This window comes from Scardinius erythrophthalmus, assembly GCF_964197995.2.
Source record: "Scardinius erythrophthalmus genome assembly, chromosome: 19".
Lineage (NCBI taxonomy): Eukaryota > Metazoa > Chordata > Actinopteri > Cypriniformes > Leuciscidae > Scardinius > Scardinius erythrophthalmus.
The window spans coordinates 6,675,707-6,746,199 of record NC_138239.1 but is presented as its reverse complement, the minus strand read 5'-3'; the positions used below and the strand labels follow the sequence as shown (position 1 = coordinate 6,746,199).

General features: G+C 37.3%; 3 protein-coding genes across 5 annotated transcripts; 1 reads left to right on the top strand and 2 right to left on the bottom strand.

Moving 5' to 3' along the window:
* Window positions 1–28,032: 28,032 nt before the first annotated feature.
* Window positions 28,033–36,420, bottom strand: naa30 (N-alpha-acetyltransferase 30, NatC catalytic subunit). 2 transcript variants are annotated; one of them, XM_081348006.1, is made up of 4 exons: window positions 35,419–36,420; window positions 34,100–34,223; window positions 33,762–33,817; window positions 28,033–31,587 (listed from the first exon to the last, which is right to left on the bottom strand). In XM_081348006.1, the coding sequence occupies exons 1-4, from the start codon at window positions 36,178–36,180 to the stop codon at window positions 31,450–31,452; spliced, it is 1,080 nt and encodes a 359-aa protein (XP_081204132.1). In that variant the 5' UTR covers window positions 36,181–36,420; the 3' UTR covers window positions 28,033–31,449. The 2 variants fall into 2 exon arrangements, with proteins under 2 accessions (XP_081204132.1, XP_081204131.1); XM_081348005.1 differs by lacking the exon at window positions 28,033–31,587 and having other exon boundaries at window positions 33,767–34,223; window positions 35,419–36,407.
* A 5,345-nt stretch (window positions 36,421–41,765) lies between these two features.
* Window positions 41,766–47,999, bottom strand: ap5m1 (adaptor related protein complex 5 subunit mu 1). The gene is made up of 8 exons (XM_081347258.1): window positions 47,661–47,999; window positions 46,049–46,703; window positions 45,737–45,964; window positions 44,737–44,876; window positions 44,467–44,552; window positions 43,119–43,231; window positions 42,896–42,992; window positions 41,766–42,031 (listed from the first exon to the last, which is right to left on the bottom strand). Exons 1-8 carry the CDS (start codon window positions 47,726–47,728, stop codon window positions 41,949–41,951), a joined length of 1,470 nt encoding a protein of 489 aa, XP_081203384.1. The 5' UTR covers window positions 47,729–47,999; the 3' UTR covers window positions 41,766–41,948.
* A 96-nt stretch (window positions 48,000–48,095) lies between these two features.
* Window positions 48,096–67,941, top strand: exoc5 (exocyst complex component 5). Of its 2 annotated transcripts, none has more exons than XM_081394099.1 (18): window positions 48,096–48,298; window positions 49,651–49,745; window positions 55,537–55,688; window positions 55,836–56,026; window positions 57,711–57,775; window positions 59,008–59,036; window positions 59,125–59,234; window positions 59,340–59,384; window positions 59,478–59,618; window positions 60,511–60,593; window positions 60,747–60,956; window positions 61,048–61,195; window positions 61,307–61,415; window positions 63,663–63,783; window positions 63,887–63,973; window positions 64,061–64,169; window positions 64,309–64,524; window positions 66,346–67,941. In XM_081394099.1, the coding sequence occupies exons 1-18, from the start codon at window positions 48,272–48,274 to the stop codon at window positions 66,532–66,534; spliced, it is 2,127 nt and encodes a 708-aa protein (XP_081250225.1). In that variant the 5' UTR covers window positions 48,096–48,271; the 3' UTR covers window positions 66,535–67,941. The 2 variants fall into 2 exon arrangements, with proteins under 2 accessions (XP_081250225.1, XP_081250226.1); XM_081394100.1 differs by having other exon boundaries at window positions 48,151–48,298; window positions 55,537–55,684; window positions 55,832–56,026.
* The last annotated feature ends 2,552 nt before the right edge of the window (window positions 67,942–70,493 follow it).

Here is a 70,493-nt window from a genome sequence, read left to right as displayed (position 1 = left end):
AATGCGCAATTTTATGATCGAATCAGAGAAATAAATGCACAAGCGTGGTTTCTCGAGAGAGAAATCGCAGCTCATAAGCAAACTGAAGACGCTGCTGAGACATTACAAGTCACATCGATGTCACGTGTCTTTCCGGGACATACACGGGTTGTGTGTGAACGCGCTCTCTGATTCCGGAAAATCACTGGCAGTGTGAATGAACCAAAATCAAATGAACCCGGGTCAAATCCCGGGTCACTTTATCCGTGTATTTTCCGGAATCTCTGTGTGAAAGGGGCTATGGGCATATAGTGTGACAGTCACATTCTACAAAAAGATATTCTAACAATTCTTTCAATATTCTAGATTCAATATTCTAACATAAAACACATATAGGTCTGGTTTCACAGACAGGGATTAGATTAAGCCAGGATTAGGCCTTAGGGACTGTTCGTTATTTATTTAAGGGGCCACCGGAGGAGTTTTGAGATCTGTTGTCAAAAAAGACATGACCCTCCCTCCGCCAGCAATAATTTTTTCTATGACCCTCCAAAATGATTGTGAAAAAAGGCATGACCCTCCCCGATAATTTATTGATTAGCCTACTTCTGTACTGGTTTGCGCTTGGCAAAGATGTTCAGATAGCCATTGTTTGTTTGTTTTTTAAACCATAAACTCTTGCTTTCTCATCTGGCTGTAACGATAGACCAAACCTACGATTCGGTTCGTATCACGATTTTTTATTTTAGATTTGAAAAAAAAATCATGTTTTCGGTGCTGATGCGGTGTGACTCGTTCAACATGTGGGTGGCGCTGCGAATAAAGCATCTAAAAACTGTCACAAAGAACCGGCAAAAGTAATGATTATTAATGTCATATATAGCTAGACATTTTAATTGTTTATTAATAAACAAGTGTTTTCTGTGTCTACTGCAAAGATGAAGTTGACGATGCGTCGCGATCTTCTCAGAACGCGCCAGAGAGAAATGCACATTTCATAAGGAGAAAGCAGTCTGTTTTCCTTCGTTTTGAATTGTTCTGTTTAAAAGTAGACATTTCAAGCTTTCTATACATTTCTCAGGTCTATGAGGCAAGTAGCATATACCTTACGCTGAGTTTCGGTTCATTTATGAGACAAGAGTCCAGTTCACTCGCCCGCGCCTCCGTGTCATGATTATCTATGTTCTACTATATTTAGACTACTTCTTATTTATTAAATCCAGATGAAACATTGATTAAAATTAAGATATAATTAATAAAAAAACGAAATTCACTTTAAAGAAAGGCTTTGTGCTTTCTGTTTGAGGTCTCTGTGCAATTTTTAAAGTCGCTTCAGAGCAGTCATGTCCGTGCGTAATGGAGAACTGTCACATCCATAAAATTTTTTTTTTTTCACATAAATGCAAACCCGAAAAATAAAATAAAAATAATATAAAATTACATTTTCTGTGGAGGCCGATCTTTATTCATCCGGTGTGGGTATATATATTTTAAAATTACTGAAAAAATATTTTGCCACCTAAAAGTTAAAGATTTTTTTGTCACGTCACATGTGTATTTCCCTTATATTAAATATAAAACGAACGTGTAGACTGATATTTTTCTAATGTCTTGACTCCTTTCAGACGTTTCAAATAAATGCATTTTCTGAGAATTTTTATTTTAAGTTTTGACTGCAAATGTCACGTCCATTCACTGGAATCGCCCAATTTTAACGAATTTATCCTCAACTGGTGTAGGTCTATGTATTTTGTTAACTAAAATAATAGCCTACTAATAGTTATTTAAAGATGTGGTAGCGCTGCGAAGATCGCGAGTCGTCAACTTCATCTGTCTAGCCGACACTGACATAAAAAATAACTTTTTTATTAGTAAACAATTAAAATGTCTCCTGCTATATTGAACATATTTACCTGTTCCTTACAAAACACTGACAGTGGGGTTTTTGACTGTTTTTTTTGTTTGTTTTTTTGAGCAGCTGCGGACAAATTATTTCGACACACACACACACACACACACACACACACACACAATATTGATAAACAGGATTTTTTTTGTTGCTTTTTTAATACAATAAAAATTTCATTTAATTTATTGTTTAATAAAATTATAAGCCTGTTATTTTTAGTTTATTAACAGCAACAACAGCTGTAAAAATGAAGTTGACGATCGCCATCTCCGTATAGTGAACGCGCCTAGAGAGAAATGCACATCATTACACAACCAGAGAGTAGCCTATTTCTTTTCGTTTTAAATTGTTAAAAAGACATTTCAAGCTTTCTTAAGATATATTTCATGTATGTGAGGCATATGCTGAGTTTCGTTAAGTTAGGATGAGATGCGCTCCTGTTTACGAGCAGTGCAAGTGGCCACGCGGGCGCCTCTATGATCGTGTTGTCTGCTATATTTGGTATTTGGCAATTGGTTGATAAAAAAAAAATTATTAAAATCAAGATACAATTTATAAAAAACGAAATTCACTTAAAAAAATCGTTTTCTGCAAAACAAAACTTAATTAAGTGGTCAAAATCATGTCTGACCCGCTCTGTCTCTCGATATTGCGTACTCGTGTGTGCGGTTCACTTTTCATAATCAACATAGATGAAAAAATAACATTAGCCTATTATATTTTAACAAAAATGAAACTAAATGAACTTATTTAACAACACAGTAGGCCTACAGACTCTGTATTTGTACAAATTGCTGCACATTCATTTTATTCTGAATTTTGCACACACAAGTTGAAAGGCATTTGTTTGCATGCATGTAAAACATATCTGCAACATTTATCAAGTTCACTGATAATTATGCGTGCATTTATTAATCATTATCTTAATGAATAATGTAACAAGGACGAAGCATGTAAACTGTTTGTTTAGAATTTGGATCGATCATCGCAAATAGATTCGAATGAAGAAACGTACAAAACCATAGGCTAGAAAATGGGTGGGCCCGGACCTAAATGCCCACCCGGGCCCAATGGTAGCGCCGCAGCTGGTGGTAGCCCTACATCTTACACATCGTGGAAACAAAATAAGAATGGAAACTAAAATATGCAGTTTTGCCCTACAGCGCACATTCTATCAGCAGTTCTGGCGCCTCAGTCCCAATACTGTAAAACTCGACGTACGTTCACATCACATGTTAATGCAGCGGTAGAGTTACACTCACAGGACACTGTGCACTTAAAAAGTTCATTATTTGCTCGTGCTTTAAAGCTTTGCCGGGTAAACATTTCTTTGGCATTCTGTTCTGACATGATGCTGCACCTTTTCTAAGCGCGAACTGAAGCGCACACTGTCAAACAGCGCCAAACTGGATTTTTGTTGGGTCAGACCCATCTGATATCGAAGGGGGGCTGATAACGCGAGATCAACATGGAGCTAAATGGAAAAAAAAATAGCACCAAACAAGCCACTTTGAAATTTTGCTGTTTTAATGAATATAAAAGTTGGGTGACCCTCCCCCTAGACTAAAAAAAGTTGGATGACCCTCCCCTCAACAAAGAATAAAAAGACATGACCCTCCCCTATTTTCCTCCGGTGGCCCCTTCCATAAATACCGAACGGCCCCTTAGTTCAATTAGTAGCTTTTGTAAACGTGTCTTAGAAAACATTACTGATGTGCATCTTGTGACAATGACACTAATATATTTTCAGATTTGTCAGTGCAAGTTGCTTTCAGTTAAAACAGCTCAAACATGCATTTTAGTCTAAGAATGGCTATGTGAAACCGGGGGATAGACTTTTCAAGAGATTTGAGTTTGTTAAGTAATCTTACATACTTTGGAAGAAGACGCAAGTGTTTAATAGCCAAATAAATTCCTGGTGAAGAACCACACCACCCATAATCCTGATGAGATCCACCAATCAGAGAAGTCGCTGTTAGAATGGACACAGAAATCGGAAAGCATCGTAATTTACATAATGAACTCCCCATACTTTCAAACAACATATATTTGAATATTTGCAATAAAAAAATGACAATAAAAATTGTAATAAAAATACACAGTTCAAAAGTAAAATAATTTTTTTTATTCAGCAAGGATGCATTAAATTGATCTGTTTTTTATTAAATGCTGTTCTTTTCTGTTCATCAAAGCATTCTAAAAAATGGTTTCCACAAAACATTAAGCAGTGTTTAACGTTGATAACAATAAGAAATATTTCTTGAGCAGCAAATCAGCATTAGAATAATTTCTGAAGGATCATGTTACACTGAAGACCATGCAGGATCATGTGAGACTTCTTTTAAAAACATTTTATCTACCCCAAATTTTGAAATGTAGTGTACATTGTTTTTAGACTTATACTGAATGGTGTCAGAGTATTTTTAATCAATATCAAATAAACAATTGTAGCAGCAGTATTATGAAGCTTATTACAAAGGTCAGATGCGTCTGAGAATGTCTTGTGGTGTGCTGAGCAGTGATTGTAAAGTCAGGGGATTTCCATCAAACAACAGATGGCTATGAAAGACCAAAGAACATATCAAACTATTATTAAGAAGTGTGAAATACATATGTCTCTTGGAGGCATCTTGCCTCTGCGGGAAAGGGTTGATTGTCCTTGGAAAAGGTTAAAATAAAGATTATTTGGGCATCTTACCTCTGGAAAAGGGCTGATTATCAACTGGCAGGATTCAACAAGTAGAGAGAAAGACGAGCGGAGTGAGATTTAACTCTGGGAAACAGTTGGGGTGAATCTTACAAAAAAAAAAAGTTGCATGGTCATTGCCAAACAGCAGATAAGAAAATGTATAAGAATATCTCCCTGGCAAGAGACAAATTCAGATGCGGTGACTGACATTTGCTTTGTCCAATAAAGTCTTATTTGACTTCTGGAACTCCATCTTTTGAGCTTCATTTGCAAGCAAGATAAGACTTTTTTTCCCATGACAAACGAATTAAACCATTACTGTTTAATTTGTAAATATTGTAACTCTCATTTCCGAATCTGAGTGCTGTAAATCAAAAGATCAGTTTAGCAGATGAGTGGTATCAGTAGTTTTTTAGGGCTTTTTTTCCTAGTACAAGAAAACTAAGAAAGACAGGAGATTTGAGGTACCTTTAAATGACAGCAGATTTAAACCTGCACCCCGTGAGCTCTATAGGTTTGAGCATGAGTGAGCGTGAGATTGAAAACGTCCAGTGGTCACTGTGCCACAGCTCTGGAAAACAAACATGCTGATTGACTGAGGAATACTCATCATTACCTCATTTTTCACTGCTATAAACACACTGGGACACCTTCACAGTCCTGTGACAGCTGATCTGTGCGAATACATATAACGACCTTGCTTTCTTGGAAATGTAACGAGATGTGAGCTGAGTGGGCAGGCGGAACATCTTCAGAGCGCTGGAGAAGCCCATTAAATCAAATGAGGCAGAGAAAGGAAGAGAGGGGTAACAGGAGGGGAGGAATATAGAGAACAGAGGAAGTCTTTAAATCCACATTATGGGGCCCAGTTCGTTCACCCTGGGAGGTGCCGATAACACTCCATATGCTGACACAGTTCAACGGGAAGATTTGCAGTATTCTTTATGACCTACACTTCCATTCAAAAGTTTGGGGTCGGTAAGATATTTAAAATGTTTTTTAAAGAAGCCTCTTATGCTCACCAAGACTGAATTCATTGGATCAAAAAGACAAATATTATTCACATTTAAAATAATTATATATTCTTATAAAATAAAAGTATTTTCTATTTTATATAATTTGAATATGCTGATTTAATATGCTGATCCTTTTTTTTTCAGGATTCTTTGATGAATAGAACGTTCAAAAGAACATTTTGCAACACTTTGCTGTCACTTTTGATCAAATCTCATTTCTTCAAAAAAATTATAAAATTCATTAAACAAACAATTTACATTGAAAAATACATCTTTATAAATACTTTTGGTCATATAGTGTATGTTTTGTAAAATTTGTGTGTTCATTCACATATATTTAAGATGACATTTGACATTATTTGACATTTTAGGCTATTCAAAATAAAATCAAAACTTTTGGTGGAAATGGTACGTATAAAAACCAACAAACAGATACAAAGCTTTTTCTTAAAATGTATTTCAACCTAGATTTTTCTTTTCACCATCTTACTCGTCATAGTCATAAAGATGTGGATATATCTGAGGTCATAGCAGGCATTATAATAAGTTATTATTTATTGAAAGAAAACCAAAAATTGATTATGAATGGGCATAACTTATACAGTATTGCTGTGTAATAACTGCAAGCCATCTAGGTCTCTAAAGTCAAGTTATACCTGCTGTAATCCGACAAACAGAAAACTGTCACTAATTCTGTCAATCATTAAGCCTGGTTCCCTGAGCGGTCGCATGCCTGAGCAATCAGTAAGACAGGCCCTCTCAGCGCCGTCCAAGCATTAACACACAGTTATAAAGTAACCTGTGGGGACAGTCACCATGGAAACTTACCTCATTACGCCAAAACCGAGAAATATAAAGCGCGAGAGGGGGGCACGCACCTGCCATTTCACAACACAACTTAGCCAGAGTTTCAGTTTGTACGCTTAAGAAGCACTGATGGGGAATACTCTTTGTTTAGGTTAAGTCAAAACTTAACCTTCCGGATTCAACCTGGATACAACATTCAGATGGAGTGAGAAGTTAGGCCTGGATTACACCTTTGAAAGCAGCTTAGGAAATTTAGACTAATGTGGTTCCTTGAAAATCATATTTGACATAACTTACCTTGGCTGGGAGTATAAATGGACCATGGGAAACAGCAACTCCAGGCCAAAGATTTGTCAAGTTGCACCATCCCTCGGTCAACCAATGGAGGATGAGCCTTCCCTGCTTCCAACCTCACCATGGATGATAACTGCTGTTAAAGGCACAGAGAGGCAAGAGAAAGGGGTTGTGGGACAGAGGAAGACCAACCATCTTCCTCCTTTGACAGGAAGACACGAAGTGCCTCATATTGTTCGTTTAGAACCAGGTCAGTGGTGTGATAATTAGACTTTATGCTTAGCACTAATTATGAACAATATTATTCTATGAATCATGCAATGTGTTGCACTAGACAATAGTTAATCTTTACTCTTTTGGCCTTTAAATTTCGGCGAAATAGAGTGCCGACTATCAAATCTATTTATGACATTGCAAAGTGAATGTTCAGACTGATTTTTTCCCCCATATTAAAATGATTGATCTTATCCTAGTTGGCATAGGTTATAAGGCTAAATTTTGAATAACAAACTAGTGGATTACTTTTACGTTACGGCAAGACCCAACTTGGGTAAGCCATTTTGATGGGCCTGACATAGACCTTGTTTTTTATTACTTCATTCATACGTGTGTTGTTAGTTGTATTGTCACCCACAGGATCTCAAAGTGCCTGTGATAAAAGCATTATTAAGTCTCATCCACCACAGCCAGCAAAGGTCTGAATATGTTGTATAGTTACTTTACTGTATAAATACTTTGAAGTCATTCATACAGTCCTTCAATTTATGATTCTAATTTGATCCTAATTATGAACATCATTCAACTCACAGGGGTGGCAAACAATGGCCCTTGCCACAGGGGTTGATGTGAATCCTGCCAAACATGCACGCATGGCATGCAAAACGGAAGAGTCTGAGGTCTTTCACTATGTTCTTCCATCTTCTCTGAATAGTTTGAAAGAATGAATCACTAAAAAGTTGTTTCTAAAGAGGGCAAATCTAAGGGTAGCTTCTGTCTTGTCTTTAAATGAGCATCATGTGTTTTGTTCTTGCCAGGACACGGAATGGAGAGATGGGCCTGTCCATTGCTATTCCACTCCCAGCCTGGGAGGGCACTGTGGCACAAGCAACACACTACAGGTAAACAACTCTTTTCTGGGTGGACATACAGGCTGCTTCTGAAATCGCATAGCCTACTCTCTTGAGTAGGTACTTATTTTGAAAAAGTAATTACTTCACGACCACTAAAAGAGTACGTTCTGTATAGTATACGTGTGCAGTATGGATGTAATCTGGACGTACTATTCGCCATGTTGTCATTATCATGTGACCAGCGTCAGTTGAGTCGCTTCACTGCCATTCATAAATCCTGTCCCGTGGCCACATGGGGTAGTAAAGTGTCCATCTTATGCACACTTCAGAATCTCGCACGAAGTAGTAGGTCATCTGGATACTTTTAACCTACTCTTTTATGAGTACTGTAAATTTGGACACACTTCTTTTGTCACATTTTTTTTTTTTTTTGCCTACTATATAGTAGGGAAGAATGCAATTTCAGATGCAGCCAAGGAATGCCACTTTAAGACAAGCCTCCAAGGTTAGCATTAAAGCATAACACCTTGTTAACACTGCGGTACGCAGGGAAGGAGACCAGAGGCCATTTTTTTTTAAAACAATATCAATAGAGGAGGCGTTTAATGTTGCTAAAATAAAATAATGTTGCTCTTAAACATTATTTTTGGATTGATCTATAGAGTTATACTGAAAAATATATATATTTTTATAAGAGAAGTCACGGACAATTGCGCATCAGATATGATTCAGTTTACGGCACTTCTCGTTCATTTTTATGGTGTCCGCAAACTTATTGACTGTCGTACAACAATGAACATGACGTCAAGGCTGTATTGTGATTGGTTATCAAGGCACACGTGATCCAACTTGGCCACTACGCTTTCTCCAATGGTAGAGCCACGGACCCTCGTATCTCCCAATAATAAAACCATCTCTGGTGGACATTTAAAAATTAAACATTTGTGAAACCAAACAAATTTTCTTGAATCTTCTCAAAGTAACAGTTAAATTTGCACTATAAAGATTCATTGATGGGTTGTGTAGGATGTAATGTAAGGGATAATCTACAATCAATCGGCCAATATCGCAAAATAAACTTCCTGATCAGGATCCCCATGCAGTGGGTCTTACAAATATTAAAGGGGAGCTATGCAGCTTTTTTAACTTAATTTACCTTAAATGGTCATTGGGATGGTTATATGACTTTTTTCGGGTTGAATGGTGACCACACTTGCAACTTTGGGCCGTTGGCCTCAGCCTCAGGAAGTACCGTGTGATATCAGGAATTGCTTTACGGCACTGCACACATACATTTATGTGCTAGCCTTCTGTGCATTATACATACCTCAGTGGACATGGCTCCGTGTGTTCTCCGGCTTCTTTGAAAACAAATGCACATGACCAGAGAGAGAAGATGGGGGGGGGGTCACCAACGAGTTTTTACGAAAGTGTTGTCAAAATATCTATTCCGAAGCTGTAGGGGGAGCTCTATAGAGAAACCCATGAGCAAAAAGCAAGAAAACAGCGAAGAAATTGCCAAAACTGCATAGCGCCGCTTTAAAGCCCCACTCCTGGATGCATTAGTGTAATTCAAGCACTGATCCTTCTCTTGCATATAGGAAAAGTATGCAAATAGACATGCAGTCAGATATATTGTTAAACGGGTTTTTTGACAACTCAGGAACCGAGAGTTTGTGATGGTGTTTAAAGAATAAAAGATGTAGATAAGGAGGGAGAAGACTGACAGCTGGTGAGCACTGAGCCTTGCCCTGTGGTCCCACTAGATCTGATTACGGTGTTGTTGGAGTGGAAAGTATGCTGGGGTGCAGCTGTGGTACCTTCATCTCTGGGATCAGGGTACAGGGAATGGGAGTAGATCCCTTCTCCACACTCTGGAAATCCCAGTGTCATCAACACTGAGAGAGATCTTTACTTGCACGCCTTCAGCCAACCATTCCAATCAATTTTAATAATTGCACACTTGCATCATACAAGCAAGTACTGAGGCAAAGGATGTCCTGCTCCCCCTCTCTGGATGTAATAGGTGGTCTTGACCTAGATATGAATAGGGTTATGGTTAGGACCGGGCTCAACCTTCAAGCTTCACCCATTACATCCAGAGAGGTGGAGCTGGACATCAAGCTCCACTCATTAGCCATATCCCAATCTCTAATCCAAAGGTGGGACACTTTCTGTTGAGTCTTTAAGTTTTATGACAATAGTTTAGCAACTACTTACAAATACCACTCAGAATTACATTAACACATTTAAGGCTATTCTTAGGTGGATCACTTAAGCATTTTTTTTACCTTAGCAGGGACACATGAAAGGTGTCCTGCTGGCACAGACGATGCTCAGTCGCCAAGCAACCAAGAAGCGGCAAGCTCAGCTGAGGTGCTTTAGGGAAAGACGGAGGAAATCGAAGAGAGGTTACACCTCTTATGGTGAGTCCCTCAGTTTCAACACTTTTCCCATTATTAAATTGCCCAAATTGTCCTTTTCACTTTGATTGTGTACTTTAGCTCATTGCAGTCTTGTCTTATGTATCAGTGGAAGGAGAGGAGATGGAAAGAAGTCAGAGGGTCCGGCTTGTATCCAGGTCAATGCAACAAAATGTCTTCTGGGATGAGTTTGAGGGACGGATTCTGGACGTAAGGGAACTGCTGCAGCCAAGTCCACAGCTGACAGACCCAAACGTGGGAGACATGAGTGACAAACCGCTAATGGCAGATGGAATCCGGCCAGAGGTAGAAGACCAAAAATGTGAAGGTCTGGGGAAGGAAAGTCACCATAAGGACCCGCATTCTCCAAAGAGCATAACAAATCTAGACCCACAATTGATAGAAACTGTGCAAAGGTTTTGCAACACAAACATGAAGTTACCTTGACTTGAAGGGACTTGAGGAGAAACATCATGAATCTGAAAAACTGTGTAAACCTAACTCCCCTGATCTTAAGAGGCGCTCTAGCGACTGATGCTAGCGGCTGCGGTCTTTAGCCTCCTCGTTAGAGCGCCCGACTCCCAAGCCAGAGACCACGGTTGAATCCCGCTCGGAGTGGGTCAGTAGGACCGGTTACACAGGGAAGAATGGGAACTTAACAAGAGGCCTTTCTTCCAGGCAGACTCTGAAAAGCACAGTTAGTCTAAGAGGTTGCAAGCAGGAGGTGAAGTGTACATGATCTTTGTACTGTGGTATTCTGTCAGTGACACAGGCAACATTAACTCATCCTCAAGTTCATAAATGATTGGGAAATGTCATTACAGTAGTACAACTTCTAGCAAACAAGCAGGCCATACTTGCTTTTAATTCCTGTGGTCAAGTCAACATTGCTTTACAGAAACACTGTGATTCTTCCATGTTTTGCCAGATATTTTCCTGTTGATACCAAGTGGAATGAACCTAATGAACTTTTTCTGCTAGTCATGACACGTGTTAAAACAACTGGATATATGACCTGGTAAAGACATGGAGCCTGATTTACTAACAATCTAAACTAACAAGCGCAAACCCTCCTTTGGTGTTTAAAAACTACTGTCAGGATTTACTAAAGACATGCAGTGAAAAATTTGCAATGAAAAAACATGAACAGAGTTATTATTGCATATGCATTTGTAGGAGTTTCCCTTTCAGACAAAATGTATGGGAGGAGAGTATTTAAATGAATCATGAGAGGTGATTTATTAAGGTTTGCACTCGTCAATTTACTGGTATTTGCGCCATTATTTACCAGCCAAAAAAAGCATGTCTTAAACCAGACACTAATTTGCGCTGCTCTTGGTAGATTGTGTTGCTCATTATGATCCAGGGGCATTTGTGCTCTTTCATTTGCATGTCATCAGTAGATCACGCTCAGAACTTTCAACTCCCATTGGCACTTTTATGGAATTGCGCTCTCATGCTAATTCGCCCTGTTTAGGAAATCTGGCCCATGGTTGGTAAGCAATTATATCACACATCTTACTCACATCTCATTTGAACACATCTGCTAGAGTTTATTTTGTCAATTTGTATTGCATTGCATTTTTGTTCATTTTTATTGACTTAAGTATGGGGTAAATTGTTTTTAAAGGTATTTATCTGCATGCCACAAATGCTGTACATAGACCTTAAGTTGTAAGCATTTATTTTGGAATAGTTATTTTAACAGTAGTGAGAGCATAATGGTTAACAACCTGCACTGCTAACACAAAAGCTGCAAGGTCATTCCCAAGCACCATCCATCCATAGACTTCACATTATTTGTGTTAAGTAGGGTTGCGGTTAGCTTATCCCAGCTTCTCTGGCTGCAGACAGGGACACACCCACACACAAATGGCCAGTCCATCGCAGTACTAACACACATTCACACACCTACTGGCAATTTACGGCCTCCAATTCATCTTGCATGTCTTTGAATTCTGGGGGAAAGTGGGAAAAAACCCATGGCAACATGGGGAGAACATGCAAACTCCATACCGAAAGTCCTCCCTCCGTCTTTAACTGGGAACTTTCGTGGTGCGAGATGACTGTACAATCTACAGCCTACAATCCCAATTACCAGAAAACCAGAAATTGAAGCCACCAGACCATGATCCTCCTTTATTGTGCCCCCTACAACATAAGCGCCTGGTTTCACAGACAAGGCTTAGACTAAACCAGGATTAGGCCTTTGATCAATTAAGACATTTAAGTAACATTTATAAATGTGCTTGAGAAAACATTACTGGTGTAAATCTTGAGACAAAACAATGGCACTGACATATTTTAAGATATATCAGCAAGTTGATTTCAGTTAAAACAGCTCAAACATCCATTTTAGTCTGGGACTAGACTTAATCCTCATCTGTGAAACTGACCAAAGGTCTTCCAATGATATGTAATATTTATATCATTTTTTTTTTTTTAATCCTGCAGGCAGCAAGCCAATTTGGCACTTTGTTTTACAGTACGTGTACTTACCTAAGAAAGTAATGGGTAATATAAGGTAACTACATGGGTTAAGGTTAGGTTTAGTTCTAGTTATTATCCAGTTATTACAATTACTATTAGTACGGATGTACATGGGGAACATGACTGTAAAATAAAGGGCACTTTTTAAGCAAAACCAACCATGCAAAATCAAGGATCAAGTGTAACCAACAAGCAACTTGTGAAAAATGTATACATGTATAACTGAATTTAAAACTGGCATAAATTGTTACACATGATGAGGTATTATGATTATGCAAAACTAGAAAGACATAAGATGCAAATCATGCAATTTTCCTGCAGAACATGTCTGTATATGTAGTCTGAGGAATAAAATAAAAATCTGGTCACGTGAATCAGTCTTGTGCAATTATGTTAAACAAAACATTGTAGTGGTTTTGAGTACAGCTGCCTCCTCTTGACAACAAAAATGAATTTTAACAGATTTAAATCAGTGTACTCACACACACAAATTAACAGCAATGAATAATCAAGTATCTCTGCCGCTGTAAATAGCTTAATGAACTACTGCATCTAAATACAGCTGATGTTGAACTCAGCGGCCCTTTTGCTGTGATGGCCTTTTTAAACTGAAGCAAGCAAGGTTTAAAGGTCAAGTCTGTAATTGCTGCACCACTATCAGCATCAAACAGAATCTGAAAAATTATGACGATGCAAACAACTTCCAAACAATTCTCCAGCTGCCATTATTCAGTAAAAGATATAGTTTCGCCCAAAATAATAATAATAATTATAAATATAGCTGCAAGCAGCCATTACCGGGGCCAAGCAGAATAAGACGACAAGACATGGCTGAAAGTGTCAGATCAACTGCAACAATGAGCAATTAAAGACATTTAAAGAGGATTTTAGACGAAATGGCTGAAAAATCATAGAAACAGTAATTAAAAATATGATTTAACTGATTATCACTTTCGACAAATAGGTGGCGCAGTTACAAAACTGATGTGATGTGGTCAGAGTGAGGAGACAATGACACATACAAAGTTTGGTGTCAATATGTCATGGCATTGCAGAGATAAAGCCTGAATAGTGCTTTTAGTATCATGCCTCAACTTTGCTGCTGAGCTATACGAAAACGGTTTCGTCAATCGACACGAATTCCATAACTTTTAGTCGGCACAGTCTGGAGATGATACGATTCGATTTTGGTGAAAATCGGACAAACAGTCTAGGAGGAGTTCGAAAAAGTAGGTTTTGACTGAAAATCAAGATGGCGGACAGGAAGTTCGGCCAAATAAGGAAAACTTGGTATCTATGTTCTCTGCTTGAGCCAGGGAATCTATTAAGACCAGTGTCATTTCAATAGCTAGATTTATTCAAAAGTTATTAGCCTTTTTGGAAAAAAAATTATAACTTTTGACCACTAGGTGGCACTGTCTCGAAATATTTTGAGTACCTTCAGGGGATGGTGTTCATGGCACATTCTGAGTTTCGTAATATTAAACCAATGCATTTGTTTAGTATAGCATTTTATTTCACAAAACTGTATTGAAGTCAATGGGAATTTCATGTTTTGTTCTGTTATAGCGCCACCAAGAGGCTCAGTCACACCATTTTTTTTTACGTGTCCTCAGAGTGAGCCCATACATATGTGTGTCGATTTTGGTGAAAATATCTCAATTCGCTTCAGAGTTATAGACATTTATATGAAAAAACACGTAAAAAATGACTGACACATGACTTTGATTGGAATTTACTACCCCTAAACAGCAATATTTTCGCATTTGGGCATTGGCATATAGCTATCGACCTATGTTTCCAAACTTCTGACGGTGGTTTCGTCTCGATCGGACTAGCGGTTTCGAAGATATAGCCAAATGTTTTTTAAGCGCTAAATCACAACGCTACACAAACCGTAAGGCGAAACCTAGCATGTTTGGTATCGTGGGACTTGGCAACGATTCAGGACTCTAATGAGATGAGTCTCGTGAAAATAAGTCGACCACACCCAAAGTTATAAGCATTTGGAAGCATTTGGGGAAAAAAATTCACCACTAGGTGGCACTGTTTCGAAACTTCTCAGGCTCCTTCAGGGCATCGTGCTGATGATCCATTCCGAGTTTTGTAACGATACGTTCACGCGTTCATAAAATACAGCATTTTAGCACATAATTCAAAATGGCCGACAGCCAAAATGGCTGATCTGGGAAAATTGGATATCAGTCGACTCGGCATGTTGCCCTGAATCTAACGAGACTGATTTTATGATTTTTGGACAAACCATTCAGAAGTTATAAGCAAAAACATCCATTTGTCATATCTCCGGACCAGTAGGTGGCGCTGCGCCGAAACGCAGCATGTAGCCTCAGGTCATACTTGTGATGACATGTACCAAGATTGGTCTGAATCTGATAAAGCGTTGCGGAGATACAGCCTTATGTCTGTTTTCGCAAGCGCTACGTAAAATTTCTTCGTGGGTTTATCGAAAACGGTTAAGAGAATCAACTTGAATTCCATAACTTTTTGTCGGCATGGTCTGGAGATGATCTGGTTCAAATTTCGTCAAAATCGGAGTAACGGCCTAGGAGGAGTTCGAAAAAGTAGGTTTTTCGGAAAATTCAAAATGGCGGAAAAATTTTCATGACGGAAAATGACGTCATAGGGTGCAATCGAATCGGCTTGAGCTATGGAATCAGAGAAAAAAATAATTTTGTTTCTAGCCCATCTGGTTCAAAAGTTATTAGCATAAACATGAGTGCAACTTTGGACAGATGGTGGCGCTAGAGGTAATGACTTGGAGACTCCAAATTTGCTATGCTGATAGGTCAGACCCTCCTCTATCAGTGTGCCAAATTTCATAACTTTCCCGCAAGCGGTTCTATGGGCTGCCATAGACTCCCAGTCGGAAAAATGAAGAATAATAATAAATATAGCTGCAAGCAGCCATTACCGGGGCCAAGCAGAATAAGACGACAAGACATGCCAACATGTCTAAAAGTTTCAGACCAACTGCAACAATGAGCAATTAAAGACATTCAAAGAGGATTTTAGGCAAAATGCCTGAAAAATCATACAAACAATAATTAAAAATATGATTTGATGGATTATCACTTTCGACCAATAGGTGGTGCAGTTACAAAACTGATGTGATGTGGTCAGAGTGAAGTTACAATGACACATACAAAGTTTGGTGTCAATATGTCAAGGCATTGCAGAGATAAAGCCTTAATTAGTGCTATTAGCATCATGCCTCAACTTTGCTGCTGCGCTATACGAAAACGGTTTTGTCTATCGACACGAAATCCATAACTTTTAGTCGGCACGGTCTGGAGATGATACGATTCGATTTTGGTGAAAATCGGACAAACGGTCTAGGAGGAGTTTGAAAAAGTAGGTTTTGAATGAAAATCAAGATGGCGGACAAGAAGTTTGACCAAATAAGGAAAATTTGGTATCTATGTTCTCGGCTTGACCCAAGGAATCTATTAAGACCAGTGGCATTTACATAGGCTGATGTATTCAAAAGTTATTAGCAGTTTTGGAAATATTGTTATAACATTTGACCACTAGGTGGCGCTGTCTCTAAATATTTTGGGTACCTTCAGGGGATGGTGCTGATGGCACATTCTGAGTTTCGTAATATTACACCAATGCATTTGTTAAGTATAGCATTTTATTTCACAAAACTGCATTGAAGTCAATGGGAATTTCATGTTTTGTTCTATTATAGCGCCACCAAGAGGCTCAGTCCCACCATTTTTTTTATGTGTCCTCAGAGTGAGCCCATACATATGTGTGTCGATTTTGGTGCAAAAATCTCAATTTGCTTCGGAGTTATAGACATTTATATGAAAAAACACGTAAAAAATGACTGACACACGACTTTGATTGAATATTACTACCCCTAAACATCAATATTTTCGCATTTGGGCATGAACATATAGTTAACAAGCTATGATTGCAAACTTCTGACGGTGGTTTCGTCTCGATCGGACAAACGGTTTCGAAGATATAGCCTACTGTTTTTTAAGCGCTAAATCACAACGCTACACAAACCGTAAGGCAAAACCTAGCATGTTTGGTATCGTTGGACTCGGCAACGATTCAGGAGTCTAATGAGATGAGTTTCGTGAAAATAAGTCTATCACACCCAAAGTTATAAGCATTTGAAAAAAAAAAATCACCACTAGGTGGCGCTGTTTCGAAACTTCTCACGCTCCTTCAGGACATCGTGTTGATGACCCATACCAAGTTTCATAACAATCCGTTCATGCGTTCATAAAATACAGCATTTTAGCACAAAATTAAAAATGGCCGACAGTCAAAATGGCCGATATGGCAAAATTGGATATCAGTCAACTCGGCATGTCGCCCTGAATCTATCAAGACCAATTTTATGGTTTTTGGACAAACTGTTCAGAAGTTATAAGCAAAAATAGCCATTTTTCATATCTCCGGACCAGTAGGTGGCGCTGCGCCGAAACGCAACATGTAGCCTCAGGTCATGCTTGTGAGTACATGTACCAAGTTTGGTCTGAATACGATAAACCGTTGCGGAGATACAGCCTTACGACTGTTTTTGCTAGCGCTACGTAAAATGTATTCGTGCGTTTATCGAAAACGGTTTGACGAATCAATTTGAATTCCATAACTTTTGGTCAGCACTGCCTGAAGATGATCTGGTTCAATTTTCGTGCAAATCGGACAAACCGTCTAGGACGAGTTCGAAAAAGTAGCTTTTTCAGAAAATTCAAAATGGCGGCCATATTTATATGACGGAAAATGACGTCACAGGGTGCAATCGAATCGGCATGAGCTCAGGAATCAGAGGAAAAAAGAATTTTGTTGATTGGCCTTACGGTTCAAAAGTTATTAGCAAAATAAAAGTGAAACTTTGGACAGGTGGTGGCGCTAGAGGGAATGACTTAGAAACACAAAAATTGGTGTATTTAATGTTGGGACTGTCCTCTATCAGAATGTCAAACCAAAACAACTTTCCCGCAATCGGTTCTATGGGCTGCCATAGACTCCCAGTCGGAAAAATGAAGAATAATAATAAATATAGCTGCAAGCAGCAATTATCGGGGCCAAGCGCAAGCAGACGACAGGATATGCCAACATGGCTGAAGGTGTCAGACCAACTGCAACAATGAGCAATTAAATACATTTAAAGAGGATTTTAGGCGAAATGGCTGAAAAATCATATAAAAAGTCATTCGAAATATGATTTAATGGATTATCACTTTCGACCAATCTGTGGCGCAGTTACAAAACTGATGTGATGTGGTCAGAGTGAAGTGACAATGACACATACAAAGTTTGGTGTCAATATGTCAAGGCATTGCAGAGATAAAGCCTGAATAGTGCTTTTAGCATCATGCCTCAACTTTGCTGCTACGCTATACGAAAACGGTTTCGTCTATAGACACGAAATCCATAACTTTTAGTCAGCACAGTCTGGAGATGATACGATTCGATTTTGGTGAAAATCGGACAAACGGTCTAGGAGGAGTTCGAAAAAGTAGGTTTTGACTGAAAATCAAGATGGCGGACAGGAAGCTAGGCCAAATAAGGAAACCTTGGTATCTATGTTCTCGTCTTGACCCAAGGAATCTATTAAGACCAGTTGCATTACAATAGGCCAACTTATTCAAAAGTTATTAGCAGTTTTGTAAATTTTGTTATAACTTTTGACCACTAGGTGGCACTGTCTCGAAATATTTTGGGTACCTTCAGGGGATGGTGCTGATGGCACATTTTGAGTTTCGTAATATTACACCAATGCATTTGTTTAGTATAGCATTTTATTTCACAAAACTGCATTGAAGTCAATGGGAATTTCATGTTTTGTTCTATTATAGCGCCACCAAGAGGCTGAGTCCCACCATCTTTTTTACATGTCCTCAGAGTGAGCTCATACATATGTGTGTCGATTTTGGTGAAAATATCTCAATTCGCTTCGGAGTTATAGACATTTATATGAAAAAACATGTAAAAAATGACTGACACATGACTTTGTTTGGAATTTACTACCCCTAAACATCAATATTTTCGCATTTGGGTATTAGCATATGGCTATCGACCTATGTTTCCAAACTTCTGACGGTGGTTTCATCTCGATCGGACTAGCGGTTTCAAAGATATAGCCAAATGTTTTTTAAGCGCTAAATCACAACGCTACACAAACCGTAAGGCGAAACCTAGCATGTTTGGTATCATAGGACTCGGCAACGATTCAGGAGTCTAAAAAGATGAGTTTCGTGAAAATAAGTCGACCACACCCAAAGTTATAAGCATTTGGAAAAAAAAATTCACCACTAGGTGGCGCTGTTTCGAAACTTCTCAGGCTCATTCAGGGCATTGTGCTGATGACCCATACGACGTTTCGTAACAATCTGTTCATGCGTTCTTAAAATACAGCATTTTAGCACAAAATTCAAAATGGCCGACAGTCAAAATGGCCGATATGGTAATATTGGATATCAGTCGACTCGGCATGTTACCCTGAATCTAACGAGACCAATTTTATGATTTTTGGACAAACTGTTCAGAAGTTATAAGCAAAAATAGCCATTTTTCATATCTCCGGACCAGTAGGTGGCGCTGCGCCGAAACACAGCATGTAGCCTCAGGTCATGCTTGTGATGACATGTACCAAGTTTGGTCTGAATCCGATAAAGCGTTGCGGAGATACGGCCTTACATCTGTTTTCGCAAGCGCTACGTAAAATGTATTCGTGGGTTTATCGAAAACTGTTAAGCGAATCAACTTGAATTCCATAACTTTTTGTCAGCATGGTCTGTAGATGATCTGGTTCAATTTTCGTGCAAATCGGACAAACCGTCTAGGACGAGTTCGAAAAAGTAGCTTTTTAGATAAATTCAAAATGGCGGCCATATTGTTATGACAGAAATGATGTCATAGGGTGCAATCGAATTGGCATGAGCTCAGGAATCAGAGAGAAAAATAATTTTGTTGATTGGCCTTACGGTTCAAAAGTTATTAGCAAAATAAAAGTGAAACTTTGGACAGGTGGTGGCGCTAGAGGGAATGACTTAGACACACCAAAATTGGTGTATTTAATGTTGGGACTGTCCTCTATCAGAATGTCAAACCAAAACAACTTTCCCGCATTCGGTTCTATGGGCTGCCATAGACTCCCAGTTGGAAGAAGGAAGAATAATAATAAATATAGCTGCAAGCAGCAATTACCGGGGCCAAGCAGAATAAGACGACAAGACATGCCAACATTGCTGAAAGTGTCAGATCTATTGCAACAATTAGCAATTAAAGACATTTAAAGAAGATTTTAGGCGAAATGCCTGAAAAATCATATAAACAGTAATTAAAAATATGATTTAATGGATTATCACTTTCGACCAATAGGTGGCGCAGTTACAAAACTGATGTGATGTGGTCAGAGTGAAGTGACAATGACACATACAAAGTTTGGTGTCAATATGTCAAGGCATTGCAGAGATAAAGCCTGAATAATGCTTTTAGCATCATGCCTCAACTTTGCTGCTGCGCTATACGAAAACGGTTTCGTCAATCGACACGAAATCCATAACTTTCAGTCGGCACAGTCTGGAGATGATATGATTCGATTTTGGTGAAAATCGGACAATCGGTGTAGGAGGAGTTCGAAAAAGTAGGTTTTGAATGAAAATAGCATTTTATTTCACAAAACTCTATTGAAGTCAATGGGAATTTCATTTTTTGTTCTATTATAGCGCCACCAAGAGGCTCAGTCCCACAATTTTTTTTACGTGTCCTCAGAGTGAGCCCATACATATGTGTGTCAGTTTTGGTGAAAATATCTCAATTCGCTTCAGAGTTATAGGCATTTATATGAAAAAACACGTAAAAAATGACTGACACATGACTTTGTTTGGAATTTACTACCCCTAAACATCAATATTTTCGCATTTGGGCATTGGCGTTTAGCTATCGACCTATGTTTCCAAACTTCTGACGGTGGTTTCGTCTCGGTCAGACTAGCGGTTTCGAAGATATAGCCAAATGTTTTTTAAGCGCTAAATCACAACGCTACACAAACCGTAAGGCGAAACCTAGCATGTTTGGTATCATAGGACTCGGCAATGATTCAGGAGTCTAAAAAGATGAGTTTCGTGAAAATAAGTTGACCACACCCAAAGTTATAAGCATTTGAAAAAAAAAATTCACCACTAGGTGGCGCTGTTTCGAAACTTCTCACGCTCCTTCAGGACATCGGGCTGATGACCCATACCAAGTTCCGTAACAATCCGTTCATGTGTTCTTAAAATACAGCATTTTAGCACAAAATTCAAAATGGCCGACAGCCAAAATGGCCGATATGGTAATATTCGATATCAGTGGACTCGGCATGTTACCCTGAATCTAACGAGACCAATTTTATGATTTTTGGACAAACTGTTCAGAAGTTATAAGCAAAAATAGCCATTTTTCATATCTCCGGACCAGTAGGTGGCGCTGCGCCGAAACACAGCATGTAGCCTCAGGTCATGCTTGTGATGACATGTACCAACTTTGGTCTGAATCTGATAAAGCGTTGCGGAGATACGGCTTTACATCTGTTTTCGCAAGCGCTACGTAAAATTTATTCGTGGGTTTATCGAAAACTGTTAAGCGAATCAACTTGAATTCCATAACTTTTTGTCAGCATGGTCTGTAGATGATCTGGTTTAATTTTCGTGCAAATCGGACAAACCGTCTAGGACGAGTTCGAAAAAGTAGCTTTTTAGATAAATTCAAAATGGCGGCCATATTGTTATGAAGGAAATGACGTCATAGGGTGCAATCGAATTGGCATGAGCTCAGGAATCAGAGAGAAAAAGAATTTTGTTGATTGGCCTTACGGTTCAAAAGTTATTAGCAAAATAAAAGTGAAACTTTGGACAGGTGGTGGCGCTAGAGGGAATGACTTAGACACACCAAAATTGGTGTATTTAATGTTGGGACTGTCCTCTATCAGAATGTCAAACCAAAACAACTTTCCCGCATTCGGTTCTATGGGCTGCCATAGACTCCCAGTTGGAAGAAGGAAGAAGAATAATAATAAGAACGGGAACAGATACAATAGGTGCCTCCGCACCTTCGGTGCTTGGCCCCTAATAATAAGAACCGGAACAAACACAATAGGTGCCTCCTATGAAGGTAAAACAGTAGCAAAACTCGAAAGCTTGCTAATTTGAATGTGAGAACTTGTAAAATTAATATTTGTATTTGTAAGTTGAAATTTATACTTGCAGCTCTGATGTGAAAAGCTGCATCTATCGATTTGCACACACAGACAATACTCAGAACACCTGTGTTTTGAATTCGAAGTTGCAGATTAATAGTTACAAATGTGTAAAGTGTCATTTACATAAACAAAATGACAGGCACAATTGTGTACTACACATTTATCTTTGTGCTTTAGTTCAGTTTCGTTGTACAACCACAAGTCGGCACTCACAACCTCTCATATCTGGCAGTACAGCTTCAAATCCTAGCGCTTTGACTTTTGCTACTCTTTTTGCGATATGCCTGTAGCAAAACTCACTCGTGCACTTGTAAATGCAGACTTGAGAGAGCAGAGTCGGGGGCGGGGCTGGGGTCGGAATGAAGTCATTTTATTGGTCGATGCCTCACCAATGAACAACGCCAGCCACAATGAAAACATTTATGCTTATGTATCAGCTATTTTTTAAAACGCTTGGAAAATATTTTTATGAAATATCATTAGTTTTACTGGAATAGTTTTATAGAATATGAACGCAACGCGTTTAATTGAGACAGTGGTATTAAAAGACCAAACTCAGGAAACACCATAAAGCATACAGAAAAAAAATGAGCACAGAATATGAACGCAACGCGTTTAATTGTACGTTTTCCTCGAACCCAAGAAAACACTTAATGAGGCTTAATGGACCAACAGTTATAAAATAAAAATTAAAAACAATAAAAAAACACATAATTTGTTCCTTTATTAATAAAACACAGGCAGCGAGTTTATTTGCACTGAACACACATTTGCTTATATATATGCCAATTCCAATGAAAATGCACCTAAATTATCTGATAAGAATGTAAAATGTATACCTTGAAATGCAATGCAAGTCGCTTTGGAAAAATGTATTGTAAATGTTTTAAATATTCACCCTAGCCTAACTGTTGGACACACAAAAACAAACAAAACATAAATAAATTATATATATACGTACGTACGTGTGTGTGTCTTTTAGCCTACAGTCTATGGTATATATATATACCAGATATGGCAAATATATATGGCATACGTCATATGTTTTACGTCATATTCTGTGCTCATCTGCTTTTCTGTAGTATGCATTATAAGCATTGTGTCTACTGAGTTTGATAATATCGTTTATTTATTTTAATATCAGTCTAATGCATTAAGCCATGTTAGTGTTTCAGTGCACGCGGGTTTCGTGACATCATCGAACTCCCATTTCATTGGCTAGGTGCCAACCAATAAAACGTCTCCTTTGACCCCCCCTCCTCCCGCCCCCCTTTCTCTCTCACCGCTTCTGAGTTTCAAGTGCACAAGTTAGTTTTGCACCTGATATATCGCGAAAAGAGTAGCAAAAGTCAAGGCGCGAAATTTGAACTTGCAGTGACAGATTTGAGAAGTTGCAAGTGCCTATTTGAGGTAGTACCGCGATTGTGAACGTAAGATTAAACGCAAAATATATATTACAAGTTTGTGCCTGTCGTTGTATTTCTGTGAATGGCATTTTACACATTTGTGTCTACTCGTCTGCAGCTTCAGATTCAGAATACAGGTTTGTGACTATTATCTGCGAGTGCAAATTTCAAAATTCAACTTCAGATTTTTATTTTACAGGTTTTCACATTGGGGCTGTGAGTGTAAATGTTCATGTACAAGTACGAATATTTATTGTACAAGTTCTCAAATTCACATTTACATGCTCTCGAGTTTTGCTACTGTTTTACCTTCATAGCCTCCGCACCTTCGGTGCTTGGCCCCTAAATATAGCTGCAAGCAGCAATTACCGGGGCCAAGCAGAATAAGACGACAAGACATGCCAACATTGCTGAAAGTGTCAGATCAACTGCAACAATTAGCAATTAAAGACATTTAAAGAGGATTTTAGGCGAAATGCCTGAAAAATCATATAAACAGTAATTAAAAATATGATTTAATGGATTATCACTTTCGACCAATAGGTGGCGCAGTTACAAAACTGATGTGATGTGGTCAGAGTGAAGTGACAATGACACATACAAAGTTTGGTGTCAATATGTCAAGGCATTGCAGAGATAAAGCCTGAATAATGCTTTTAGCATCATGCCTCAACTTTGCTGCTGCGCTATACGAAAACGGTTTCGTCAATCGACACGAAATCCATAACTTTCAGTCGGCACAGTCTGGAGATGATATGATTCGATTTTGGTGAAAATCGGACAATCGGTGTAGGAGGAGTTCGAAAAAGTAGGTTTTGAATGAAAATAGCATTTTATTTCACAAAACTCTATTGAAGTCAATGGGAATTTCATGTTTTGTTCTATTATAGCGCCACCAAGAGGCTCAGTCCCACAATTTTTTTTACGTGTCCTCAGAGTGAGCCCATACATATGTGTGTCAGTTTTGGTGAAAATATCTCAATTCGCTTCAGAGTTATAGGCATTTATATGAAAAAACACGTAAAAAATGACTGACACATGACTTTGTTTGGAATTTACTACCCCTAAACATCAATATTTTCGCATTTGGGCATTAGCGTATAGCTATCGACCTATGTTTCCAAACTTCTGACGGTGGTTTCGTCTCGATCGGACAAACGGTTTCGAAGATATAGCCTACTGTTTTTTAAGCGCTAAATCACAACGCTACACAAACCGTAAGGCAAAACCTAGCATGTTTGGTATCATAGGACTCGGCAATGATTCAGGAGTCTAAAAAGATGAGTTTCGTGAAAATAAGTTGACCACACCCAAAGTTATAAGCATTTGAAAAAAAAAATTCACCACTAGGTGGCGCTGTTTCGAAACTTCTCACGCTCCTTCAGGACATCGGGCTGATGACCCATACCAAGTTCCGTAACAATCCGTTCATGTGTTCTTAAAATACAGCATTTTAGCACAAAATTCAAAATGGCCGACAGCCAAAATGGCCGATATGGTAATATTGGATATCAGTGGACTCGGCATGTAACCCTGAATCTAACGAGACCAATTTTATGATTTTTGGACAAACTGTTCAGAAGTTATAAGCAAAAATAGCCATTTTTCATATCTCCGGACCAGTAGGTGGCGCTGCGCCGAAACACAGCATGTAGCCTCAGGTCATGCTTGTGATGACATGTACCAACTTTGGTCTGAATCTGATAAAGCGTTGCGGAGATACGGCTTTACATCTGTTTTCGCAAGCGCTACGTAAAATTTATTCGTGGGTTTATCGAAAACTGTTAAGCGAATCAACTTGAATTCCATAACTTTTTGTCAGCATGGTCTGTAGATGATCTGGTTTAATTTTCGTGCAAATCGGACAAACCGTCTAGGACGAGTTCGAAAAAGTAGCTTTTTAGATAAATTCAAAATGGCGGCCATATTGTTATGACGGAAATGACGTCATAGGGTGCAATCGAATTGGCATGAGCTCAGGAATCAGAGAGAAAAAGAATTTTGTTGATTGGCCTTACGGTTCAAAAGTTATTAGCAAAATAAAAGTGAAACTTTGGACAGGTGGTGGCGCTAGAGGGAATGACTTAGACACACCAAAATTGGTGTATTTAATGTTGGGACTGTCCTCTATCAGAATGTCAAACCAAAACAACTTTCCCGCATTCGGTTCTATGGGCTGCCATAGACTCCCAGTTGGAAGAAGGAAGAATAATAAATATAGCTGCAAGCAGCAATTATCGGGGCCAAGCGCAAGCAGATGACAGGATATGCCAACATGGCTGAAGGTGTCAGACCAACTGGAACAATGAGCAATTAAATACATTTAAAGAGGATTTTAGGCGAAATGGCTGAAAAATCATATAAAAAGTCATTTAAAATATGATTTAATGGATTATCACTTTCGACCAATAGGTGGAGCAGTTACAAAACTGATGTGATGTGGTCAGAGTGAAGTGACAATGACATATACAAAGTTTGGTGTCAATATTTCAAGGGATTTCAGAGATAAAGCCTGAATAGTGCTTTTGGCATCATGCCTCAACTTTGCTGCTGCGCTATACGAAAACAGTTTCGTCTATCGACACGAAATCCATAACTTTTAGTCGGCACAGTCTGGAGATGATACGATTCGATTTTGGTGAAAATCGGACAAACGGTCTAGGAGGAGTTCGAAAAAGTAGGTTTTGAATGAAAATCAAGATGGCGGACAGGAAGTTTGGCCAAATAAGGAAAACTTGGTATCTATGTTCTCGGCTTGACCCAGGGAATCTATTAAGACCAGTGGCATTTCAATAGCCAGATTTATTCAAAAGTTATTAGCCTTTTTGGAAATTTTGTTATAACTTTTGACCACTAGGTGGCGCTGTCTCGAAATCTTTCGGGTACCTTCAGGGGATGGAGCTGATGGCACATTCTGAGTTTCGTAATATTACACCAATGCATTTGTTTAGTATAGCATTTTATTTCACAAAACTGTATTGAAGTCAATGGGAATTTCATGTTTTGTTCTGTTATAGCGCCACCAAGAGGCTCAGTCACACCATTTTTTTTATGTGTCCTCAGAGTGAGCCCATACATATGTGTGTCAATTTTGGTGAAGATATCTCAATTCGCTTCGGAGTTATAGACATTTATATGAAAAAACACGTAAAAAATGACTGACACATGACTTTGATTGGAATTTACTACCCCTAAACATCAATATTTTTGCATTTGGGCATTGGCGTATAGCTATCGACCTATGTTTCCAAACTTCTGACGGTGGTTTCGTCTTGATCGGACTATCGGTTTCGAAGATATAGCCAAATGTTTTTTAAGCGCTAAATCACAACGCTACACAAACCGTAAGGCGAAACCTAGCATGTTTGGTATCGTGGGACTCGGCAACGATTCAGGACTGTAATGAGATGAGTCTCGTGAAAATAAGTCGACCACACCCAAAGTTATAAGCATTTGGGAAAAAAAATTCACCACTAGGTGGCGCTGTTTCGAAAGTTCTCAGGTTCCTTCAGGACATTGTGATGATGACCAATACCAAGTTTCGTAACAATTCGTTCATGCGTTCATAAAATACAGCATTTTAGCACAAAATTCAAAATGGCTGACAGTCAAAATGGCCGATATGGTCAAATTGGATATCAGTCGAATCGGCATGTTGCCCTGAATCTAACGAGACCAATTTTATGATTTTTGGACAAACTGTTCAAAACCTATAAGCAAAAATAGCCATTTTCCATATCTCCGGACCAGTAGGTGGCGCTGCGCCGAAACACAGCATGTAGCCTCAGGTCATACCTGTGATGACATGTACCAAGTTTGGTCTGAATACGATAAACCGTTGCGGAGATAGAGCCCTACGACTGTTTTTGCAGGCGCTACGTAAAATTAGTTCGAGCGTTTTTCGAAAACGGTTTAACGAATCAATTTGAATTCCATAACTTTTTGTCAGCACTGCCTGAAGATGATCTGGTTCAATTTTCGTGCGAATCGGACAAACCGTCTAGGACGAGTTCGAAAAAGTAGGTTTTACGAAAAATTAAAAATGGCGGCCATATTGTTATGACGGAAAATGAAGTCATAGGGTGCAATCGAATCGGCATGAGCTCAGGAATCAGAGGAAAAAAGAATTTTGTTGATTGACCTCACAGTTCAAAAGTTATTAGCAAAATAAAAGTGAAACTTTGGACAGGTGGTGGCGCTAGAGGGAATGACTTAGAAACAACAAAATTGGTGTATTTAATGTTGGGAGAGTCCTCTATCAGAATTTCAATCCAAAACAACTTTCCCGCAATCGGTTCTATGGGCTGCCATAGACACCCAGTCGGAAGAAACGGAAGAATAATAATAATAAGAACGGGAACAGATACAATAGGTGCCTACGCACCTTCGGTGCTTGGCCCCTAATAATAAGAACGGGAACAGATACAATAGGTGCCTCCGCACCTTCGGTGCTTGGCCCCTAATAAGAACGGGAACAGATACAATAGGTGCCTACGCACCTTCGGTGCTTGGCCCCTAATAACACCAAAAATATTTTAATCTGCTCACACAGATTGTAGTTCCGTTTGGTGTCGCCTAACAGTAGCACATAAATTTCTTAAGTAACCTTTAATTGAAAAAATATCAATAAACCACAACATTAAAATATAATTTAAATAATTGAACATACAAAGTTTGATTTCCAAGCTCTCCGTTCAGAAAAAAACAAACTACTACATTTGCTTAAAAATCAAATAATTTATTTATAATTTTTAAACCAGGTCTGTTGTCCACTTGAAAACAAAGAAACTTTTGCAAGACATTTTGTCAGGGGTGAAAGTGGGAGAAACAAGGGTGGAGAAAATGTTCATCAACATGCAAACGGTCGCTCTTCCCCCAGCAAAATGGATCCATGTTTGAGGTGCAGATCTCGCTCGTCCAAATCATCAGCTGAAAGTACAAGAGTTACACTAACTACAACATAAACTCCACCGTTTACAAGGGTGATATTTAGCCACAAGTGCAGATTCAAAATTAGTCCCATCATTGAATGATTCCCCAAAACAGAAGCCAGTCAGATTAGTGTCCACATCATCTAAATATGTGATCTTACCCAGCTAGAACCTGCCAGCTGTTCGGTCTAAAGCTGATGGACTGCTTACAGTGACAAACCACAAAAGTCAGATATTGGCAGTGCAAAAAACATCATCGTGCCAACCACCAGTATTTCTCCAGTACGAAAATATGGGCAGCATAGAATGGCAAAGTTGGCATATTGTGAAAAGCATTGGATTTTAATAAAAGGACAGAAAATTGTCTTTATTAAACTCACCCTCATGTCATTCCAAACTTGAATGACTCATTTTGAAGAATGCTTCAACCATTTTTGTCTATACAATATAAATCGAATGTTCTTTTGACCCCAAGTGGCATTGTAGGGGAAAAAACAGATTTATCAAAATGTCTTCTAGTGTGTTCTACAGAAAACTACGTAATCTTGGAAAGACATGAGGGTGAATAAATGATGATGTTGAATGTGAACAATCCCTGTATTTCAAGCTAAATTTACATCTGCCATCTAAAAACTTAGCTGGTCTGTTTGGACGAAAGCTACTCAAAGGCTCTCAAATTTCCATTTCAACACTGACTGTCCACCTAAATCAAAAGGAATCAAAGACAAGTTGGCTGTTAAGAACCACTGGGTCCTTGAAAGGAGCCCGTGACTAATGAAAGGAGAATTGAATAGAAACCAAACACCTGAGCCAGGGAATTGATGGGACCGTTACATTTCTGGGAGATGTACTACAATTTGGGCTTTATAAAAAAAAAAAAAATGCAATAAAACAGAAAACAACCAAAAGATGCATAAATTCCTCTTCCCATAATTCCATCAGCAATATCAGTGTATTTAAGCGCAAATTTATAAAGCAACCCATCCATCTTCTCGACAATTGAGAGCAGCAGCTCTATGGGGATCTTTTCTGTTGACAATCAAAAACAACAAATCAAACTTCCATATGTACATTTAGCAAATCAAAGAAACTGTTTCCCACTCCAAACTTGAAAAAACTATGGTTTTTTTTTTTTTTTCAAGAACAACTCATGAGCCAGCAGCAAAGCAAAATGGGGGTCTATTGGCAATGACATAGAAACACTTACATACAACGTGATGGTACAACCTGCCACAGCACACTACTGTTAAACACAAACCGATAAAAACAAGAACCTCTGGAAATTTCCTCCATTCAATTTTAAAAACACCTCTAAACATTGTCGTCTTGCATATAATCAATCTGTATTATATGGAAGCTTGATTCCGCCATGGAATTAAAAAAAAGAAAAATGTAAAAGATAATTGCGACTTTTTATCTCACAATGACGACTTTTTTTCTCTCACGAGAAAGTTTACATCTCGGAATGAAAAAACATTTCTAAAGATTCTGAGAATTGGGGGATACAAAGTCACAGAAAAAAATCTAACTTTAAAACTCACAATTCTGACATTATAGCTCACAACTGAGAGAAATAAAGAAATTACTTTTCTCACAAATGCGACTTTATACATTATAATTCGCAATTCTGACATTATAACTCGCAATTGTGAGAAATAAATTACTTTAACAATTGCAAGTTTATATCTCGCAATTCTGTCTTGTAAGATATAAACTCGCAATAATTGCGAGTTATAAAGTCCAATTTTGAGGAAAAAAGACTGACAAGCCTGACTGAAAGTCGCTATTGCGTGTAATAGTCAGAATTACGAGATTCTGAGAAAAAAAAAAGTGTCACAATTGGAAGTTTATATCTTGCAATTGGGACTATTACACACAATTGCAACTTTACATCAGGCAATTCTGAGAAAAAAAGAATTGCAAGACGTAAACTTGCAATTTCGAGAAAAAAAAGTTATAATTGTGAGATAAAGTGGCAATTATCTTTTCTATTTTTGATTCCAAGGCGGAAACAAGCATCCATAGTTTCATGACTTTAAAGCAACTATTTGCATGAGTCCAATGGAGCAACTGAGCTGGTGAGATCTGTAGTCTGTCCTTTACTGGTCCACTAAAGCAGTGGCGGACAAGGGAAATATACAGAGCACAAATTCCCTATCTAATCAGTGCAAAAATGAGAAGTGCGTCTGTTTGAGGTTCATTTCTCTAGTTCAGCATATCCAAACATTGTATCAGATATGGAAAGGGAGTATCTATGATGAAGTCTGTGGTAAAAAGTACTTGAAAAAAAAAAAAAAACAGGGAATACTCTCCTTTTAGGCCATTTAGTAATTGATTTTCATTCATTTTAATTTAGTTGTACAAAACACTTATGTCAGAATCACAAGCCACATAAACCAATATGGCAAAACGTGAGCTAATAAGACCAACTTAAAAGAGCAGAGATGCCGTCTGCACGGTTTCGCAGCACTCATGTTAAAGTGTTTCCGTATCTGTGTATGTTAGTTTGTCGAAGATCAAACTTCTAAAGCAGACAAGGCTCTGCTCAGTGTTTTCCAAAACATAAAATATACACATAAAATAAACCACAGACCCCCGTACGCACAAAAACAACGCAAAGTAGCAGGCACAATCGCAACCTGCAATGCTCCCGTGCACCCTCTTTTAGAAAAACAAAATTGTAAAACAAAAATTGATTTGAGTAGTTTCGTTGAGTCGGTTTAAACACATTTCCATCCTTCGCATTGTGATTGTTCATAAAAAAACAACAACAACAAAAAAAAAAAACTAAGTGTAGCGCACTGTTTGCTTTCGGCACGTTTCATTTCTCCAATGCCGTCGACACATTCTGCCCATCCGCCTCCACTGCCTGACGCAAATACACGGAGGTCTTAAGCCAGGCTATTGACACCTGAACATCGACGCCAACACGCGTTTCTCTTTTCGGTGTCAATGTCATATTAGTACCCGACTTTGCACATCTTTTTCTTTTCTGCAATGACCTCTCTTTTGTTTACACAAAAAGTTCTTAAAACACTTTATTATGATTGGTTGAAATTTCCCTCAGAGTTTCCCCTTTGTGGCTCAGCAGAGGTCGAGTGTCTTTCTATTGATGGGAAGTCAGGTGATCTGAGCCAAAGGACTGGGGCGGAGGAAGAGGAGGCCAAAAGGGATGGAGAAAGAGTTGAGGGACCCCGTAGTTTGATTTAGCGAAGCCAGAGTTTAAGCCGAAGTGCGTCCACTCCGTTTAAATAATATCTAAACAGCCGCTTGTCCCTGACAAAGCCCAGGTTCTCATAGAGTTTCAGGGCTGATTTGTTGGTGATTTCCGTCTCTAGCACCACCTGAGGATGAAAATAAAGCATGTAGAAATAATGGGCATAGCAGAGGTTTTCAAATACATTCTTGCATGTAAAACACAAGTGAGGGGAAAATAGAAGTTGAGGCATATTTGGAATGGCGTAGCACCACATACTCATTCACACCTGGTCGCTTCATGAGTTTTTACTGATCGGATAGCAGATTTGTTAAAACGGTTCAATTTACACTTGGACACATAAATGGGTCTTTGCAAAACTATATTGTGCCACCACACACCAGCTTATTGGTGGAGAGGAGACAGTATATATGAAGACAATCAGTATATATGGAGATGATTAGAAGGCCATGATAGACAGAGGCCAATAGTTAAACCCCTACTCTTTTTCCGAAGGACATCCTGGGATATTTAGCTATCCGATCAGAGAAAACACATGACGAGACCAGGTGTAAACAGCCCATTAATTCTAACATTATTTCACTTCTTTACATTATGGATATATATTAAACTGATCAAAAGTGACAGTAAAGATATTTATAATGTTACAAAAGATTTATATTTAAAATAAATGCTGTTCTTTGAACTTTCCATTTGCAAAATCCTGAGAAACAAACTATCACTGTTTCCACAAATATATTAAGCAGCACAACTATTTTTGACATTGATAATAATAAGAAATGTTTCTTGATTCTTTTACTGTATTTTTGGACAAATAAACGCAGTAGTGGCGATCATAAGAGACGTCTTTCAAAAACATTTAAAAAATCTCGCCGACCCCAAACTTTTGAACGGAATTACGGTGTATTTGATTTTTAAAAAAAAGTAAAAAAAGTAATACTTTGAAATATTACTACAAATTAAAATTACTTTTTATTATTTTAATTAGAAATTTTAAAGGGGTGGTGCCCTTTTCACAAGATGTAAAATAAGTCCACAGAGTGTGTATGTTAGGTTTGAGCTCAAAATACCCCACAGATATTTTTATATAGCATATTAAAGTTGTCACTTTTTGAGGGTGAGCAAAAACATGCCGTTTTTGTGTCTGTCCCTTTAAATGCAAATGAGCTGCTGCTCCCGGCACAGGGGGCGGAGCTTCAAAAGTTTGCACTCACACAGACACGCACTGAAAATTTCAAAAACTTTTAGCCTTTTTATGTTCAAACCGGAGTCAGACAATGATGGAGAGACTCAAGAAGTAGACAACATGTAGAATGCAAGTTGATGAATTTATGTAGCCAATGTGTTGTTATCTTCTATCTAGTCATTGATTAGCATATTCTGTCTTGATAATCTATAAATTGTGTTGAGAGGGCGGGGTTTGTGTAAATTTTAGGGTTCATGATGTCACTAATGTTTAATTTCTTTAAAAGCAAATATCTTTCTTTGCTTTGAACTTTGAACATTGTAACTTTGCAGATGTTTATGTTCAAACAGCAACATTACACACTAACTAAAGTTAGAAAAGTGAAATCATAATCAACCACCCCTTTAATTTATTCCTGTGATCAAAGCTGAATTTTCAGCATCATTACTCCAGTCTTCAGTGTCACATGATCCTTCAGAAATCATTCTAATATGATGATTTGCTGCTCAAAAAACATTCATTATAATTATTATCAATGTTGAAAATTGCTAGAAAGTATTTAAACTTTTGAATGGCACTGTGAATATGCATTTGCAATGTATATATATGAATACAGCCTGGCAGCTTAGCCTTGGATAATGTATCTCACAATGTAATATTCCTGATCTTCTATTTAAGAAAATAATATAAAAATGGACAGTGATGAGTATTATGGCATGATATTTCCTCACTTCTCGCTTTTAACTGAAAACACTATGTAACATTTTTACACAAAAATTAAATGCTATTTTTTATTTTAAATACTCAACACAATCACATTTAGCATATATCATGACAAATAGCATTAGTTTCTGAGATCCAACATCAGTACACACGACAAAATGTAGCATAAGGCAGTTTAAAACATGCGTTACTATATAGTTCACTATTTAAAATATATATATATATTATACTAATTTTAAAGGCAATTCTAAGAACAATACTTTTAATGTCAATAGCATTATAAACACAAGACTCATCTGGGAGAATCCATGCTTCTCTACGGTGTAGTATGTAGTAGTATTCCATTCCAAATATATCCGTAGCGTGAAATATTTACAAGATTAATCTCTTACCTCATCACAATCCCCCTCCACCATAGCATAAATGGCCTTTTTCACAAGGTTAGTGCCTAACAAACAAGTACAGCTTTTAATCATTTATAATACATTTCCAGTATTATATATACCAATTGAATATGGTAAATAATACAGTATTGAATGGAGAATGCACATGGAACGATCGAGCTCCTTCGACACAGAAAGGCAAACCATTGATTTATAGCAGCAGGTCAAGGCATTCAGAGACACTAAATGTATCCATGAGCTGACACTGAAGCAGACGCGTGTCCTATAAAAAGATCCCTTCTGTTGCCATTCTGAGGTGAGGGCAACCATGCTAGCATAGCTCTTACCGATGCCTTTCCTGCGGAATTTGGAGTCCACGGCGAGCATGGCGATGTATCCTCGACGGAACATCTTCTTATGCATGTCTAGCTTACACACGATGGCACCGACACAGTCCTTCTCAACCATCGCCTGTGACACATCAAAGAAAGAGTCATCAAGATATGGGGAACTGTGCAAAACAATGACAAATATCTCTAATAATAGGCTCAAGATGATAATTACACCACCCTCAATCCGTTCAAAAAGATATAAATGCATTTTGGAACGTACCATATTTCTGACATACTGTGGTACTTTTTAATAAAACCACAGGTAAAACCATGATTTCACATTACCATGGTTAGATCCTGGTTTTTGTTGTGAAACTACAATACTCACCATCTGTTTACTAAAAATTACCCTTACAAAAGACAGCGGAGTGATGGTACATCCCATTGTACTGAATGATTAATTACCCTACCCTAGAACTACAATACTATGGTATTAGTGTCAAAAATGCATGGTGTTACCACAGAAAATGTGTACCATGACACTTTTTGATACTCGTCTGTTATGCAAGCATACTCACTAACAGATTATATACATATTAAACATCATTCTTGCAAAAGATACAATAAATAATATTTAGTGTTACAACAGTATGGTTACATCTGAAACACTTAAGCAATATGACATTTAAAAAATGACAAACATTTGAAAATACATAACGAACAGATAATTGTGTTTTGGCCATGTCATGTTTTTTAGATAAACTATGGTAATATATGGTGGCATGGCCATACTATGTACTGAACACTATTTTTTAATGTAAATTGGCATATCATTTAAATACCACGATATATGAGAAAGCTAATCAATCAGTAACATTTTATACATCACTGTAGCATGATATTACCATCACTGTACCATGGACTTGTTACATTTGATTATGTCAGAGATGATGTTGTTGGGTGCTCCGATATTGATTTATTTATTTTTTTAGTACTCATTTGTCAGTAGAAAAATCACGATACATTTTCAGAAAGGGTCAGAATGTGATTTAAATTGGGCATGTACTAAATCCTTTAAGAAATATGACAAGCATTTAAAATACACGAATCTCATTTTTTGGACATGTAGGCTACTATAGTAATGCCATGTTTATGTTGAACAGTGATATCATGCTATTCTTTGATTTACATTGCAATATCATTTAGATGGAAAGACATACGAAAATGCTAATCAGAAGCATTTTATCCGTGGTACACATTTTGTTATGATGTTGAATGCTTTGATATTGATTTCTTCAACACCATCAAGAATAACCGAATGACACGATACATACCAGAAAACAGAGCTGAGGCCAGTTGTGAATAAAGTACCTATAGGTATATATAGAGTAGGGCTCAGATAAGTCTTTAGTTATGAGTCGGATTATATCGGGCATCTGGAGCTCAGACTCGTATCTCACGTATCGGATGGACTCGTCGTGCTCCTCCAGCGCTAGTCTCGACATCGCCGCCACCGGAGCACTGTCAGCCGGCGCCTGCTCTACTCGAGCCCGCTGCGGGCCCGGGCCTGGCTCTGCCCCGTCCATCCGAGCCGGACCCACCGAACCAGTCCTGCTACTTACATCATTCTCCAATCGACAAGAGCTGCTCTCCGTTATCGCCATACTATCATTGCAGTTTATCCCGTTGTTCGGTGGCGATTGATCACTACATCGTTTATTTCTCGTTAAATTGTTGTTTTCCGTGTGATCGCCCTGTGTTTCAGCAGCGACTCCGTCCAAGTGATGATCAGAAGCGGCGTTTTGATTGTCGGACGGCCGGTGTTGCTGGACGTGGTTCTGGAGGTGAGTGTGGTTGCACTGGACCCCGTTCAGCTGGGCTGTGTGGAACTGGGAGGCTGATGCATTGGGATGCACGTTGTTCTGGTTGGATTTGACTATCGCCTTATGGTCGCTGGCGTGCTGGTGTCCCTGTCCGGGGCTGATGATGTCCCGTCCCTCATCGTTGCCCAGGAAGGTGCAGCCGTCCACGGGCAGTGCTGTGATCTCGCTCGGGGATGAAGGCAGTGCGTTAGGCCCTGGCGGCACTTCAGCCATTCCACTGCATACAGTTATTATGATGACAGAAAAACGGGGTCGGAATCAGCCTCTCACAGCGAACGACGACAAAGACAGGCGTCCGTCCGGCTGCCGGAACCTGATAAATGTAGGAATAATGTCAAGTTCGTGGACTATCTCGTGTCTGTTCCTGCCATTACTCAATTCACTCCACACTTGCTTATTATGTGCCGTAAAGCAGAGCGGATGATTTACGACACTATGTCGGCGCGTTGCAGTAAAGGATGCTGGGTAATGGAGTTTTTAACCAACTGATATAAATAAATAAATAAAAAACAGTTCGCACACATTTAAGGTGTGTGTGTGTATGAATATTTTATTAATAAATTAATAACACATTTGAGAAATATTCGTATGAGACATTAGTCTTCTAAAAAAGCAGACCACCCCCCAAACCAGTGTTATTTTAGTATTATTTATATAATATTATGGGCTAGTATTTATTAATATTTAGATTTTGCTATTTGATATTTTTTCAGTTTTCATTTTATTTGTAGTTTAATTAATTGTGCTGTTTTTTGTCATTTTTAATATTTAAAAAAAAAATCTATTTAGCTTTATTTTTATTTCTGTTTTCGTCAGTTTAGTACCTACTTCTTGAGACGTGAAATAAATACATTTCTAATTGTATTAAAAATCTTAAAAGTTTTATTTCAATTTACGAAACCAATTTGAAATTCTAAATTCTAAAAAGCTATAAAATTGCAGAGGAAACCCGCCATCGCGAATTAGCCGTCTTGGTTACAAACTGTCGTAATGACTGATATGTATTTCCCCCTCCCCCTAAACAAATCATTTTGGATGTCCTAAACCTATTTTCCAAGAAGGGCCACTAGATGGACCTATATACATCCAATTTTGCGTGACTTTGCTCCAGAGCATATCATTGTTGCAGGTTGTGTATGGCAAGCCGATTTAACTTTTATTCATTTTCAGGATATGAATCCTTGATATCAACAATTCAATTTTCACTAGTTCAAATGATAATTCTTGATATCAGGAATAATGTTTCTACTAGTAACAATGGCAATTTTTGATATCAGGAATTACATTTCAACTAGTAAAAATGTTCATTCTTGATATCAACAATTGACTTTTAACTAGTAAAAACTATTATTCTTGATATTAACAATTAAATTTGAACTAGTAAAAACTATAATTCTTGATATTAACTATTTATATCCTGGGAATGGCAATAGGCAAGCCGTTTTGACTTTTAATCATTCGCAGGATTTGAATTCTTGATATCAACAACTACATTATCGCTAGTTAAAATGATAGTTATTGATATCAGGAATTAGATTTCTACTAGTAACAATGGCAATTTTTGATATCAGGAATTACATTTCCACTAGTAACAATGCTAATTCTTGATATCAGAATTTACATTTTCACTAGTTAAAATGATAATTCTTGATATCAACAATTGAATTTCAACTAGTAAAAACTATAATTGTTGATATCTGTAATTGTATTTTCACTAGTGAAATGTCACCATAGGCTGCCATTCAAAATCAATTGTTGATATCAAGAATTGATTTCTTACTAGTTAAAATTCCAGTTTCACATATCAGAAATACAATTCTTACTAGTAAAAACCTTTATTTTTTGATATCAAGAATTCAATTGTCACTAGTTGAAATGTCTATTCTTGATATCAACAATTGAATTGCTACTAGTAACAATGTTCATTTTTGATATCAATAATTCCATTTTCACTAGTGACAATGTTAATTTCTGATATCATGAATGTGATTGTTACTAGTAAGAAAGCCATTTTAGAGATCTGAAATTATATTGATATCAGAAATACATTTTCAGATATCAAAAATTAACATTGTTACTAGTAGCAATTCAATTGTTGATATCAAGAATAGACCTTTCAACTAGTGACAATTGAGTTCTTGATATCAGGAATTTGCATTTTTACTAGTAACAATGTAATTCTTGATATCAACAATTGATTTTGAATGGCAGCCTATGGTGACATTTCACTAGTGAAAATATAATTCTTGATATCAACAATTACATTTTTGATATCAAGAATTAAATTGTTGATATCAACAATTTAATTCTTGATATCAAAAATGTAATTGTTGATATCAAGAATTGAATTGTTGATATCAAGAATTGAATTGTTGATATCAAGAATTAAATTCTTGATATCAAGAATTCATATCCTACATGTGTTTTAAATGTTAAAAGGGCGACAAAACTATTACAGATATCTACAATTGATTTCTTACTGGTTAAAATTCTGAATACACATATCAGAAATACAATTCTTACTAGTAAAAACCTTTATTTTTGATATCAAGAATTCAATTGTCACTAGTTGAAATGTCTATTCTTGATATCAACAATTGAATTGCTACTAGTAACAATGTTCATTTTTTATATCAATAATTCCATTTTCACTAGTGACAATGTTAATTTCTGATATCATGAATGTGATTGTTACTAGTAAGAAAGCCATTTTAGATATCTGAAATAATATTGATATCAGAAATACATTTTCAGATATCAAAAATTAACATTGTTACTAGTAGCAATTAAATTGTTGATATCAAGAATAGACATTTCAACTAGTGACAATTGAATTATTGATATCAGTAATTGCCATTTTTACTAGTAACAATGTAATTCTTGATATCAACAATTATATTTCTACTAGTAAGAAATCAATTCTTGATATCAACAATTGATTTTGAATGGCAGCCTATGGTGACATTTCACTAGTGAAAATACAATTGTTGATATCAAGAATTCAATTGTTGATATCAAGAATTACATTTTTGATATCAAGAATTAAATTGTTGATATCAAGAATTCAATTGTTGATATCAAAAATTAAATTGTTGATATCAAGAATTACATTTTTGATATCAAAAAATGTAATTGTTGATATCAAAAATGTAATTCTTGATATCAACAATTCATATCCCGGAAATGAATAAAAGTTAAAACGGCTTGCCATAGGTTGTGTGTGTTTTGAGCATGACTTCATTATGTCCAGGGCTACAGAAGTTGCCTGAGTGAAATAATACTCTCTAATGACATGCTGAAACATTCGGCTGACCAATTCAACTTTAATGAGAAAAAACAATCCTAAAGGATTTAATGGGAATATTATTTGTACATTATTTTAGTATATTTAAGATACTATTACAGTTTTTATTAATATTCTGAATATTTTATAAATGTAAATGTTCCATTTCCAGTTTAATTAGATTTTTTTCAATAATTAGCCATTAGTAGTAGTAGTAGTGGTATTTATTATTAGTATTTTAGTTTTTGTTACATCAAGACTTGGTAACTGACTGAAATCAAATGAGTTTAAGTTTTGTATTATTTTTTGTTTGTTTCTTTTGTTTCAGTAATGTTTATTTTATTTCAAGTAATGAAAATGTTTTTTTTTTATGGTTTTAGTTTTTGTTATCTATAATAACCATGATTCTAACTTGAGGGGGGACAACATCTACAAGAAACACATTCTCAATATCTCAACTATTTTTTTTTAGTACCAATATATATCGAAATGTCCCTAGAACATCAAAATTAATTTAAAGAAATCATTCAGGATCCTGTGGCGTTTTCAACTGTCCAGTATAAATAATAAAAACTACATAATATCCAATAGGATGCTAATTTTGGTCCCACTTTACATTAAGTGTCTTATACTATAACATTTAAAACATGAATGTTTTACATTTATACTTATATTTAAAAAAAAAAGTACTTGCATGTAATTACACAGCTGACTCGACTCCTACTCCTTAAACCTACACACACCACTAAACCTGTTCTTGACTTTACCCGTATCCCACTGCATAAGCAGCAAGTGTTTTGCAATACAACATAGACACAATAAGTAGACTACATTGTTCCAAACAATTTTCAGTAACACTTCATTTTACAGTGTCCTTGTTACACGCTACATGTAGTTACTGTTGTAATAAATTACTGTATGCATAATTACATGCAACTAACTCTAAACCAAACTTGGTAACACTTTATTTCACAGTGCCATTGTTACATATGTTACATGTAATTACTGTAGTAATAACTATAAATTATGCATAATTACATGCAATTAACTCTAAACCAAACCCTCATCCTAATCCTAACCCTATAGTAATTACATGTAGTTAATTATTATTACTCAGTGCTTAAATGTATAATAACACTGTAATACTGACACCTTAAAATAAAGTGTAACCCCAAACTCTAATCTAACCCTGACCCTATAGTAATTACATGTAGTTAATTATTATTACACAGAATGTATAATTACACACTAACACAAACACCTTGAAATAAAATGTAACCAAATTTTCTTTTGATGTACATATAGTTAAGAGACAACTAATATAAAGTATGACCCACATTTTAATACAAAAATCAATCTCAGGTATATCATCGATATATATCTCAGGATGGAATTCTAATTGTTATAGAAAATTCTATTGGAACCTTGAACGCATTCCTTTAGAATTAAGACTGATTAGAAAACGTATGATCGGGAATGGCTCCGGTCAGACTAAGAGGAAGTGTGAAACTCTCCGAGAAGCTCTTTGAATACAGACAGACGATTAAGGAAATGAAGAGGACCTTATTGGGGACTGGCCTCGGCCATAAGATTGATCACGCTCAGTGTTCTGAGGAGGAAATCCTTGTGAGAATGCAGTCTTGCCTTGTTCTTGCAGAGAAACAGCAAGGCAATCAGTCGACGTGGCAGACGATTAATCTCTCAGACAATGGTTTGCTTCAGTGGAGAGCTCTTATGTGGCTCCAGCTGAACCATCATCATCTTGCTGTCTTCTCCATGGGAATTCTGCTACTCAGCTGCTAAACATACAGAAGTGACTGCTTGCTGCTCATATAAGGTGACACAGAATTGATGCTTTTATTTAGTTTCAGCATTTAGCCAAACTAGGATAGGCGGCATAATTGATTTTCTATTGCAACAGTTAAAGACGTAAAGGGTCCTTTAGTTGCGAGTTGGATGACTGGTATTTCTAAGTCTCCATTAACTGTTTTTGTTGGGCAGGAGAGAGACGGAGACAAGCTTAAGTGGGACCTCTATGGGTCACTTTGGAAACTAATTAAGGACCTCTTTGGATACCAGACTGGTATTTCTCTTTAACAATTGCCTTCTCTCCTTCTCTGCCATCAGAATACACTCTTTTCAGCCTCATCAAACAAACACAGGGCCAAAGTCCTCATGTGAATGAGCTCAAGGAGCCTCTATATAAACCAGCTGAACAGCTAATAGGGAAAACCGAAGCCTGAACAGCAGTAAACACTTAGGGATCAGTCTGAAGCTAAATGAAAGGACTGTTAATTGAATTTTAATTCTTCATTACTTCTTATTAGTAAAGAAAAAAGAGCATTTGACTAAAAATAGCTTTTTCTTTATATATAAAAATATAGTTAATAACTAATTATTTTGATAGAACGGATAAAAATAAAGAATATTGTATTATAAATATTTATCAGGATCTCTCTGACCATTCATCATGCATCTGCCCATATTCAGCTAAATAAAGGAGACATACGCACACTGTGAGACACTGAATATTTTATTTTTGACAGATTAGAAAATCATACTGTAAATGAAAGCTAACACTGTATGACAGCAACATTTGTCAGAGGCCACATTTCCATATAGAATATCATTTATTAGTCCCTGTTCCTTTAATACCTGGAATGATTTATTAAGGCCAGTGTGCATTGATCAGATGAGGTCAGAGAGCGGTGAGTCCAGATGAGACGGGCGCGTCACCTGTTGAGTTCCAGATGTAGTATTCTGAGGAGACCAGCTCTCGGGCTAGAGGACAACATAAAGACACAGGGTAATTCTCATTGCCTGATGTAATTAATACTTTTTTTTTAAAACTTATTTTATTGTGAACTTATTTCAACATGCAATCACTGCTCATCACTGAAGAACAGTGTTATTTTACTTTACTATATGCTTTTATGATATTTTGAATAATACTTTATTTTTATATTTTCTGTTACTTTTAATTTAGTTTAAGTATAAGTTAAGTTTTGTAACGTGCTTTTGTAATTTTAATTAGTTTTTTTTAATGACTGTTTTATTTATTTTAATTCTTCAAATTAAACTAATTTGATTTCAATTAGTTGCCAAGGCAACATTTATATATTTTTTAAATATATTTTTTAACATTTATATATTTTTCTAATATTTATATGGTAACACTTTACAATAAGATTCCATTTGTTACTAACTACATTAGTTAACATGAACTAACAATGAAAAAAATGATGCATTCAAACAATGCTTCAATTAAGCATTTCTTAATCTTAATTAATGGTATTTTTTCGAACATTTACCAAAACATTAATAAAATCCAAAGTTGTACCTGGAAATATTATTTAATGGACCTGAGATAACATGAACTAAAAATGAAAAGTAGTTTTGAGATTAATTAATGTTAACAAAGATGAATAATTACTGTACTGTAATATTTTGCTAATTTTTAGTTAATACATTAACAATAAATAATATTAATAACTAATATGACTACAATTAATAACTAATAGGACCTTATTGTAAAGTGTTAACATTTATATTTTATTTTATTTCAGCTTTATTTCAATTAACAAAAATGATTTTAATACTTTTGGTTTTAGTTACCAACAACAACACTGTCACTGAATCACTCACTTGTGACAATACGTGGTTTGGCAGATGAGTAAACCTGCACTGAGTGTTGGTCCACACAGCAACCAGACAAAGTCAAATCTGGCACACGGAAATAAAGCTGGAACGAATAAAGTGACACAACTGTTATTATGCACATTAATACAGACATCTTGTGCAATAAATTGACACCCAATATCTTATTATAGATAGATAGAATAAATTAATTTATCCTAAATTCACCCACTTTTATATATGCAGTGAGTCCTGTGCATAGAGGGTCTGTCGGTCCTGCAACAGTCCCTGAAAAATGAATAGTCCCCTCCAGTGTTGCCTCACGAGCCTTTGGAAACTTCTGACCTGAGGAGGTACAAAGACAAATGTCTATTAATTATAAATAATAAATATAGCTGCAAGCAGCAATTAATGGTCCACACACACAGAAAAAAAGCATGGTGAGTTATGCAAGCATGGCTGGGAGTATCAGACCGCAACAATGAGTAATTAAATGTTTTTTTTTTTGATGATTTTAGTCAAAATGGCTGAAAAATCATGAATTCATGTCCATCAAGTTAGTTAATGAGTTATTTGAGAACAAAAGCCATTAGCATTTCTTGAAATTTCCTCACAAATTTTGACCACAAGGTGGCGTTGTTCGGAAACTTTTTGAGTACATTCAGGGCATGGTGCTGATGACCCACATGGGGTTTCGCTAATGTGCTCATAAAATACAGCTTTTTATGAAAAACATTAAAAATGGCCAACTCCCAAAATGGTCGACATGGGAAAATTTGCTATCATTCGACTCAAGCATTGTTGCACTGAATCAAAAGAGACCTGGTTTATGATTTTTGGGCAAATCGTTATAAGTTATAAGCAAAAAGAGGCATTTTTTCATTTCTCCTGACCAGTAGGTGGCGCTGAGCCGAAACGCTGCAAGTAGCCTCAGGTCATGCTTGTGATGACGTACCAAGATTTGTCTCAATATGCTAAAGCGTTGTGGAGATATAGCCTCGCATCCATGCTGACATGCTCTTCATTGAATCAGTTTGCGGGTTATTTGAAAACGGTTTGGGTAGATTATAAAGCTTTTAAAGCTTTTAACTTTTTGCTAGCACGGTCTGAAGATGATCGGAGCTAGAAAAAAAGTATCAATTTTTTTCAGAAAACTCAAAATGGTTGATTTTCATGACAGAAAATTATGTCATAGGGTGCAATCGAATTATCTTGAGGCAAGGAATCATAGGGAAATAAATTGCGTTGTAGCCTTTAAGGTTCAAAAGTTACTAGCATAAAGGTAAGTGCAATTTCGGACAGTTGGTGGCGCTAGAGGGATTGAGTTAGAGACTTCAAAATTGCTGTGATTAATGTACAGACTGTCCTCTATCTGTGTGCCAAATTTCATGAATTTCCCGCAAGTGTTTCTATGGGCTGCCATAGACTCAATAGCAGAAAAATAAAGAGAAGAAGAAGGAGGAATAATAATAAAAAGAACACTAACGCATATAATATGTGCCTAGGTACTCTCTGTGTTCGGCCCCTAAAAAGGATAAACGCAAACATGAAACATCATAGAATATTAAGATTAGACATACCAAGAACCCAAACCAGTAAGTTCTTCTCTTTCGACACCTCAAGCTGTCCTGAGCTCACTTTGACCTCCACACTTCCCATTAGATTCCTGTGAGGAAGCACACACAAGGACATTATAACAGCCAATGTGCCTCTATATAAGCACAGAAATACAGAACCAGCTAAAGATAATAAAGACCGCCATTATAAGTGTCTAAGTGATCCCAGCAGCACACCCAACACGTGTGGAGTGCAAAATTAAAACATTTTTACTACAAATTTACATTACTTACTTGTTGAAAAATGGAAGGTGCGCCTCACAGTACTCAAAGCTGTTTTTAACACTTTCATGAAGCTTCAAGACGACATTAATCTTTAGATGATTCTCCTCTGCCTTCAGCTGGTAGGAGCCAAGAATCGGCGGCACAGGTACCTCAAAAAAAGTTATAAGCCCAAGTCAGTTAAAAGCTTTTAGTGTGTGCATATACCATAATGGGAGACAATTAAAGTTATTTTTATTGTATTTTTTATCAAATAAATGGAATCTTGGTGAGCAAAAGAGACTTAAAAAAAAAATCTTGCCAACCCAAACTTTTGAACGGTAGTGTAGATTTAAGGCCCTGTTTACACCTGGAATTAAGATGTGTTTTGGTTGACGCTAAATACAGGTGTAAATGGGGATTAAAACGTTTTGAGCTTGTCCACTTTCGACTACTTCCAGATGTAGTCGAAAATGCATTTGACCGGATTGCTTTCGTAGTGTAAACGCTCATGTGGCCGTCTACTCTCCGCTTACTGACCTAATGCGTGAACATTATGGAAAGTGCGCTAGCCAGACAGGATTTAAACTTTGTCGGCTGAAGACCCAAGTTTGGTTTGAAGACGAAAAACGTAACAAGCACAATGTTCTCTCACCATTCCTGATTTCTAACACAAACTCGGATGGTCTTGTGGCTATCAGAACAGAAACTAAAGCTGCTGCTCTCCGCATGTTTTTCCGTCGTCTCCGGTCGCGTTCATATGTAAATTGCGTGAACTTATTTTGTCTATTAGATCAAAAGATCAAAAAAAAAAAAACATACATTTACCCGCCCATAGACCCTCCCCCTTGAAGAAATCAGGACAGAAGTGGTTGAAAGTGGACAAAAGGGACGCATTAAAACACCGGGTATGTGTCTCCCTCATCTCCTTAAGATCCGATCAACCAAAACTCATCTTAATATCAGGTGTAAACAGGGCCTTAGAGTTGTGAAAACCTATTAAAAGACAGACTATTCCTAGACTAAGCTTTACCTGTGAGGTGTAGCTACAGAGTCTGAAAAGCTCCAGAGGTGGTGAGAAAGGGAATTTGTATGGCCCTGAAAAGGCGGATCCGTCGTTCTCATCCACACTGCAGGCTGTGAGAATGCTTGCATCCAGAGACGTCACACAGGGATGGACAAGAATGTCCAGCAGGGGCGAACCGTTGGGTGGGAGCGTGAGGGTGACGGTCACATTGGGCAGAACACCTTCAACCTCACACTGAAAAACATGAAGTAACAAATGTAATGCAAGTTTAATAACACAAATCAAACTATAAGTTAAGCACACAGGACAGGGACTTACTTTGCACATGACCATGCCGAATACATCCCAGAGATCCTGTCGACTACTCTTGCCGTACTGCATGGACCTCACCTTCTCGGTAAGGGCCACACTCACTACCGCCCTGCCTCGATGGACCCCTGCCTTCCAGGCTGGTTGTTTCTGAGCCCCCCCTGGGCTTGGAGACACAGCGACAGGCACCGATCCAGCTGGAGGAGGGGTGTCCAGTGGTCTCCCCAAAGGGCAAACCTGCAGAAGCAAAGAAGGAAGGGCAGCCAAACGGGACGCCAGCACATCAGGCTCTGGTTTACCTCCAGGGCCACAAAGGAAATCCTGCAGGCCTGACAAAAGAGCTAAGCCCTGAGAGACTGAGGCCAGGCTGGGGAGAGGAGGCCGAGGCTCATGGGCCGCTTCCACTAGAGGAAGGCAGGCTAGGATTAACGCTCCCTGAGTTACGATGAGAACGGGCCAGAGGGTTCTCCCATTTACACAGAGTTCCACTGCCGGTGAACGGTGAGGACGGGCACAGTCGTCCCGTGCGTCTACGTAAGGTTTGTCAGCATCCACCAGGCCCAACTCTGTCAGCAGAAGCTGGGGTACGACGCGGTCCTCCGGAACAGACACATACTGAGTTCCAGCCAAGGATTTGGCACGGAACTCGACTGTTGGGAATCGTCTAAATGGAAAAGAAAAATATAACAAAACTGAGTAGAAAAGTAAAACAGAAAAATGGCTGTTTAAAAAAGCATGCTATCTCAAACTACTGTAGTATGCGTGCTGTGCACAGATTGTATTTTTTTAATCATGGAAATCCCAGAAAACTGAAATTCACAAGAAAATAATCAAAATTGACAATTCTTTATTTATGTAATATTGCAGTATTTATTATAAATTAACACCATTTTTTTTTTATTCATGTGCCCTCGTAATCTTTAATCAAAACTTCCCCTCCCTCTTGCATATCTTCTCTTCTCCGATGATGTGTTTATTGGCACAAGGGCGGGATCAACCTGTCACTCACATGAGATCGACCAATAGCAAACCACAACGATCTAACAATCCAATCAATTCTCAATGGACAAAATCAAGCCCTGTCCAACATTTTTTCTTATTCAATAAGCCATTTCACTCGGATATACGTCACAATAGGAACGAAAAGACTATCGCAACTTCCATTTCATGACAACTTTAAAGTTTTAAACAGTAGTATGCTAAACTGTTGTCACACATATAAATTCAATTGTGAGTAGCATCTATCATATTGGAAATAAATGGAACTATTTTTCATTTCAATTCAATTGTGTTAAAAAAAAATATCTGTCCAATTAAATAATTAGTTAAAACAGAGATATGTACAGGAAACCTAGATAGGAAATGGAAGATCATGCTGAGAGTATTGCATTGTGGGTTAAATGATTCCATGAAGTTGTGCTTGGTTGTATACTGCACATTTTTGGCAAATGTAGTATCGTCCAAGTATTCCATACAGAAAATCAATAAAAGCAGTAGCCCTACGTTAGTATGCCATTCTTAAAAATAAAAATAAATAAAAGTAATAGACAGTATGCAGTACATACTACACAGTATGCAAAAAAGCTGTTTGCTAATATTTCATCACAGACAGAGTCCTTACCTGGAAAACCGAATCTTTACAGATTCACCCTTCTCGTGTGAGACAACCCATAGTGCTCGTATACTCATGCTGTTGTTTATGTACCTACTGATGAGTGGGTATTAATCTAACATGCCAAACATCTAGCGAAGTATGCAATTATTATCTCACTCGGTAAGACGATTTTTTTTTATTTGTTTACAGTTCAACACTGAGTAACCAATTTAAACTTAACATACATGTTTAAAGAAAAAAAAAGAAAAGAAAAATAAAGGAACTCGCAACTGTCATGTGTTATTCCCATCTGACAGCTTGTTCTTCCTGTTTGCCAGTGATCACGTGACGTTTTGAGGCGTGGTCGAAAAACGTACTGACGTAGGATCAGCCTTAACACTTCGCTGTTTTCAGCTGCATTGGAGTAGAATTGTATAACTGATCTCAGATCTGCTTTCAAGCACACAGCCCCCGTATCCTCTCCCCCTATTTCTGTTTCCGGCCCAGTCATGGCAGCTAGATGCAGGAAGCAACTGTTTTCAGAATAGGTATAAACAACAAGAAGCAAATTATAGTTTAGAAAGACGCTCTTTAAGGAGTATTTGCGGACTTACTTTTGCTTTCTAGCGCCGTGAAATATGGCTACGACAGCTCAGTTATTCGAGGTAAGTCTGTTTTTATATATGGCACGGAAGCTGTCATGGTCTGCATTACAGCTTGCAGATTAAGTTAATTGTTTTTATGGTTCACATAAGTGCATCATTTGCGTGCTGTTTTTAATAACGTTACATAGTTTAGTTTTGACTTAATATTGACATGCTACAATGCAGGCAGTAACGTTAGAGTATCAGTGAGAAGCTAAACACCAACTGTCACAAAATACTCAGCTGACGACATGTTCAAACAAAATTATGAATAAAAGCTATTCAGATTCTCTAGACCAGGTGTTTTTATTCTTTTAGATGCCACGTATCACAAAATATGATCATCCTCGTACCTTGGACCCCCATCCTATAATTTAAAAGGCAGCTACTGTTTGTATTTTCCTATTTAAAGACCCAGTTTGTATTGTGAATGAATTAAAGGCAGGGTAGGCGATTTGTTCCAGATTTATTTATTTTTTGTTCTGCTGGTTGAAAGTCTCCTCTCATCCTGGTAGCAATCACTAAGTTAAGTGGTCTACATGTTTTTATATATACAGTATATCATCTGTTGAAGGCGTCGGACCATAAAATGTTCGTCCAATCATTGCATTCGGTCCGATGTCCTACCTGCCTATCAACATATGTTTTTCCATCAGCTGGTTTCATGATACGCCCAGTTAGACAGATGTCAGTCACCGAGCACCACAACCTAAACAGCAGCCACCTTTTACAGTTCCTCCTGAACCAAAACAACAATGCTGCGTTCACGCCATAACTATAACCTATAATTTGTAAGAGATTGAAACGTGACATTATACTCTGAGCGGTTCGTGACTCAAATTTATGCGTTTCAATGGCAACACTGTCAACGCTAAATTGAATCTTCAGCAGTCAGGAGGTACAGGTCAGTCTTCTTTAAGTTGTTTATGTTCATTATTATTGTAATGTAATGTGCTTTTGAGATATGAGGAAGTTTAACGCCGTCTCTCGTGATGCTTGTTTGCTCCCAGCTTTACCGTTCATGTGTTTTGAAGGAGGTGTGGTTTTGGAGACGCTCTGAAGGGAGGGAGGGATCTTATGCTTTCAAAGCTAGTTCGCTATTGCTAGCCGCTCCGAAAATTACCTACCCTAACCTTAATATTAGTGGAAAGTATTGTGGAAAATTTTTTTTACTCACTGTAGTACTGTATGGCTATATGTATTATTTATTTAAATGTATTTATTTATTTATTTATTACTTTTCTATGCACCCCCTCTAGACTGCCTTCGTATATAGGCAGTCCAGATTATCCTTCTTATTTGTAAAAGCTTGTTTATCTATGCATGTTATTAGCAATTACATTTTTGCTCATTCATCTTTATCATCTTACCAGGAGCCGTTTGATGCTGATGAGTATATTGAGAGACTGGCATGGAGAACACCTGGAGGAGGTTCCAAAGGAGGTGCGGAGGCATTTGACCCCAAAAAGTGAGTCACAAAATATTGATGATTGTCAGAAACATACACCACTGGTCATATGTTTTGGAATTCTTGACTTTAATTTATGTTTCTCATGTTATTAAAAACCTTTTGATCTAAAGACTTATGCTTAAATGTTTGAAATAAGTTTTGTAGACAAGCATACATTTGCTTATGTATGAATTTCTTCTTGAAAAGTTGTCTGGAATAGTAAATGAAAACAAGACGGCCATTGTAGGCTGAAGACGCTTCTTTTTAGACAGCACTTGATCCAGTAATACTAACTTTCTCTTCTATTCTATTCTATTCTATTCTATTCTATTCTATTCTATTCTATTCTGTTCTATTCTGTTCTGTTCTGTTAGAATAAAAATTAACATTTACTGCATTAGATTAAACTGAGAAGGGTCATAGCACTTGCATATTGTTGTCCTACTGTTAGTTTAACTGCTTCTATTGTTCTCATTTGTAAGTCGCTTTGGATAAAAGCGTCTACTAAATGAATAAATGTAAATGTAAATGTAGATATGAACAACTCCAGTGCTGTGGTGTGTAAAAAGAATCTCAAAATGCACATCATGAAATTGATTAAGAAAAGACCAGTCATGGTGCAAAGGACCCTAGGTTGAAATTACTTCAAACCATCCCTTTAAGAAAAGACCAGAATGTGCAGAGCTCTAATATAGACAAAAGTTGGCCATTTTATAGAAACTGAATTATAAGATTTAACATTTTTATTTTATTTTAAAAACACGTTTTGATAGTCACTGTAGGAGACTGAGACAAAGAGGTAAATGGGATGTGAACAGTTTCATTTGTCTTCTCTTATAGTATTGATTAAAATGTGGATAATCATAAAGAATGTGTAATGAGGATACACTTTTGACTGAGCATACAGGTTTTAGATTTTATAAATTTTTCGATGCTGCAGCTGTTGAAATATTTATCTAAATCCATTTTACATTTTTTTCCAAATTAGGACAGAAATGTAAAAAATAAATGTCTGGCAGATTCTGTGCCTTCTGGGTCTAGTTTTACATACAGTGACCAAAAAAGTTAAGCCACATTTCACGTTTGCTTGAATATTGTTGCATTATTGTTGCATTATATAACAAAATATTAAACCAAGTGGCATTTAGTTTAAAGAAATGTTACACAAACATTTTTTTCAAGCAAAACATTTTACAGAAATAAGTAAAAAAAATGTTTTTTTTTAAATAATAAATAATAATGTGTAAAATGTATTATAAATAAAAATTATAAATAATAAATTTCAAATAATAAATCAATAGATTTATTGTTTAAAATGAATGCAAGTCATTGAATGGACAACATGCGGAACATGTTCATAGTTAAAGGTTTAGTTCACCCAAAAATGAAAATGCTGTCATTATTTACTCACTGTTCGTCAGAAACACAAATCAAGTTCATCTTTGAAACACAAATCAAGATATTTTAATGAAATCTCAGAGCTTTCTATCCCTCCATTGACATCTTCTACGCAACTACCACTTTGATGCTTCAAAAAGTTCACAAAGAGCTTGTAAAACGAATCCATATGTATCAAGCGGTTTAGTCCAAATTTTCTGAAGAGACTCAATTGCTTTATATGATGAACAGAATTTAGGATTTTATTCACATTTAAACATTCCTCAACTCACACATCAGTTGTGGTAAACAGAAGCTCAAGCATGTTTGCTTGACACGCTAGAACCAATGAGGTTCATTCTTGTGTTACGCTGCACGTTTGCACTTCTTCAAGAACCAATGAGGTTTGTTCTTGCGAGTCAAGCAAGTACGGTTGAGCTTCTGTTTATATTCGCAGATCAAAGTTTAGATTTGAATAACAGCTTTTCATCTTAAAATTTGGACTAAACTGCTTGATCCATATGGATTAGTTTTACGAGCTCTTTGTGAACTTTTTGAAGCATCAAAGTGGTAGTTGCGTAGACTGTCAATGGAGGGACAGAAAGCTCTGAGATTTCATTAAAATGATCTTCATTTGTGTTCCAAAGATGAACGAAAGTCTCACGAGTTTGGAATGACATGAGGGGGAGTAAATGATGACAATTTTGTCATTTTTGGGTGAACTAACACTTTAATGATGATGAACTACACCTGTGGCTACGTTGCTATGAAATCTGTGTGAAGTTCAGGGGAACTGACTTCAAACATCCACCTTGATCACCTTGAGATCACTTGGTTAAAAGTAATTAGTAAAGTGGCTTTAGTAAAGTTTTTGTTTTGTTTTCCCAGCGAAAAGGTCTAGCACTATTTATTTGCAGATGCTTCTTGTTTTACCACAATGTCACATTTATTTAGTGTGACTTAATTGCCTAAAAGTGAAATAAAACTTTTTCAGTTCCTTTTATAATAATTATATAGTGTCCACAATCACAACTTGACTATTTTGACAGTCATTTCACTTTCACAGTCAAAAGCATAAAAAAGACATGAAGTTTACTTTAACACACACAGACACACACAGCAAAAGTGCTTTTGACTGCCAGAGCAGAAACATCGCCCCAAATTTTACACCAAGCTCTCAAATAACCGACCATGAAGAGGCTGTTGTGAGCTGGGCAAACCATTGACTTACAAATGATGGAAGAGAACAAATTTGAGTGGAAAAGATGGAGAGGAAAAAGAACTTAAGCTGCCAGCAGCGTTTAGGGAATTACGGTGATATGAGATTATATACTCATCACTTCAGAACGTTTTGCTACCACCCAGAGAATCCAAACTTGCTGAGTTCGAGCTTTTGACTTTGCTGTCCTACAAGTTCTTTGAAATGCAGCTGACGAAGCTTTTGGTTGTATGTGTGAGGTTTCCTAAATATTTGCACGCACACACACAGCACGAAGAGGCTCTTTTTATGAAGAACCACAATTTATGGTAACAGGCCATTAGCTGATTTGCTGCCGAGGTAAGTGCTTATGTGATTTTGACAAATAAGATGCTCTCCCTGGATGCTTTTTCGCTTCACAGTTTGAGATCAGTCTATTTGGAGAAGTATTCATGAACGATAAATGAATCTCAGCCCAGCATATACTGATCCCTGCCATTGAGCTGGTTTCGGGATCTGGGAACAGAGCTTCAGGCATTTTCATATTATTGGTCAGGTTTTATATAACATTTCCTCACAGATTACATGCTAGCCAAGCTAACCTAATTTGGGACGTAAGCCTGCATCTCGCAAATCAGACTGTGAAATGGATCCTTTTTCAGCGTTCGGCGGACACAAAGAGTGTTCTTTGGAACGCTCATCGAAGCCTCCGCTCTAGTGTACTTTTCATGTATGAAAATGACTCCAGAGTTCTGGCTAAAATCTACTTTGTCAGTGATTTTCTTTCATTTGGCTAGTACCTAGTATCAACATAGCCCATCTGCACAAATTTAACATAAAGTGAGATCTAGAAGTTGTGAAAATGCTTCTTTTGTGAATTTCCGTATCTTTTTTTCACAAATTATAGTGTTACGTCTCCGCCTTTAGTCTAGGGGTAAATAGGGAACGACGAACAAATAGTGGAGAGACTTTGAGGATCTCCAGCTCTCAAGTCCCAGATTCACAAAATAACCAAACAAGTTTCAATTTGAAATGGCGTGTCTGCCTTTTATTTTAATCTCAGCAAGAGTTAGAAAAGAAAATAATAATATGAAGTTAAGGAACACATCCCAAATAAATCCAAACCTCGGGAGGAGGGCCCAACTCAAAAGAAAACGAAAATACCTCTACCTAAAATGGGGATAATATTAACTTACCTATACAAAACACAAAACAAAACAAAACAACATATAACTTCCCTCACTCCCTAACTAACCATTAAACAGGAGAAAAGTTATGTCAGCACAACAATTTGATTGAAGCTTAAAAAAAAATCTGCATTTGCGGAGCATTTGCAGCACATATCTGTAAAACCTGATGATTATGTTATCCCGCATGATTTGAGAATGTTAGGAAGAGAATTATTATTAAAGGAAGAAAATCTGTTCATCTGTACAAATGATTTTACATTCAAATTTGCTTATTTGGTTATGACCTAGAAATTATAAAGAATAGTACAGAATATGTATTCATTTTACATTCTTTGATTTTCCAAAACCTAAAACCTGTTTATTTCCATGTTTGAAAAAAAAAAAAAAAAAAAAATCCAGATTTTCTTCTCTTTTAAACTCCACTGAAACAATAGAATTGGTAATGATTAATAACATTTAAGTATGATGATTTTATTAATATTATGACCATATCCACACAAAGAGGATTATAACATGGAAAACAGGACTTTCCTTGCTCTTTTAAAATAAGTGTTCATACACTACTGTTCAAAAGAACAGCGCTTATTTGAAATATATATATATTTTTGTAACAATGTAAAAGTCTCTTCTGTCACTTTTAACCGAATTTAATGCATTCTTGCTGAATAAAAGTATTTTTTTTTAAACAAGTCTGACTTGACTTACAAACCTTTGAACAGTATTGTACTTTTATGTCACAAAACTAATCTTAAAAACAGGTTGATCAGAATGTTTTAATTAATATGTCAAAACTACCAGCGCTCTAACAAATGACCACCCAGATTAATCAACCCTCCTTTTCCAGCATACACACAGTCCATGCATTCTCGATGATAAAGACACCGAGCATATCATCCATTACAAACCAAACATAAATGTTTAAGCCTACTTGCAAGGCTTATGGGGAAAGTATATAATAATAAATTATAGTAATAATATTGCATCACTATTTAGTTTATGCATGTAGTGAATGAACAGCACACTTACAAGTTTTAAAATACAGAGGTGTTGTGAAACTAAATTGGGTTTTTGCTGCAAGAAGCCAAGATTGACATTATAAGTGGACTTCAGGGAGAAAAATAAATACTATAAACAAACATGTAGTTTTATATTTCCTTTAAAGGGGTGGTTGATTATGATTTCTCTTTTCTAACTTTAGTTAGTGTGTAATGTTGCTGTTTGAGCATAAACAACATCCGCAAAGTCACAATGCTCAAAGTTCAAAGCAAAGGGAGATATTTTCTTTTAAAGAAATTGCTTTTTAAGGACTAACAAACAGCTGGTAGGGACTACACGACATTCCTCCTGGGTTAGTGACATCATGAACCCTAAAATTTATATAAACCCCGCCCCGGGAACGCAATTTATGAATTTTTTTACCTTTTCCTTTATTTATATAGTGCTTTCTACAATACAGATTGTGTATCAAAGCAGCTTTACCGAGATAACAGGAAAATAATGCAACAAAGTTTGTTTCCAGAAGAAAATAGTAAAAAGTAAATTCAGATTATTATTGATTATTATGACAGAATATGCTAATCAGTGACTAGATTAGAAGATAACTACACATAAGGTACATAAATTCATCAACTAACCATTTAGAAAGGTTGTCTACATGTTGTCACTTCTTCTTGAGTCTCTCCATCTTTGTCTGACTCCGGTGTGAACATAAAAGGCTAAAAGTTTTTGAAATTTTCAGGACACAAGCTGTTGTAGCTCCGCCCCCTGTACCGGGAGCAGCAGCTCATTTGCATTTAAAGGGACAGACACAAAAATGGTGAACCCTCAGAAAGTGACAATTTTAACATGCTATATAAAAATATGTGGGGTATTTTGAGCTAAAACTTCACATACACACTCTGGGGACATCAGAGACTTATTTTACATCTTGTGAAAAGGGTATTATGCCACCCCTTTAATGTTTTTAAAGTATTTAAAATGCTTGTCAAGTCAGAAATTGTGTTTTGCCGCCTGCAGCTCTTTAATATCATGTCTTTGGTTCCAGGTTGCTGGAAGAGTTTGTGAACCACATTGAGGAACTAAAACTGCTGGATGAAAGAATCCAAAGGAAGGTGGAGAAGTTGGAGCAGCAATGCCACCGGGAAGCCAAGGAGTTTGCCCACAAGGTCCAAGACCTGCAGAGGAGCAACCAAGTCAGTGGCCTTTACATTTTTGCATTTTTTTCTAACACGTCAAAAGACAAGGAGCTTTGAACCATTTGGGTAACCTTGTGTTTTGACTTTACCATCAATTACATGTACCAGTATAACCTTCACTTTCTTGTTATGCTTGTTTCAAAGGTAGCTTTCCAGCACTTCCAGGAGTTAGACGAGCATATCAGTTACGTGGCCACCAAGGTGTGTCACCTGGGAGATCAGCTGGAAGGAGTCAATACACCAAGACAGAGGGCAGTGGAGGCTCAGAGACTCATGACGTACTTCAACGAGTTCCTGGATGGAGAGCTGCGCAGTGATGTCTTCAACAATCCTGACAAGGTCAGATTTAGATAGACTGCCTGACAATACTACATCAGAAGTACTCGACTTAAAAATCCAAGAGGCCACATTCAAACCACAAATGAAACAGAGCGCTGAAATTATATATTATCGTTTCTTTTTCTGTGTGGAAAAAAAAGAGCCAGGTTTCAGGTCTGTTTCATTCTAAATGTAGCTACATCATTCAGAATCATGGACATGATCTGAGTCAATTCAATTGATGTGTGGCATCAGTCATAAAACTATGTTGTACATGAATGTGTCATCTTTTGAGGATGAAAGAGTCCAAAGGAAGGTGGAGTTGTAAAATGCGTGTATGGCGTGTATGGTTTGACACATTTGTACAACACTCTGTGCCCATCTCACATTGTCATGTGCTTTCCCTTCTTTGTCGTCATCATTTGTGGTACAAAAGATCATGCCATTTTTGGCTGATGCCTAGTTATGCATGTGTAACAAGCTCATGTCAGAGGCCGGTTGCACCAAGTGTGCGAAAGTTCTTTGCGACGTATTTTGACACTAAGTTACAACTTTAGCTTATTTACTTCTAAATATTTTGCACCCCAACAGGACTTTCTCGACAGTGGTCTATGTTGAGGATGTAACCGAAGCAACTGTTGCAACCAAAGCTGCTAAAAATTTTTTCAAACTCAACAGTGATGCATCCCGCCATAATGAATGCCTGAGGCTAGTATATGTGGCCTGCTTAGATGTTGGTGTACGCCAACTTAATTGGAAATGACACTTTATAAGTTAATCTCTCAATTCACTCGGTAATGATGTGACCAAACTTGGGTGGCAAGTCTTACATCTTCTGAAGCTATTAGCATAAGGCCACCAACAAGCTAGAGAGCCATGTGGGAATATACCCGCCAGACTTTTCAATATTTCTCAAGACGTACACGCCTCCAGAAGAGAAAAGAGGGGAAGTGAGAGGAGCTGCCGGTGAATAGCTGGGGGGGTTGGGGTGAAGGGAAGGGAAATGGAAGGAACGAAGGCTGGGTTAATCCCTGTGAAAGGGAGGGCCAGGCCCAGGCAGCGAGGAGACAAGCGCCGGTAAAACCCCCTACTGCTGGGAGACGGCTACATCACTTACATGGGATTTAGCTAATCTTAGCTGGGGGACAGATACTTAGAAAACCTCAGTGAGGAGAGCGGAAAAGGGATGGATCCACCTCACGGGAGCACAATAATGATGTTAGCTGAGGCAGGCAGGAAAAGGAGAGTAGGAACAGAGGATATGTGGACGGCAAGGCCTTTCGGATCTCCTTTTTCTTCTCCTCGTCCATTGGGCGATAGGTGGGGGGTTCTTGTCAGGGTCCTGTTTATGCCTAGACCTCCTACCTGCCTATGGGGACAGATTATGGGAGGTGATTTACTGAGGGATTAGCCATTGTCCATTCTTAATAGTCATGAGTGAACGTAAGATGTTGGCTGGGCAGCGGGTGACGGACAGGGGTTAAGGTCTGATGCTGATGAGGTTCAGGTGTGCAGGGCTGAGCTAACTCTTATCATCCTCATGGTGGACGAGAAGAGCGAGGGACGAAAGGGAAGGGAAAGATTTACCGTAGGCTGATCCCCAGATTTAAGGGTGCTGCCTCTGGCCTCTGTTCGTGTTTTGAGGTGTCTGTCCTGTAATGACCATTTTCCGTCTCTCACCACAGTCTCTTCTCATCCCAAACAGATAAAAGAAGCTGCAGACATCATTCAAAAGTTGCACCTGATAGCTCAGGAGCTGCCATTTGATAGGTAAGCGACCTGTAGATGGTGTCTTGGCCATATTGGAGATTTGGGGAATGGCATAATAATGGTGTGCTGTACAAGGGATCATATAAACCGTCAGCATGTTAACGACCAAAGTATACTTTGGTTTTTAACGTGTATGCTTAGCATATGCGTACAGCTGTATGCATTGACTTTTTAAAAGTTAACTCTCGGTCGATACATGCGTACTAGAAAGTTTCATGCTTGTCGCGTGTTTGCACCGTAGTGTTGTCAAAAAGTACAGACTTCGGTACCAAGTCAGATCTGGAATATTAAAAATGTGACGCTTTGAGCGCTGTTGAGCGGAATCGTAAACTGTCTGTGATTGGCTACAATGATCAACGCTTCAAAAACATGTTGTAAATATACATCAATGAGGCTCTTCACAGAGCGATAACACAGATACACACGAAAGCAAAACAAAACACTTTCAAACACTTCAATGTGCTCTAAAACGCTCCTGTGCAGCCAATCACAGACATATCCGATGAGCGCTTGAACACAATGGCCAATCAGAGGTGTTTACGATTCTGCTCAACAGCGCTCAAAGCGTCACATTTTTTAAACGGTACTTTTGACAACTCTCCTGCACCGTTTCTCTCCAGAAGAAATAAGCGCTTGTCAACATGGGTGTTTACTGTTCCGGTATTGTTTGTTTCTCTTCCATTTATTTTTTCGACAGTAAAACAACAACCTGAGCTAGTGTTGCCACATATAAAATAGCAAAAAATAATTGTGCGAAAATTAAAAAATTTAATGAGAGTGTGTGTTTGCACCATGAGAGAAATATTAGCTTATTACATCACACATACTGTGCGTGACCATAGTCTATGCGTAAAAAACAAAGTACTGTATGGTTTGGGCTTATTTTTGAAAAGTAAGTTATGCGCAACTAGCTTCACCAAATGCAGTTGCAAAAATATGCACACAAAAAAAACATGTTTCCAAAAACTCCCTCCATTTGTCTTTGGTCATATTTGAAAATACAACCGAACACTCTTCAAAGCAAGCAAATGTATTAATGCATTGGCCAAGACATAACAAGTGAAAGCTTTTTCATTTAGATAGTTTGTTTTGACTGTGTCTGAGATCTAAGCAAAAAAAATATTCTCTGACTGATCATGAATAGTGTTTTGCTCTGAAAAAAGATTTGTTTTAAATTCCCCCTGTTCTTCTCTCTTTCCCATGTTTGTTTTCCTCGTTGTGTCCCTGTTCAGATTTTCTGATGTCAAGGCCAAGATAGCAAGTAAGCAGCAGTTAACTAAACTAGACAATGTTATTTACCCATCTGCTAAACATGCAGTGTTAACATAAGCCCTGTGTTTGTTTGAAAGGTAAATATCATGACCTTGAGCGTCAGCTGATCCAGGAGTTCACCGCAGCTCAGCGAAGGGGAGAGATTGGACGCATGCGTGAGGTGGCAGCAGTCCTGCTACATTTTAAGGTTTGTAGGGAGATAAAATGAGAGCCCTCAAGATCATACCAGTTTTTTGGACATTTGTTACATGTATAATGTGAAATGTATTATTTCTTATCTTATTTGTTGTAGGGTTATGCCCACTGTGTGGATGTCTACATCAAGCAATGCCAAGAGGTATGTTCGCTGTTTCTGTCCTTTATATCCATCATTTGATTTTAGGCTCAGTGTTTGTTTTGTTATATCACCTTGGTCTTTTGGTGTTTGTAGGGAGCGTACATGCGGAATGATGTATTTGAAGACATTGCTGTTCTGTGTCAGCGGGTTAATAAGCAGGTTGGAGAGGTCTTCTGCAGTCCAGAGACTGTCATGGCCAAACTCATTCAGAGCATCTTTGAGAACAAGATACAGGTACATAACACACTTGTACATATTAACAAAGAATTAGTGCTGCTTGATAAGTCTATTGCTGCTTTGGGTTATGATATGAACAAAGCAATGCCTGGGTACGATTTAAAAAAATCTGTAGACTTAGAGGAAAAGGATCCATACCAAGGGAATGTAATATAGTACTTTATTTGGGTTGAGGCAATAAACATTATAAGCATTATAGCTGTGACTTTGCACGGGCAAGTACTAAAAAAATATGTCTTCAGAACATGTAAAAATGTTATCTAGTTGCATCTTGCCAGTTGTACAGTGTAGTGTTATTACAATAGCAAATTTCAGTAGTCTGTACCAGTACCAGTAAAATTTCATGTTTTTCTGTACCAATTTTTGTACCAAAGCAAAAACGTTTGTAACACACTGCCTTTAAATAAATAAATAAATATAGGTATATAAGTTCATTATTAATGCTAATTATTTTTAATAAGTAAATGACAAAAGCATTTAGCCTTTTTTCAATTATATAAACATTGGTTTGAATCTATTATTTACATTGTGGTTGGTTATAATGAAAGCGCACAGAATGCCTCTGATTGGCCATTTTTATTTTTGCGTGTAATTTGGCATAGCTTACAAGAGCGCACACAAAAATATGTGTGGGAGTCTTTAAAAGCTGCTGCCTGTCAACAGGTACTGCATCGAGTCGGTATTAGCAATACTACAGAAAGGATGGAATTGTTAAATTTGTAACATTTCAGAATCAAGTATTAGTGTTGTCAAAGTACCGGTGCTTCGGTACCAAATTGCCTTTATTCACCTGTCAGATTAGATATGTAAATATAGTGTATACTCTATAGTGTCTTATTTCATTTTTAAATAACCAAATTGGCTCAAATGGTCCTTTTTATGATTTTAGGCTCATGTTAAAGAGAAACTAGATGAGACCCGCAACTCTGATGTGGAGCAATACCTCAAGAACCTCTATGACCTCTATACACGGTATCAATCAGTTTTTCGTCATTATTATTTCATTACTATAATAGTTCACTTTTCCTCTCATCAAACACCTTTTTTCTGAAATGGTTTAAAGTCTTACATGTTTGTGCTTCACTGAACACCATTTTTGATCTGTTATAACCCATTTGTTTTTAGGACAACGGCACTGGCTGCTAAACTCACAGACTTTAACTTGGGCTCAGACAAGCACACATTTCTATCTAAGCTGATAAAGAATATCTTCTCCTGTTATCTGGAGAGCTACATAGACATGGAGCGACAATATCTGCAAAACCGCAGCGGCATGATTCTTCAGCGCTATTATGACTCTAAGAACCACCAAAAACGCCCTGTGGGCACTGGAAGGTGAGAAACTGTTGGTTTGTTGTTGTTGTTTTTTTCTTTCCATTCTTTTTCCAAAACTACTTTGAAAAATTTCTTCTCCTCATTTTGACAGTATCCAGGAGCTAAAAGAGAGGATCAGACAGCGCACTAACCTGCCGCTGGGACCTAGTATTGACACACATGGAGAGACTCTCCTCTCACAAGAGGTCGTTGTCAACCTGCTACAGGAAACCCGGCATGCCTTTGAAAGATGCAACAAGGTTCAGCGCTGATTTGTTACAAAATGCCTGAATTTTATTATGTCATTCTTAGTTGGAAGTTGTGGGGCATAAACATTAGCATTATAGATCTACTTTCTGTCTTCATTGCAGTTGTCGGATCCAGCAGATCTACCAAAAAATGCCTTCTCCATTTTCCTGATTTTGGTGGAGTACCTGTGTGTGGACCATATAGACTACGCTCTTGAGATTGGGCTGTCAGGTATGGCAAACACCGTCTAAAACATGAAACAGTTGATATTATATTACACTGCACAGTATGTGAGCAACAATTTTCATTCAATGCATGACTCGTTCCTACTCCACCGTAGCTGCCCTCCTGCAGTTTATGCTATTCAAGGTTATTATCGGAAACTAAACTGAAGACTACATTTAAAAAACTGAAACTAAAATAAATGTTAATGACTCTGAAATGAACTTAAATAATTATTTAATATTTAGTTTTGTTTAGTCTGGTATGTCCGTAAACCCACCTGCTACTGTAACATAAATATGCCACTAGAGGACAATAATACATAGGCCTATTGACATGTTTGTGTATGCAGCATCAATGTGAGAATCACTACCATCATGGAGAAAACCCAACCAACAAGGAACTTTAAAATTGTGTTTTTTTAAGCCTGCTAAAGTAATGGAAATTATTAAAATACTGAAATCATGGAAAGTCATGGAAATTTCTATTGTGGATATAAATTTTGTAGTTACGTTCTGCTCTTACATATCTAAGCGAATAGATATTGCTATTGTATAGTTAAACTTTCTTGAAAACTACAGTAATGTGTAATTGTATGCAAAAAATTGTTTTGTTGGGGTGGTTCTTTTTTAAATTTTAAACTAGTTCACAAGATTTTCTGAAATTGAATAAAATTAAGTTTTAATTGTGATTCATAAATTCTTTAAATAAATTAATATCCAAATGACCTCATTGAGAGAAAATGTGGGAACTGTTATTTACAAATTTACAAAAGATACGATCCATTACACAAATGTATGTTTTCCCCCATTCTTCATTCATCTCTTAAAGGACAAGTTCGGTATTCTGTGGTAGCACCCCCCCCCCCCCACCTCCACAATGGTTGCATAGGTGCACTAGAACAATCCGTCCTAAAACGCATTAAACTTTCGTTTACAAAGAAGTGAAGCTCACCGAGTGGTCAGGGGTGTTCACTGATAAGCTCACACAAAAATCGCTGCAAAAGATGCTTTCCAACAGGTTTTATCGTAGTTTTTGTCCAACTCCATTGACTTGTATTGGATGTGCTGTGAGGTACGGTATTACTCCGCCACCAACTGGGCTGGAGTGTCTATTATTCAAGCTCTCAACGGAAGAATCTACGGGTGTGAGACGTTTGGAAAAATAGGTCCACAATGGTAAAACACCTGTTGGAAAGCATCTTTTGCAGCGATTTTTGTGTGAGCATATCAGTGAACACCCCTGACCACTCGGTGAGTTTCACGTCTTTGTAAACGAAAGTTTAATGCGTTTTAGGAAGGATTGTCCCAGTGCACCTATACACCCATTGTGGAGGTGGGGGGGTGGGGGTGCTACCACAGAAACCGAAAATTCCCGGGCCAGCAGCATGTGTCCAAATTTCAATCTTAACCATTCTATTTCATCAGAAACGATCTGAAAACAGGGCTTTAAGTGTAAAATACCGAACTTGTCCTTTAATATAAAAAATATAAAAAAATGTATAATGTACTGAAAAACTAAACCTAAACTAAAATTAGCAAAGATCTAATTTTCTTAGATCTAAAACTAAAAAAATAATGAACTTACCAACAAAACAAAAACTAAATTAAATTGCAGTGAGAAATAAAAATTAAAACGGTAATACAAACTACTACTAAAACTATTATAACCTTGGTAAATGTATTTGGAGTAAAATGGACATGCTGACCTTTTTTTTTGTTACATCTTGACAAAGACGGGAGGCTTTTTAGCGTAACATAACAAAAAAACGTATGATATACATAAGGCGTTTCATTGATTAGTATATTTTATCATTCTTGTAATACTACAGAGAGTGATGGAAAATGTTTATGCAGTTCATTTTGTGTCGACTAATCATGGGTAACATGGTTTAAAAGGGTTTATATAGCAACCGCAAGAGGACGTTTCCACTGTCCACAAGAGTTAGTGTAGCTGTGTGTGATTAGCTTTGTGTAGTACATTGTATCTGCCAACCATATTTGGAATTATGTGTGAGTGAAACTGTGGTGCTTTGCATTCACAAATCATGCCAAGAGAGTCAATGAGAGTTTATTTGAAGTGTTCGCATACAAGCCACAATGCGTTTCCCACAAAGATATTGCAATTCATTTGGTGAAATCAAAAGACAGCATTAGTTTCAAGTCTAAACAAGCACATTTGCACCAAATTAAATGAACGAATCTGAAGTGGACTGTACATGACAATGCTCTCTTATTTGTCTTTCGACTTGCACAGCCATCCCATCTGCAGATGCCAAAAATGCCAACCTCTACTTCTTGGATGTGGTCCAGCAGGCCAACACAATCTTTCACCTGTTTGATAAGCAGTTTAACGATCATCTAATGCCTCTTATTAGGTGAGTTTGACTGACTTTGCTTCCCTAGCTTCTGACTCTTTGTCTCTGCGCCCGCTGACTGGTGACTTTCCTGTGACCTTTTTTTGAACTCTAACCCCTGTAGCTCCTCTCCTAAGTTGACGGAGTGCCTGCACAAGAAGAAAGAGGTGATCGAACAGATGGAGGTGAAGCTGGACACCGGGATTGATCGGTTGGTTCAAAGCTCTGTTTGAAGGAGCTTCATCATTGCCATTAAATGCAATTTCTGTGACCTTTTCTAATGTTTCCTTGTTTTTAGGACACTAAATTGCATGATAGGCCAGATGAAGCAAATCCTGGCGACTGAACAGAAGAAAACTGACTTCAAGCCAGAAGACGAGAACAATGTCATGATACAGTACACTACAGTAAGATCTTAAAATCATGTACTGTATAATAATTGCCTTGTGAAATTCCTGTCAGCACAGTGAAAAGATCACTTTGAAAGCCATATTCTGGCCGATTCTGCTGTGTTTAATGTCATTTTTCCCGTGCTCTTTCTTCAAGGCATGCTCAAAGGTGTGTGCGTATGTGAGCAAGCAGGTGGAGCGTGTGCGGAGGTCCATGGATGGTAAGAATGTGGACACGGTTTTGACCGAGCTGGGTGTGCGGTTCCACAGGCTGATCCATGAGCACCTGCAGCAGTTCAACTACAGCTCCATGGGTGGCATGCTAGCTATCTGTGATGTGGCAGAATACCGTCGCTGCGCCAAAGATTTCAAGGTAAGGAGAGGTCAAAGGTCTTATTTTTGTCATCTCATGGCATTATGTATGTTTTATTTATAATGCCTTTAAGGGATAGTTCACCCAAAAATGAAAAGTCCATCATCATTTACTCACCTATATCGTTCCAAACCCGTAAGAATTTTGTTCGTCTTTGAAACACAAATTAAATTTTTTTTTTAATGAAATCTGAGCGATTTCTGTCCCTCCATTGACAGACTACGCAACTATGACGCTTCAAAAAGTTCTTAAAGAGATTGTAAAACTAATCCATATGAATTGAGTGGTTTAGTCCAAATGTTCTAAAGAGACTCGATCGCTTTATATGATGAACAGATTGAATTTAGGCTTTTAATCACATATAAACATTGATCAGGGTGACAGAAGCTCATTCGAACCTGCTTGATGCATGAGAATGAACCTCATTGGTTCTCGCACGTCAACATGCTTGAACTTCCATTTATCATAACTGATTTGTGCATTGATGAATGTTTTATGTGAATAAAAGCCTAAATTAAATCTATTCATCATATAAAGCGATCGTGTCTCTTTAGAAAAGTTGGACTAAACCGCTCAATTAGTTAGTTTTATGATCTGTTTATGAACTTTTTGAAGTTAATGGCTGTCAATGGAGGGACAGAAATTTTTGTTAATGTTAGTTAATAAAAATACAGTCGTTTATTGTTTGTTCATGTTAGTTCACAGTGCATTAACTAATGTTAACGGATACAACTTTTGATTTTAACAATTTATTAGTAAATGTTGAAATTAACATTAATTTAGATTAATAAATGCTGTAGAAGTATTGTTCATTCTTAGTTCATGTTAGCTATAGTTAACTAATGAAACCGTATCGATTTATTATTGTTTTGAAAAAAAGTCTCTTATGCTAACCAAGTATTTTAAATGTAATTTATTCCTGTGATGCAAAGCTGAATTTTCAGCGTCTTCAGTGTCACATGATCCTTCAGAAATCATTCTAATATGCTGATTTGCTGCTCAAGAAACATTTCTTATTATTATTAGTTGAAAACAGTTGTACTACTTAATATTTTTGTGCAAAGCATGATTTTTTGAACATATTTGAACAGAAAGTTCAAGAGAATAGCATTTCTTAAAAATTTATGTAAGATTATAAAATGTCTTTACTGTCACTTTTTATCAATTTAGTGTGTCCTTGTTGTATAAAAGTTTAATTTCTTTCTTTTTGTTCAATCTTACTCCCCAAACTTTTCCACAACATTGATAAGAAATGTTTCTTGAGCAGTAAATCAGCATATTAGAATGATTTCTGATGGATCATGTGACACTGAAGACTGGAGTAATGATGCTGAAAATTCAGCTTTGACATCAGAGGAATAAAGTACATTGTAAAATATATTACTATGGAAAACAGTTATTTTAAGTTGTAATACTATTTCACAGTATTTTTACTATAGTTTTTAATATAGTTTTACTTTTACTATATTTTTGTTCAAATAAAAGCAGCTTTGGTGAGCAGAATAGACGTCTTTCAAAAACATTTAAAAAAAATGTCCCTACAATTGGTTGCTAAAAGTGTCATCAAATTACTCAACAATATTAAATTAATTAAAAAATATTGAAATTAAAAAATATCGAAATATTCAGAAATTCGAATACTTTCTTTCCCTTTCAACCAACCAAACCAGCAAGTAGCAAATGACGCAACTAAAACTAAACTCCTTGCTTCAAAGTATTTTCATTATCACATTTTTAAGATAAATTGAAGTTTTTATTTCTTCAGATAGATTAGGCATGCACTAAAGCATAGACTAACAGCTGCATCCAAACCCTCCACAGGTTCCTCTCGTGCTCCAGCTGTTTGACACGCTTCATGCTCTGTGTAACCTCCTGGTCGTGGCCCCGGACAACCTCAAACAGGTGTGCTCTGGAGAGCAGCTGACCAACCTCGACAGGAACCTCCTCCACGCTTTCGTTCAGCTGAGAGTAGACTATCGCTCCGCTCGACTGGGCCGGCATTTCAGCTAATGACCGACGGGGCCGCACTGCCGCCCGTTCAGCGCTGCCAGAAACACAAGTGGCCAAACTAGAGTGTCTTTGTCAATGATTCAGTGTGGAAATTAAACTTTGTGTTTAAAGAACAAAAGAGCACCTGTTTCAAAGCCCAACACTTCCCAGGTTGCTCCGTTTTAAGTTAACCCGTTTTGTTCTACATGCACGTTTTAATGCGAGCACAGCGTTTCATCTCAGATATGCTCATATTTTGTTTATAATTATTTGATTTTTAATATTTCAGAGGATAAATAAGAGTAGATGGATGTTTTGTACATTTTCCCTGTGTTTCTAATGGAGAGAGGATGATGGTAGATGAACTGAGGTGGACCACTCGAATGGACTTGGGTGGTCAAGAGACTCCATTTTTATTTGCTTTTATTTTGATTGTGCCAAATCCATCCTCTTCTGGGACGAGAGGGGCGGTTCAGCACGCTGCTCTGGATCAATGAGTCTGTCCAGCTCATTTCACTCAGGCTCTTGTGCACACATAGGGCTTCACAGAGATGACAGTTACTGTTTTGAGCTGAACAATGCAGGTGTTATACAAATGTTCATTTCATTTCATACTTTTACAAATACAATTGTTTTAAACACGAGTACATGAACTCATTTAGTTTTAAGATTCATTTAGAGCTGTTTAATGCTGAATCCTGTCGATAAAATTACATTAGAATGGCGTTTAATTTCTGTCTGATTTACATGCAAACTTCCAAAGCTGACCTTTCCCAGTGTGCTCAATGCTAAAATAATAACCTCATACACGAAATACAATATTTCTGAGATGTAAATGATAGTTATTGCATCTGTGCTAACAACCCCGCTGCTCGCTAAAATCAAAGTCATATTTGCATACACTCATATAGCATTCACATTATTAATGAAGAAATGATTGGCGCACAGCACAACAGCTTTGAGAGTTGTATGAGGATTCAAAGGGCTCGGGTCACATGGTTTTGGGATTTAGCTCTGATTCTTTCTTTGCTTTTTGTATTCTGACATCTGTATGGATATTCTGAAGCTCGTTGGGCAGAAATGTGTGCGTTTACCACCAGTCACAAACTATTAATCCAAAAGACTTTCATCTGACAGGGGTGTGTTGAATGCAGTTATGTCATATGACTAGTTGAACTAACCCTTAACCTCTGTTGAAGAGGCAGGGGTCACGATCTGTGACCTCTAGGCATGACCTAGGTGTGCGAGTGTTAGAAAGGATTAGATGATTCTGTTATACTGTACTGATTTCAAACATGAATTTATGTCAAAATGATGCTACATATGAGCTGATTCATCTGTACAAGCTGCTCATTATAATCGGTTATTTCCATAAATAAAAAGTGTGAAACAATGAGACGAGTTTCATTGAGGGTGGCCTCAAAGCCTACATATTTCTGTCCTGATCAAGTGTTTATTTATTTAATAAAATATGATCCAAACTCTTATTAAACTGAAAATGTTATAGGTTAAAAATAAATAAATAAATAACATTACCATAATCAAGAAGGCATAAGGGTGAATTTTAAATCATTTCACTACTTTGGTTTAAGCAGATGTTGCCATTTTTGCAGTGTCCCACAGGTGCTATGCACTCATTTCTAAAACGAAAAACTGGCTGATTTTTCTCTCCTTATCTTTAAATTATTCCAGGCATGGTTTTCTGGGAATATTGTCGTAATTGGTAATCAATTAGACTTTTTAAAGAAATATTTCCCCTCCGTATTTTAAATTTAGAATAAAAACATGAATTAAAAAAATTATTAACATCACATTCTATACACAGATACTATGAGGGAGTGTTCACACATTCACAGTATGAATTAATTATCATCACGGTATTGAAAATTACATGATAATTCATTATAATATCTCATATTTCATGTTAATATTATTGTTTCACTCTTAAAAATTAAGGTTCTAAAAAGGGGTTTTCATTGCGATGCCATTAAAGAAACATTTTGGGTTCCCCAAAGAACCTTTCAGTGAACAGTTCTTAAAAGAACCAAGTGTGAAGAAAATTTGAATAATCTAAAGAACTTTTTTTTCAATATAAAGAATATTTTGGGTAATGGAAAGGTTCCCTGAATGTCGTTAGAACTTTTATTTGGTGTAGTGTCAAGTGAAAAACATGCACTCTTGAAAATAAAAGGTTCTTTATTGGCATTGATGGGAAGTTCCGTGAATGGAACCTTTATATTGCTCAAAGGGTTCTTTAGGCCCCGTCCACACTACTGCGTTTTAGTTTAAAAACGGAGACCTTTTGCAACGTTTGCACCTCCCGTCCACACTAAAACGGCAAAAACGGAGACCCAAAACGGAGAAGTTTAGAAACGCTGCCGACCCGTTTTTCGTTTTGAATCTCCGGAGGGCGTTTTAGTGTGGACGGGTCAAAACGGAGGACTTTAGAAACAATGACGCAGAGGCTCACACTCGGCTCTATGATTGGGTGTCATCAGTCATGGAGTACACAGGTAATATTCAGTAAACTTCACCCGCTGGAACAGTTTCTTACAGTAATAAACTGCCGCGTCTCAGGCGCGGCTCGCGCGGTAAACGCGTGCATATGTTATAAATAGAACCGACGCCTATTTTTCATGCGACACGTGTTGGAAGCGTTTCCAGGCAAAATAGAATAGGAAAATATATAATTTTGACACAAATACATATTAATAAATGACATCTTGATGTTTGAAAGCATTTTTTTACAGTCTATGTCTGAAAGTCTCTATGTTTACACCGGCACGCGCATGCCCAGTGTTGGTGAATAGTCACGTGATCCGCGTTTTCAGTCGTTTTAATGTGGACGGAGATCAATTCTAATACGCAGCTAAAACGCTGGTGTGGACGGAGATCGTATTCGTTTTAATTCTCCGTTTCTAAACGAAAACGCAGTAGTGTGGACGGGGCCTTTATCTTGAAAAAAGGTTCTTTAGATTATTAAAATGTTCTCATATTAAAGGTATAGTTCACCCAAAAAATGTAATTATCTCACAATTTACTCTCCCTCAAGCGAACAGGTTTATTTGACTTTCTTCTTTTAGCCAAACACATTCGGTAAAAATTTTAAATATCCTGGCTCTTCCAAGCTTTATAATAGGAGTGAATGGTGCCTTCGATTTTGAAGCCCAAAAAAGCGCATGCTAATCCATCCATCATAAAAGTAATCCATACGGCTCCAGGGGGTTAATAAAGGCCTTCTAAAAATATCCACATTTATAACTTTATAAACTATAATCTCTTGCTTCCGATAATGGCCGACTGTACTCGAGTGGAGTTCCGGCGGAAGAGTGACCTCTGACCCAACGTATGCTGAACTGGAAGCCAGTGAGTTTATAAAGTTAAAAATATGGATATTTTTCTTACAAAGAAGCATCACTTCGCTTCAGAAGGCCTTTATCACCCCCCTGGAGCCATATAGATTACTTTTATGATGGATGGATGGATGAGCATTTTTAGGCTTAAAAAAAGGTACCATTCACTCCCATTATAAAGCTGGGAAGAGCCAGGATATTTTTTAAAAGGCCTATAATAACCCCGATTGTGTTTGGCTGAAAGAAGAAAGTCATATACACCTAGGATAGCTTGAGGGTGAGAAAATTATGGGATAATTTTCGTTTTGGGTGAACTAACTCTTTAAGAAAAAAATGGTTCTTTTAAGAACTAATCACTGAAAGATTCTTATATGGCATCACTGTGAAACCAATAATCAATAAAGTTAATGAGTTTTATATATTATATATATATTATATATTATTATATTTAGATGTTCTTCTTCAAACAGACTCAATAGGTCTTTGAAAAAAATAGACTCTTCTCAAGGACTCATCGTGTATTCTTAACCATGAAGGTTTAGGGTAATATCTTCCCAAAGGAGGAAAATTATTCCCGCGACTTAAAAGACAAAATGGGAGAAAACTGCAAAGCTTAACCACCCAGCA

Bases quoted from the DNA above. Each gene is read 5' to 3' on its own strand.
- exoc5 (XM_081394099.1), top strand. From the start codon at position 48,272: ATGGCTACGACAGCTCAGTTATTCGAG. The intron at 59,619-60,510 runs GTACATAACACA...TTATGATTTTAG, and splicing joins TCTTTGAGAACAAGATACAG to GCTCATGTTAAAGAGAAACT. The intron at 64,170-64,308 runs GTAAGATCTTAA...TCTTTCTTCAAG, and splicing joins TCATGATACAGTACACTACA to GCATGCTCAAAGGTGTGTGC.
- naa30 (XM_081348005.1), bottom strand. From the start codon at position 36,180: ATGGCTGAAGTGCCGCCAGGGCCTAACGCACTGCCTTCATCCCCGAGC. The intron at 34,224-35,418 runs GTATGTATCGTG...GATGTGTCACAG, and splicing joins GGCCTCAGCTCTGTTTTCTG to GCGATGGTTGAGAAGGACTG.
- ap5m1 (XM_081347258.1), bottom strand. From the start codon at position 47,728: ATGAGTATACGAGCACTATGGGTTGTCTCACACGAGAAGGGTGAATCT. The intron at 43,232-44,466 runs GTATGTCTAATC...GTACCTCCTCAG, and splicing joins CTTACTGGTTTGGGTTCTTG to GTCAGAAGTTTCCAAAGGCT. The intron at 42,993-43,118 runs GTGGGTGAATTT...TATTCGTTCCAG, and splicing joins GACTCACTGCATATATAAAA to CTTTATTTCCGTGTGCCAGA.